The sequence below is a fragment of the Miscanthus floridulus genome, chromosome 12 (assembly GCF_019320115.1).
Source record: "Miscanthus floridulus cultivar M001 chromosome 12, ASM1932011v1, whole genome shotgun sequence".
Lineage (NCBI taxonomy): Eukaryota > Viridiplantae > Streptophyta > Magnoliopsida > Poales > Poaceae > Miscanthus > Miscanthus floridulus.
In genome coordinates this window covers 68963877-69035101 of record NC_089591.1, presented here as the reverse complement: position 1 = coordinate 69035101, position 71225 = coordinate 68963877, and the positions used below count along the sequence as shown (strand labels likewise).

Sequence of the window (71225 nt, the reverse complement as noted above, 5' to 3'; positions counted from 1 at the left end):
GGAAGGATACCTTTCGATATTTAGGGTCAATGCTAAAGAGAGACGGGGATATTGATAAAGATGTTAGCCATAGAATCAAAGCAAGGTGGATGAAGTGGCACCAAGCATTTGGTGTCCTATGTGACAAAAGGGTACCACAAAAGCTAAAAGACAAGTTTTATAGGACGACGATTAGACCTGCTATGTTGTATGGTGCAGAATGTTGGCCTACGAAAAGACGACATGTTCAACAGATAAGTGTCGCTGAAATGCATATGTTGCGTTGGATTTGCGGTCATACAAGAAGGGATCTGAGTTCAGAACGATGATATAAATGATAGATTAGAGGTAGCACCAATTGAAGAAAAGCTTGTCCAACACTGGTTGAGATGGTTTAGACATGTCCAACGGAGACCTCCAGAGGCACCGGTGCGTAGTGGAATCCTAAGCCAGGATAGTTACGTGAAGAGAGGCAGAGGAAGACCGAAGTTGACTTGGGTAGAGGCAATAAAAGGAGACTTGAAATGATAGAATATACCCAAAGATTTAGCCTTAGATAGGAGTGCTTGGAAAACAGCTATTCACGTGCCTGAACCTTGATTGCTTCTGCTGGGTTTCAACTTTAGTCTACCCCAACTTGTTTGGGATTTAAAGGCTTTGTTGTTGTTATTATTATTGTTGTTGTTGTTGTTGTTATTTAGTAACTCATACTAGTTCTCTACCTTATACCCATTTACTGTCTTTCTGGTATTGGCTCTGAAGATTGATGTGCTGCCTTTACAGTTGAAAGAAGATGATACACCAGCATATCTGATCAATGCTAAGCACTCTGGAAAGTACATTGATGGTAATATAACATTACCTTTCTCGTATTGTTCACTTTGCTTTCCTGGAATGGACACTAAGCTGACAAATATTGTTTGACAGACAATGGGTTTATGAAATTATTGAAGCTGGCACTATCTCACAATCTTCCTGACATCAAAACTGATGACTTTAGAGGTAAATAGTTCTTGACGCCCTACATACTCAATATCTTGGTAAGTGATATCCATAAAGTGTAGTCCAATTTTAACCGACAGAAATACATCTTTGGTTGCAGTTGGGGAACTCAAGGGGAAGTACAGGAACTTTCTATCCAGCAAGTTTGGCAAATGTTTACCCGAGGAATTCTCTTTCTAGGAGATGTACTCTGAGGTTGCAGTGGACATGTATCTTTACTGACATAGTCACATAGGTTTACATTTTGAGTTAAAAAGCGTTAGGAATCCCATTCTATATCAATTAAAAAATTATACTCTATTACCTTACATCTTTCCCCCTCCTGGTGCTTGGTTACTGACGCAATGTAGCACCTTCATGCATGAATTGGCTTGGGCAGTTGTGCACTTCCATTTCAGTCAATTTTGTTAAGCGGCAGAAAGTTGAAAACTTTCAGTATATACATGTCACGTGTGACTTTGTGAGCCGCAGAGATCAGACTGTACTATTCTGTAGAATCGGTAACAACCAAAAGGTCCAAAAACTGCTCTCCATCATGCTGCAGTGTTCTCGGCTCCACTTTACCGGACACTGTTGCCTCTTTACCATTACTACTGCTGGGGCAACCAGAATGCAGAATGCAGTGAACTGTGAAACATCGGAGTACACGACACAAAAAGGTGTCAACCGTCGACATTGAGAAATTGAATCCTACCATTTCATTTCACGCGGGAGCTGCCAGAGCTTCACATGGTTTCACTGAGAAGAGTAGTAGAAGACCGGTGCGGTGGTCCCTCTGCACCATGGTCCATGCATCTCCTCACGTAGGCCTTGTTTAGATTACCCCAAAATTAAGTTTTTTCACTCTCTCTTCATCACATCAATTTTTAGCCACTTGCATGGAGCATTAAATATAGGTAAAAAAAATAACTAATTGCACAGTTTAGTTGAAAATCACGAGATGAATCTTTTGAACTTAGTTGGTCCACGATTGGACAATATTTACCAAATAAGACGAAAGTGCTACTATTCATCGGGTTGAAATTTTCTTCAATCTAAACAAGGCCGTAGCTGCCGATCTCCAGAGAATGGCAAAGCAGGTGACCCCTGCCCATGTTCAGACTCCCATCTTAACTCACGTATTTTGGCATGCATTCCTGAAAGTTTAAACTGAGGCTGTGTTTAGTTGGACGAAATTTAGGAATTTGGTTACTGTAGCACTTTCGTTTTTATTTGGCAATTAGTATGACTAATTAGGTTCAAAACGTTCGTCTCGCGATTTCCAACCAAACTGTGCAATTAGTTTTTTTTCCGTCTACATTTAATGCTCCATGCACGTATCATAAGATTCGATGTGATGGATACTGTAGCACTTTTTGAGAAAACTTTTTGGAACTAAACAAGGCCTGATAAGGCGGTGAGCAGCGGAAGTTGCTCATCTGAACTGAACCTGATCTTTTGGTGTTGCTGATGGACTCATTTATTCAGGCACATCACTCCAGGTCCTTGTGAGCCAACTGAATAATTTGGAAATAGCATGCACCTTATAGTGTAGGAGTAGCATCTTATATTAAATTTAGGGGAGTGGGGGCAATTGCCAAAGGGAAAAAAAAAAGGGTACCCGGAGCAAATCGATTATTGAAGGCCAACAGCCTCATCAAGAACCCTACTGGCTCTCACATGTTTAACAGGCCTTTTCCGTCCAATAATGCATCATGACCCGTTGCTATCATCACTCTGTAATGTCAGCTCAGGAACATGGGGATCGTCACTGCTCATACAGGTTTTTTTGACCTTTTAGTAGTATAATAACTGAATCGAAAATCTCTGCTTCATAGACAGCAACGTTAGCAAAGCATATAATGAAACAATTACAGGAGCTGGCATACGAATGATCATCAAACATACAAAAATGTAAGACATGAACTCAGCGGATGCAATTATGTAAATACAGTCGACACTTTGTATTCTTTGAAGCATCCATCATTTGATTTACCATAACATGGGGGAAGACTCAGGAACTAGATTGCTAGTCAAAGAAATAAGTCACAAAGGATAGAACAAAGAATATCATCAGATGGTTTTATGCTAATTTTCGCTTTTCTTCTTCAGCAAACCACTGAATCTCTTCAGCAAAGGCTTCTTCTTATGCTGCTGGTGCTGTTTAGTTGGTGATGTCCTGCCACTGCTCTCCTTAGTTGAGTGCAACCCATTGCTGTCAAGACCTGCATCTTCCTTGTTTGATTCCAAATCAACCTGTGAGTCACCATCATTCTCCTTCTCCTTAGATGAATCATAGTCAGCAAACTTGCTGTTCTCCCACATTTTGGAAACTACCACAACAGGTTCATCTTCATCTTCAGTGTCCCCCTTCTCATTATCTCCTTCCTTGGTGTTACCATTTATCGTGCCATCTTTTGCATTTGCAAGCTGGGAAGAGAGTTGCTTAATCTTCTCAGAAGCAGCTGATTCCTTTGCCTGCAGGTCGTCATTCTCCTGTTTTATGTTCTGCAATTCATTCTCTTGGTCTAATACCTTCTCCTTCCATTGGACAGTTTCAGCGTTGGCTTCCTCCCTGATTCTGTTAGCTTCCATTAGCTGAGACTCAAGCTGCTGCAGCTTCTCCTGCAACTCAGTGTTTTCATTTTCTTTCTCCTTAACAACCTCCAAGGTCCTGTCCATCTGAACTCTGATAGCACCGATCTCTTCGTCTGAATTCTTAATAGAGTTGACAAAACCTAGCTCTTTGGACTGCCATTCCTCATGCGCACCCTTAGCTTCTGCTTCTAGCCTTTCAACTGATTTCGTAAGGCAAACCTTCTCATAGTTTGCTTCATCAAGCATTAGCTCATAGTTCTCCTTAGTATTCTTCAGACTCAAGCTAAGCTCATCTACCTGTGCCTGAGCACGCTCAATCTCATCTTGTTTGAGAAGGTACTTCTCTTGCGCCTCTCTGGATTCAGCTGACATTTCCTGTAAGGCTGAGGCCAGACCCTCCATTGCCTTCTTAACTTTCTCAAGCTCATCTTTAGTAGCTTCAAGCTCGTCAGCCAGCTGGTTCTTCTGTTCATTCAAGGTCTCTATTTCTGAGCTCGCATTTTTATCACTGCTCAGGGCCTCCATTTTCTCTTCTTCCGCTGTCTGGAGCTTCAACCTAAGCCCTTCAACCTCTGTCCAAAGATCTGCCGTCTCTTTCTCCGCAGCATTGGCCCGTTGGTCTGACACAACAATATCACTCTTGAGCTTTGCCAGCTCATCCTCCAAGAACCTGACTTTGTCCCGAAGAGCAGCAACTTCAGATTCTCTATCACGGAGCAAACTACTTGTTGAATCCAACTCTTCCATTGCTGAATTCAAAGACTCACCCTTCAAAATATTAGACTGATCAGCCTCTTCCAATCTGACCTCAAGCAGCTCTGCCTTCTTCTGCCATTCATCAGCTAACAGCTCTGACTTGGAACCAGACTTCCTAGCATCACCAACATCACTCTTAAGTTCATCAACCATGCGCTCCAATTGAATTGCCTTCTCTTCAGCAGCCTTTGCTTTCTCAAGCTTGAGCTTTAATGCAGAGTTCTCTGCTTCAAGATTCTGAATTCTTTCTGCCGCCTTCTTCCCTTTGCCGTCCATCTTGGAATCAACCAGCTCTTTCAGGCGCTTAACCTCTGCAGTGAGGAGCTCAACTTCCTGAGCCTTCACCTCACAAGCCCTAACAGCATCATCCACCTGGCTGAGAGCTTCATTTTTGGCATCGATTGCATCGGCCAGCTCATACCTGGCCTTCTCAAGCTGCTCCACTGTCGACCGCAGCGCAGCAGCATCAGCCTCCTGCTGGCCGTGCACGCTTGCCTGCTCCGACTCGCTGGCAGGGAGTTTATCAGTCTCCTGCGCCTCCTGCAGCTTGGCATTGGCCTCATCAGCCGCCTTCTTGGCACGCTCCAGCTCCGCAAGGACTCTGCCCTTTTCCTTCTCGTTCTCCACCAACTGCTCCTTGGCCTTCACGAGCTCTTCTCGGACCGCGGCAAGATGCGCCTGCAGCTCCTGAGCAGGCTTCGCCGCCTGCTGCTCCTGCGTCGGCTTCGCGGGCTTGCCCCCTTGCTTCTGAAACCATCAATCAAAACAAGTCTGAATTCCGCTAAAAAAAAGCACACGGATTTCCGCGCCCGCGAACCGCAGGCGGTGGTACGGTGGTCGTCGCGGATTGCCATACCTCCGGAGGCGTGGCGAGGCGGGAGGCGGCGGCGGCCTTGGGCGTGGCCGCCTTGCGGTCGGCCGACCCCGAACCGGGTGACTTGTCGGCCGCGCGCGGCGTGCCATGGCCGGCGGCGCTCGCCTTGGGCACGGCCGGCTTGCGCGGCCTGCTGTCCTTGGGGGTTGGCGGCGTGCCGCCGCCCTTCTTCTCCTTGTCCGGCTTCGGCTTGCCGTTGCTCTTCGCCTCCGCCGAGCCGGATCTGCGGCCCAACCAAGAAACGGAACCACCGTCAGAATCAGACGGTGAAGGATCCACCTCGCGCGCGGAGTCGCAGTGATCAAGAAGCAGCACAGAAGGGGTGTGACGGAGGGACGGACGCTTACTTGGTGTTGGAGCCCTGCATTGCGGCGCCTGCGTCTGTCTGGCTCTGCCGCCGCTGCTGCTTGGCTTGGCCTCCTCGCTCTCGTCCCTTTGGTGCGTGCGTCGGCGTAACGGGCAGGCAGGGAGGTGGAGCGCTATGAATGCGGAGAAATTTGGGGGAAGGAGTGGTCGGTGAGCGGTTGCGGCCGCGCTGCCACTAGTTGGAGAAGAAGATGGACGGGCGCGGACGGAGCGGTGCGGCTGCGGGCCTGCGGGCGGTTGCGGCTAGAACTAGAAGACACCGCCTCCGATCAGTATCCCTGCGGGTCTCGTCTGCTGTTGCCTGTTCGGTCGCGTGGGGTGTGTCTTCACATTTTCCTCGCAGGTTTTTATTTTAGGACAGAGAGAGGGAGAGCGGGAGGCAGGCGAAGTGGCCGGTTCCAGGGAGGGTTGGAATGGAATTCGTTCGTCCTCCCCCAACTGGGTAGGGCACGTTTGGTTTCCATAAATCAGATGACTTATTAAGTCAGATGATTGAAAATTAGTGATTTATAAATTATGTGGTCGTGGATAACTTATAAGCTCATTAAAGGTGTTGGCCCTATATAGAAAAGGGTGACTTATAAGTTTTAAGCAGGGGTGAACCAACTTAAAACTTATAAGTAGGGATAATTTATAAGTTGGTGGTATTTGACAAAATAAGTCACTTATTTCACTTTTTAACTTATAAGTAGGTGACTTATTTGGAACCTGGTTTTCATAAGTCAGGTGACTAAAAAACCAGTGACTTATAAGTTATGCTTGTTTAGTTGTTGATGATTTATAAGTTCATTAAAGATGTAGACCCCACATAAAAAAAGGTGACTTATAAGTAGCTTAAAACTTATAAGTAAAAGTGACTTATAAGTTAACAATGTTTAATAAAATAAATTACTTATTTTACTTTTTAATTTATAAACAGATAACTTATTTAGAACCAAACATAACCTTATACGTTTCGGGCTCGCCGCTTGCGGGCTGCGTCTGTGGTATCAGTATCACGTCACTCGCGCTGCGTGCAGCGTGCCTGCGTCCCATCTCTCTCTCTTTTCTGTTCTTTGTGAGAACATCTGTCTATCTATCGTATGGAAGTAGACGCAATCCTTTGCCGATGCCTTAGACCTGGTTTAGATTGGGGTTATGGATCAGTATTTAGTATTGTAGCACTTTTATTTGTATTTGATAATTATTGTCTAATTATGGCCTAACTAGGCTTAAAAGATTCGTCTCGTAATTTACAATCAAACTATGTAATTAATTATTTTTTTATCTACATTTAATACTCCATATATATATTCAAAGATTTGATGTAGTAGAGAGAGTGAAAAAACTTCTAAACAAGGCCTTGTTTTCCCTTTCCTTGTGTTAGTTTTTCCATAATGACGAAGGAAGCAGCATGGTGGTCCCTGACCCGGACCCTGACCCTGACCCTGACCCAGATTCCCTGTTGTTTTCGAGGAAGAAGAGAAAGATTTGTTGCGAGTTTATTTTGACACGCATGGTTGTGCATTCTAAATTTTGCAGTAATGCACGTACTACTGTAGTACGGTGTTTGATAGTAGTTCGACACATGTCCAGTCGTCGGTCGGTGAGTCGGTCAGTGCAACGAGCCGGTTGGCTGTCTGTTTTTAAAACCGCTCGGCGGCTCGCGTCGGGACTCTGGATAAGATCGCGAGGCTTTCCAGGTCGGTGTGTCGTCCTGCTCCTTGGGTTTCCTGGAAACTCGTGCCGCTCAACGAACGAGCCCGGCCGGGCCGCCGGGCCATCATCAATGGCCATCGATGGTCAGCTGGAGTAGTTTACAGTTCGTTCCGGCGAGTAATCACCGCCTGCGAACTGCGATGCAGTTCCTGAAATGCCAAGGACAGCAGCATGATTTTCGTAGTACGAGCAAATTCAAACTCGGAAGTTGGCGTTGTGCCTAGTTTAGATGCCACCAAAATTCCAAGTTTTTTCACTCTCTCCATCACATCAATTTTTAGCCGTTTGTATGGAGTATTAAATGTAGGTAAAAAAAAACTAATTACACAGTTTAGTTGGAAATCACGAGATGAATCTTTTGAGCCTAGTTGGTCCACGATTGAACAATATTTGTCAAATAAGACGAAAATGGTACTATTCATCGGCAGCATCTAAACGAGGCCTTGGTGTGTGGGACTGTAGTCTGTACCGTAGTGGTCAAAAAAATGGCCGTGACAGGGCTAACACCTCGGTCCTTTAAAACACACACTTCTCTATACATACTCCGCGAAACGGCGAAAGCCAGTTTTTTAACCTCTACTAGGCAAGACAAAAGAATACTACTAGCAATCTTTTTTTAGTCCACGCAAACTCTAAACTAATCTTGAGCTTATCAAAGTCTTAGTGCCAATGAGCATGTCTATCACTGAAAACAAACATCACTACATTTTTCTTTTTGAAAGGTAACACCATTACATATTGAAAATAAATTTATGAAGATACGAGCACCCATCCAAAATCGAAAAATCAATTCTGGATTCTTATATTCCATCATAATGAACTTAATTCACTACCTATAACCCTTCTAACAATCTAACAACAAATATAAGCAGTTCACAACATAAGCAGGCCTATCAAATTTCAATTAATTAGACTGTGAACAAAATTTATGTAATATAATTTTCATGATGAATCTAGTAGCATCAACCTTGTATTACCAAACTAGAGATGGGACTAGAGTGTGTGGCTATTTTCCTGTTTCCATCTCGTCTCTGAAAACCAACCTGAATTACTGCCATCTCTAAGCATAGGGAAAGCATACCTTGGTGTCAGTTGTTTACTTGTTTTACCTCCAAAATGCAATCCTGCGGTTCTAGGCATCACAAATTTCCAAAAAACCATTACTATGGAAATCGTTTTTTCTTATTAAAAATATATTCAAGGAACCAGCTTTTATTTTACGGTAATACTTGGCCACGGGCGTCCGTTCGAACCCGAGAAAAAAATCAAATCTCCCCATGGAAGCTCTTGTCTCCCTCACTCCACGCTCTTCCATCATGGCTTCACAGCGCCGTGTGGTTGTCCGACCGTCCCAATATGCCGTGTCGCCGCCTCCATCCCGCGTCGCGCGCCCACTTTGGCGCGCCGCCGCCGCCATCCCCCGCAGAGAGGAGGAATCCTCCGTGTGAGGAACCCTGCCAGCTGCCCCACTGACTACAGCTGCCACCGGACCCGATCGCCGGCACCTCGCACTCCGCCTCCAAGCTCCATGCGCGTACTCGGCGAGTGCAACGGCGCCTCCATCCCCCGCAGCGCCATGCTGTGCTCCATCCTTTGCCACGCCCAGGCCAGGCGACCAGGAGAGGGGGCCGTCGCTGGCCAGGCCCAGGCCAGGTGCAGGAGCAACTAGCCACTGTCAGGCCGCGCCACCATCCTCGACTGCCAGCTGGCTGGAACCGCCCCCCCCCCCCCCCCCCGCCCCCTCTTTGTGCCGCATTGCACGGAAGAATGGTGAAAACGCATGTTGCAAGCCTATCCTCCAAGTGTTGTATGTTGCAAATGTTTCGTGTGGATGTTATAAAAGTAGGTCGGGATGTTGCATATATGCAATGGTTGTACACGTATATTGCAAGGTTCTGTTCACAATGTTTCATCTAATTTTTAGACCTATGTTGCAAGTGTGTTTATTTGGATGTTGCATATGTTTCACACATATGTTGCAAGTATTTTATCTGGATGTTGCGTATGTTTTACAATGATTTTCAAGTGTTTTACATGTGTTTTTGCAAGTGTTTCAGATGCATGTTTCAAGTGTTTCATCTGCCTTCAGGCGTATATTGCAAGTGTTGCGTCTGGATGTTTCGAAAGTAGATCGGGTGCATCTCCCTCCTCGCTTTCTGCTGCCTCGCCTCGGTTTTTGCTCCTCCTCCTGGCGCCGGCTGGGCATCCCCCTCCCCCTCCCCCTCTTCTCAATGCCGGTGGCGTTCGAGGTGGTGCGGGTCCCACGTGGGCATGCAAAACAGGGCGGGAAACAGCTGTAGGTGCAAGCATCCGGACGCCCCCGTCCGTCCGGACGTTCAGGCGCTAGAAAGCACGTTTATTTTATGATCAAAATATGAGCCCTATAGGATGCAGTGATGTGATGATGTTGGGACTTGGGTGGGAGAACAGTCGCGCCTTGGGCACCTAGAGGATGAGACGTCAATGTAGTCCCTTTTTCCATGAGGAAAGAGGAACACAAGCATTCCTCTCGGTCTTAAAATACGAACTTTAAAAAAAATAGAATAGACATGCTAGTATAGAAAATTGTGTAAACATTGATATATTAATCATAGAAAAGTGCATGAGCTTATCTCTTTATAAAGAGGTAGTTTATATTCTCTTTTCTTTTTGTTGAATAAAATATTCTATAAGCTAACTGTTTTAACACCATTGGAGACGCGCTAATGCATAGGTTAGATATACTTGCTAAGCCGAATTGAGTCATACCAGAAAGGACTAGCACGTCCGAGCCCGCACGCGATCTAGCACGCAGAAAAAAATAACATGGTAGAATAGCGAGATCGACCAGCAAGTCAGTTAGAGCGATCCATCGCTCGTTCTTCATTGGGTTAATTGGATAGATGTTATTACAAATATTAAGGTTCGGAGATATATCATTACTATTCATGATATCGAAAACATATCATTATAATTTTATATATCTCCAAAATATACCGCTACTTACCCCTACGACATATCACTACTACAGAAATGTTTTCTGCGGCGGGCGAATTTGCTTTTGCGCAGCGGGCAAACGCGTACGCCAGCGTGAAAAGGTCACGGTAAATCGTGGCCTTCCCGCGGCGGGCCGCTTTGCCCGCTGCTGTTAATCGATTTCCCACGGCGGGCACGTTAGGATGCCCGCCGTGGTTAAACGTTTCAAAAAAAAACAAAAAAAACCTAGGAACCCGCCGGCGAGCCCATTCTCGAGCCCACCGACGAGCCCATTCACAACCCAATACTGGATCTGCCGCCGGGGAGGTCATCCTCGCAGGATCTGCGCCATTGCGCGCGACCTTGCTCGATGCTGCGCTACGGAGACCCCGGTGGAGCCCGCTGCCGCTGAATCCACCCGCGTCGGGGCCGAATCCGCCGTGCCAGAGCTCGCCGCCGCCGGAGCTCGTCGCCACAGACCCGCTCCGAACGGAACCACCAATAACATCGCGATTTTGCCAGATCTGGAAACCGAAGCAAAACAACGCGTCAGATCATCAACAACACCGCAGATCAGCACACGTGATGCTCGACCACCAACACAACAACAAGAATCTTGCGGTCAAGGACTAACCGGTGCCGGATCCAAGGCTTCATGCACGCGGGTTTGTTGTATCCCGCGTGCTCAGATCCATGCGCTCCCAGCTCGATTCAAGCCGTAAGACGTCGAATCCAGCAATCAGATCTGAGCCTGCGCAACATGAAGCAAACGGGATTTTCAGGTAAATCGAAACAAACGTAGCTCACCGAGGGCGCGCGAGGTAACGAGTCAGGGAGCACGGCGATCCTGGATATGGACGAGAGGAGAGGTTGCGTGCAGGAGAGGTTGCGTGCCGGAGCTCCGCCCGGGCCGCCGCGTCGCCTCCTCAAGGGCAAGAGAGCGGGGAGCTCCGCCCGGGCCTGCGCCACCGATGTGGATCTGTGCCGCTGCGTGGGTGGGGGCTGTCCCAGCCATGAGAGAGGGGAGGCGAGTGGAGAGAGGGGAGGCGCGAACGATTGAGTGAGGGAGCTGAGTGTTGTGAGGCTCAAACCCTAACTCCTCTCCTTTTATATAAACCCGGTAATGGGCTTCGAGCTGGGCCTGATGGGCCAGGCCTTTTTCCGTGGCGGGCTTTTAACGTTGCCCGCTGCGGTAAATCGATTTTCCGCAGCGGACATCTTAAGGTGCCCGCTGCGGAAAATCGATTTACCATGGCGGGCAAAAGTGCCCGCCACGGTAAATAAAAAATGTCCGCCGCGGTAAATCGTGGGATTTACCGCGGCGGATACAAATAGGAGCCCGCCACGGAGTGCAAAAGTGCAATGCTGCGCAAAATCGTTTCTGTAGTAGTGTATTTATCACAATTTCTGGACCAAATTGCCCTCATCTTCTTCCTCCCGCCTCCTTCTCTCTCATGCGTGAGCAACTCCTGGATTGCCAGTACTCCGTATGTGCCTGAGCACCGGCTGCACGGAGGTCCATGTACGTGATGTACCTCGCTTATTAGTTATAGAGTAGCTAGCTCCATTATTGTAGAGTAGCTAGCCCCGCTGTGACCATCTAATTAGCGTGCGGCGTGCCGCAGGGACAAGCTGGAGTGCTCCATCCATTCGCAAGCCAGCAGTGCCGCGGATGTGCCATTGTGGCGGACCGGGAGCAGGAGGTGCGGGTCCGGTGCGCATGCACGACCACAGTGGGCAGTGGCGGGGCTGACGAGCTGGGCAGCGAGAGCGCGATACTTGTGGGCTAATGAGCAGGGAGGTGCGCACCGCGCACAGATATTCACACACCCGGCCATGTCTAGCGGTGAACAGCTCGTACAAAATATGAGAGAGGGAGGTGGGAGGAAGAAGATGAGGGCAATCAATTTGGTCTAAATTGCGATACACATGTCAAAGGGGCAAGTAATGGTATATTGTAGAGATATGCAAAATTATAATGGTACGCTTCCCATATCATGAATAGTAATGGTATATCTCTGAAACACGATATTTGTAATGGCATGTATCCAATTAACCCTTCTTCATTTGGTATATATATACTCCTGGACACCTCCCGGGAAGCCACGTCGAGGAGGGAAGCCACGTCGAGGAGGGGCACAGCGAGGTTGCTCTGGGATCGGCAAGATCACCTAGAATGCCGCCAAATCTTGTTAAAAGACGTGACGAATAAACAGGGGCTGCAAAAGTTAGGGTAAAAAAAGTAGTAGATGTATTTTTATGACAATTGCAAGTTGGATTCTTTAATCGGCAATGATCCTCTCATATATATAGATGGAGTGGTCTTAACCGGTAAGAAACATGTCTAAGACACAATCTTGAAGTTTCCCACGGACGAAAATGGATTAATGAGTTGGAAACAACCCGTACTCAGAACAGTAAAACCGGCCCGTCCGGTTCTAAAAACTGACCTGACCGGTTCTAGAAAACGGCCTAGCCGGTTTTCACAGGGCTCGACTGTGTTGCCAGATGGAACACAGAGAAACCGACCAGATCAGTTTGGAATCTGCTCAGACCGATTTTGGCTAACAGTGCCCAATTTTCCTTTTCTTCATTGGAACTCCAATTTTGATGTTCCAAATATATTTCTTCAACACCTTAACGTTAGCAACTTGATGATGGAATCCTTTACTCTTGTTGGCATACACGGAAGGGAGAACAGCCAAAGCCATAAAACAGTCGCAAACCATAGACTGAGCAGCGAGGCCCAACTGAAATATGAAACATCGATCTCCATGCATTATTTTCCCCCTCCAGCTCACAACCACAAGCAGGCGCAGAAAAAATGGCACGCAGATAGAAGTAGAAGTCCTCGAGCACTAAACAACAGTAACCACTGGCAGGTAGAACCATTGAAGTACAGTCAGAGACGGGTAAAACACCTCTCGCCCGCCTGACGCCGAAACTCCACCAAGAAACCGGTCGACGTCGTCCCGTCGTCCGTCCACAGTCCTCTCCGTTCCAGCTGTGGTTCTGCTTCCTCTGCATCTGCATGGGCAACCTCTAGCTCTAGCTGGGACGACGTGATGCGCACCACGCCACCGAACGCGCGCCAGTACGTTGTACGCAGCAGCATATAGGCCGTGCTTCTGTTGGATGGTCTCCGTCGGGCCGGCGTCGCCCATGTGGGCGCCGGCGGTCGGCGCGCGCAGCACGCACGGATGATGCCCCCCTGGTCAGCCACGAATTGACTTTGGACAGGACGACGCCCGTGCATTGCGATCATGAATCATCGTCCCAAACTTGTAGGCAAATGCATATATATAAGAGAAAATTCCTTATTTGACATTGGGAAAATGAGTCGTTTCTTTTTTGGTTCTGAAATTTTTTTCGTTCCCTGTTTGACACTCACTTTAACTTTCATCCCTAATATGACACTACCGTCCGTTCCGTTAGCTTCTTCCGTTAGAGACCCTTGGACACGCTGTCAGATATTTTGATTGGGTCAAAATTACCCTCCGTCGAATCTCTCCTGTGCGTGTGCGTCTCCCGTCCTCTCTCCCGTGCATGAGTGTCCCAGGCTCGAACCCTAGACCAATCCGGAGGCAGGCTGATTCCTGGCGGCGGCTGGCCGTTGGCGGCAAGATGGAAGGAGATCCGACGGGGGAGGATGTGGATCTGGCCGGTGGCTCCCTCGGGCGGCGGCGGCGAGCCCACCCCGGTGGCGCGTGCAGGCGGCGGCGGCGACCCCCCCCCCCCTCCCCCCCCCCCCCGACGGTGAGCCCCCTCGGGCTAGTTGCAGAGGCGGCGGCGAGCCCCCCTGGGCGGGGCACGAAGGCTGCGGGCACGAGCCCTGTCGGCCGGCGCGCGCTCCCCACAACCAGCTCGACCGGCGGGATCGGATCTCGACCGTCGTTGCCCCGCGAGATGAGCCACGACGACCCCGGCAGCTCTGCTGGCGCCAGCGCGGCGTGGACGCGCTGTCGCTGTACCTGCTCGCGCACGCGCTGGCGGGCGTGTGCGACCCGCGTGACCGCAAGTCCTACCGCCTCGCCAGCCGCACCTTCGCGCGAGCCGAGGCCTGTCCCACTGCATCGCCGTTGAGGACAGGGAGATGGCCTCCCTCGCCGCTGCCGCGGGGCTCAGGGAGCTCGTCATGGACAAGTGCCTCGGCGTCACCGACGTCGGGCTCGCCAAGGTCGCCGTCGGGTGCCCCGGGCTGTAGAAGCTCAGCGTCAAGTGGTGTCGTGAGATCTCCGACATTGGCATCGAGCTGCTCGCCAAGAAGTGCCCCGAGCTTCACAGCGTTGACATCTCCTACCTCAAGGTAGCATCCCTGAAATTTGTATCAGTCTCTTTGGTCAGTAGTACGATTGGTCTGAAGCCTCTGATGGATTCAATTGAAAATGATTGTAACTTGACCTGTCGAGAATTCAGAAGTGTTCAATCATCTGTGAACTGACTAGAATGAGGGACAAATGTGGCAATGCTAGTAGGATGCTGTTTCCTTAAAAAACATTAAGATTCTTCTTAGAGTTTAATAGTTTATGAGATTGTTCCCTTGCCAACATAGATGCTATTTCGCGTGCGCGAATCAAGTGAGCTCTAATTTCTTGTCTCTTGTTTTGCAGGTGAGCAATGAATCCCTTAGATCACTCTCCACTCTCGAGAAGTTAGAGGACATAACAATGGTCTGCTGCTTGTTTACAGACGATGATGGCCTACAGATGCTAAGCGCAGACAACTCGCTGAAGGTAATCACCTTGCAGGCATGTAAGTAGAGTTCCTATGCTCTTTTTGTGCTTTTGAGTACTCATGATGCAAATGAATGCCATTTACCAGTCAAATTCACACTGCCAGTGGTTGTTCACCTTCTGCTTTACACTTGCAGGAGCACTACCAGGAACAGCACCAGCAAAGCAACAGCAACGAATGCAGTAACCCCACAAATGACAGCAGCAGCAGCAATAACAGCAACAACCGCAAGAGAGAGGCAGAAGACAACGAAGAAATTTTACCCCAGAGAAACAGATCAAGGCACAGTTAGCTGCAAACTGATTATAGGAGAATTAACCCCTTTTTTCTCCCTTTATTTATTCTTTGTTTTACTTAGCTTTTGGCAAACTAATTTGTAACACAAGAGAATTAACCCCCTTGTTCATATGAACTTGCTATATCATGTGTCATTATCATGTTGTGTAAATGGTGAAAAAAATGTTGTATAAACGTCTTACAAATTATGCTGCTATATCATGTTAAAAAAAAGAGAAAAAACGGCATCCCAGTGTCTGCACACCGGCCACCAGCAAAAAGAGAAAAAAAAAACAGCAGCCAGCTTGCATGCGGCGTGTCTAGCAAAATTGAGAAAAAAAAAGAGAGCAGCCAGCGACCAGATACGCTGCAAGCATGCGCCTAGGGGGGAAAATGTCTTTTTAACGGCCACTTAACACCGTTAGCTAGTGGATTTTACTGCGGTGTCATATTAGTGATGAAAGTTGAAGTGAGTGTCAAATAGAGAATGAAAAAAAATTCAGAGAAAAAAAAACGACTCATTTTTTCGGTGTCAAATAAGAAATTTTCTATATATATAACGGTATAAGTTTTGATCCCTGCGGATAGATAAGAGAATGTTTGTGAAGTATCGTGCGACTCCAACTCGGCATGTGCAAAGGCATCTCAGCTCGGACCATGTGCTTATGATGAGTTCTTGTTCCATCTCGCAGATATAAAAAGGATAATAAATAAAGAAAAGGGTGGCGCTGGGCCTGCGTGCAGGGGGCCGCGAATTCGGCAGGAAAGGCAGCATGCTCGACAGCTCGAGGCGGGAAAAATATTGGGGAAAGGGAAAAAAAAGATTTGGGGTGAGAGAGGCTCGAACTCTCGACCTCAGGATAACTCAGCTTAGCTATGAGACCTACGCGCTAGCCAACTGCGCCACCACCCCTTTGTGCTCATGTTCAGACTTTCATCTTAATCATAACTACATATCCGGCGGCACACCGCTTCTACACTTCTGCGGCGACGACGATGCTCCCCGGAGACACGAGCGTCGTTCGGCTGGTCCGGGACGTTCACGTGCTATGGATCGCGTACATACTCACCGCGTTCGCGCCACGCACACAGGAGGCAGGACATCTCCATCAGCTCCGACTTGGCGTGCCTCCCTTCTGCGGCGGCAATGCGATGCGCTCCCCCGGCAATTCGATGGTTGTGACAGTAGTCTCGTCGTCCACGTCGGCCACAACACCGTTTGTCCGTTTGAGTGGTGGGCGAGGAGATAGAGACCTTGCCGTCAATGCAAACCGCGAGAGCTCTTTTGCACTGCTCGGCACGTCGCGCCACTACGCCCACGCTACAAGCTCCAGACATGTGACAAACATTCAAACAACCTTGTGGCGTCGTCTGCAGGATAATGTTCCCTCTCTCTTCGCCGCCGACAATGGCAGACGAGGTGTCAAGTGTCAACCTCTTCAGGGATAGGGAAGATGACTCCCGTGTAACCGTGTTGCAAGGCCAAAGGCCATGGTTGGATGGCGTCGTCGGCATGTCCTCCGGAGTCCCGGTCTTCTTCTTCTTCTCCTACGTACGATGCCGTCGGCGTGGCTGCCTTCTCGCGGGTCTTCCACTTCCACTCTTCCCACGCTCTCTCCTCCTCTTTCCTTCCGGTCGTCCCCGTGACGTGGATGGAGTAACAAAGTAACCAGGTCCGTCACGTCAACTTCGAATCTCCCGTAGACCCGTACAAATCAAGTTGCCGAGATGCATTCCAAATACAACTGCGACTCGACGATGGTGCACCCTTCAAAAAGTTTTTCTTCTTTTTCTTTTTTTTTTTGGAATCACAAAAGGTAGGAGTAAATCTTCCCAATGACGAAGACAGTTGTTGTCTCGGAATAAAAACAGCAACGAAAGTGCGCGTCCTAGATACGAAACGATACGATACGATACGACACGATGGGGAAGAAGAGGGCAGGCGACAGCGAGACCGAGGAGCAAGAGAAGGCGGCGGCGGCGGCGTTAGGCACGCCAGACATGAAGAAGAGGAGGAGCGGAAGTGTCGATAAAATATCGTCGATAGTCCTCCGAGGGGTATCTCACGAAGGTAGATTGATCGGCAGAGGAGCGTGAGATGAAGAACAAGAAGACAACAGAGACACACGAGTTAGACAGGTTCAGACCGTCAGTATGACGTAATATCCTACTCCTGTAGTATATTGGTTTGTATTAGCTATCATATGATATCGCGTGCCTGTAGATGTATATATCTTGTCTGCTAGGGGACCCCTGCCTCTCCTTATATACTCTGGAGAGCTAAAAAGTATTATATTTGGTACTATACAATAGCTTGCGGTGCACGCCGAGCAGCGCTGTGTATGCCTTGATCTTGTGGGCTGAGCCACCTCTGATGGTGTGGGTCATGTCTTGTCTTGTGGATACCGGGGGCCATACCCCCACAGCTAGTCTCCGAGCCTGACAGTAGGCGACGTAGTCACGTGGTGATAGGGTCAAAAAGTAGAAGACCAGCCGAGCAGGCAGCCAGTCCCGGGCGTAGCCTCGAGATGAGAAAAGCGCACATTCATCGCAAGGTGGAGTGTGCCCACTTAGTCCCCAAGCCCGCTGGAAGATGAAGAATGAATCTTGTAGCAGGGTCAAAGAAAAAGAAGTCTGAAAGCTTGCCGACAACGTCTGACATACGCGTATCAAGACCCCAGACGTGATGTCCAAGATCAGCACCCTGATCCGAACAACATGGAGCAGTTTGATAACATACCGATGAGACGTAGCAAGATCCGACCACCAAGGAAGTTTTCGACATAGCTGATGATGTCCGAGCACCGAGGAGTCCCCGGCATATCTGGCGACGTCCGAGCACCAAGGAGTCCCCGACGTAGCTAGCGACGTCCGAGCACCGAGGAGTCCCCCGCGTAGGCGGCGATGTCCGAGCACCGAGGAGTCTCCGACGTAGCTGGCGACGTCCGAGCACCGAGGAGTCCCCGGCGTAGCTGGCGATATCCGAACGCCGAGGAGTCCCCGGCGTAGCTGGCGATGTCCGAGCATCGAGGAGATCCCAGCATAGCTGGCCAAGTCCGAGCACCGAGTAGTCCCTGGCGTAGGCGGTGATATCCGAGCATCAAGAAGTCCCCGGCATAGCTGGCGATGTCCGAGCGCCGATGAGTCCCCGGCGTAGTTGGTGACGTCCGAGCACCGAGGAGTCCCCGACATAGCTGGCAATGTCCGAGCACCGAGGAGATCCCAGCGCAGCTGGCGATGTCCGAGCACTGAGGAGTCCCCGGCGTAGACGGCGATGTCCGAGCACCGAGTAGTCCCCGGCGTAGCGGGCGACGTCCGAGCACCGAGGAGTCCCCGGCGTAGCTGACGATGTCCGAACCCCGAGGAGTCTCCGGCGTAGCTGGCGATGTCCGAACACCGAGGAGTCCCCGGCGTCGCTGGCGATGTCCGAGCACCGAGGAGTCCCCGGCGTCGCTGGCGATGTCTGAGCTCCGAGGAGTCCTCGGCGTAGCTGGCGATGTCCGCAAGGTGAAATGGGGTGAAGTGTGCCCACTTAGTCCTCGAGCACGAAGAATTCGAGGGTCGAGGAGTAACCGACGTAGCTGGTGATGAAGCACGAGCGACAAACGATCTGGTCAACTGGTCGGCGGTGAAGTGAACATTGAGTAGAAGCGACCGATGAACAGTCTGATCAACTGGTCGGCGACGAAGTCTATGGACCTAGCGGTCCGACCAGTTGATCGATGGATAAGCCTGAGCACCAGGTGGTCCGATCACCTGGACGATGATCCTGCAATACAAACATGTAGATCGGCTAGTACATGATGTAAAAATATATGAACTCCGGAGAAAAATCAGCAATGGCGATGAAATAGCATATGTAGCTCGGCGATCAGTTGGTGTGAAGATGTATTTAATATAAAGCGCCCGAACAGTTAGTGTGTAGCTAAGTCTTCAGCCCTAGCTAGCATGTTAATCATAACATGGAGCGTGGAGCCCGTGCGCGTGTAGGAGGAACAGGCGTCGCTAAGGAGTCGCTGCCGACCACCCATAACGCAGAGGGCAGACGCTCGTGCATGTGTAGGGAGGAGCCAGAGACATGACCGTCTCTGTAGGCGTTCGAGCATCAACAGGACTGTTCGGGGGTTTGGAAAATCATTTGGAGAGCAAACATGAAGAAAACAGCTCGAAGAAACATTATGACGATTAATGAAGATTGGAGAATATTTAGAAAAATATTAAAGCGTGACTTAGCTTTAGACAGAACGTCTGGTTGGCGTGGTAGCAGACGACGTATGGCGTTATCTGGTCGGCGAGAGGATGGACGTCTCCAACCTGGTCGGCGAATCTGCCCCTCAGGGCATATTGGTAAGCGACGGCGGCATTAGTGAACCCAAATGGTAGGGCCGTAACCCCTAGAGTTTCCTGAGTAGCCTCCGATAGATCTGGATCGGAGGGTGGTCGGCGCTAAACCAGAGTGTCCAGAGCAGATTCGGCGATGGAGAGGCAATCGACGAGCTTCTGACCAACCTAATCGATTGATGCGATCAGATCGTCGTTGTTGATCTGCCTCCTCTGGTAGCGAGGAAGTGGGCAGCGAGTTATTGATGAAGGTGACCTCAGAGGTGGTTCTGAGATCGGATCTACAGTCACAGCTGCAGGGGTAATCGGTGCAGAATCGATCTGCACCGGCTTGAGGAGCTCTCCGACTCCGTCGGCGTTGACGATCCACGAGATCGATCCGACCGTGAAAATCTGGCCAGGTTGCGGGAGGAACGAAGAGCCTGCTGGAAAAGCCATCTTGTTCGACAAGGAAACAGCACGCAAGCCCCTACCTGGCGCGCCAACTGTCGACAAAATATCATCGGTAGTCCTCCGAGGGATATCCCACGAATGTCGATTGATCAGCAGAGGAGCGTGAGATCAAGAACAAGAAGGCAACAGAGACACACGAATTAGACAGGTTCAGGCCGTCAATATGACGTAACACCCTACTCGATATGTTGGTTTGTCTTAGCTATCGTATGATATCACATGCCTATAGATGTATGTATCTTGTCCGCTAGGGGACCCCTGTCTCTCATTATATACTCTGGAGGGTAGGGTTACGAGGAAAGTATCATATTTAGTACTATACAATAGTTTGCGGTGCATGCCGAGCAGCGCCATACACGCCTTGATCTTATGGGCTGGGCCACCTCTGATGGTGCGGCCCATGTCTTGTCTTATGTATACCAGAGGCCATACCCCACATGGAGCCCGACTACCGATGTCGCAGCAGTCCTATGCGACGACGCGTGTCTTGATCTTGCGGCACCTCCCGCTTCCCACGCGCATCCCATGTGCAACACCTGATCTACTTTTTAAACATATGGATGCAATATTTGCAACCCAAACATAGATGAAACACTTGAAACACGCTTCTAAAAAAATTGGAAAAAATACCTGAAAAACGTTTGAAAACCATTACAAACATACATAACATCTAGATAAAACGCTTGCAACATATGTATGAAACATATGCAACATCTAGATAAACACACTTTGCAACATACGTCTAAAAACACAGATGAGATATTAGAACAGACGCTTGCAACATACGTGTACAACTATTGCAACATATGTAACATCCTGATCTACTTTTCCAACATCCATCTGAAACACTTGTAACATCTCAGAAACATCTGAAACACTTGAAACATACGCTTACAACATGTGTTTTCAACCTTCTTCCGCACGATGCAGAGCAGAGCGGGGAATCGCCGGTTCTAGCCGGCCGGTGGCTAAGGATGATGGCGAGGCCCGGCAGCGGCCAGCTGCGCTTGCGCCTGGCCTGGGCCCAGTCAGCGATGACCCCCTCTCCTTGTCACCTGGCCATACACAGCGTCCGGGCGCCTGTGCGGCTGCTTCTGGGTGGGCCCAGCTAGCTAGCGGCCAGACACCGGCGACGGCGAGGAGGTTCATCCGGCGTGGTGGAAGCGGCCATGGCGAGCGAGCAACGCGGTGGAGGCGGCCGCAGCTGTGGAGAACGCCGCGAAACGGAGTGGAGAAACACCGCATCGTCCGTTTTTTAGAAGCCGTGATTTTTTAGAAGTCATCGAAGGGTCTGATTGATTTGGTACAAGGGAGCTGGTTGCTTGGGCCGGTCCGTAGGCTCAGGAAGCAAGCGTCTAGGCGGACAGACTCCCTGACTGCAACATTACCGATATTATTGCATCATCTATCCATCCATATTATAGCGGAAGTTTTCATGAATTTTTAATGTGATTTTTTATCATGCTGATATGAGGGGCCTTGTTTGGATTCGAATATTGATATGTTGCATTAAATACAGTTTTAGAATCCATAGATACGTAAACCATAGTTTAGAAAAAAAAAGTGTGTCTAGGGTGGAATTTCTAAAACAAAAAAACCTACAATTTTCGAATGCTATGGTTTTCACTTTTCAAGTTGCGTCCAAAGACTACCACTTGGAAATTAAGGTATTTTATAAAACCATCATATTTTTATGTAAAACTCTAAAAATAGTGGAGTAAAGTTATCTTTTTTTACTTGCTGAAGTGCCCCTTCTTGTCCCATATGTGACTCGGACTCACGATCTGTCCTCGTACAAGTTATAACAATGACATGTCCTCGTATGAGTTCGAACAACACGTGTCCAACGATGATGTCTGATTTCAAGACACGTCTTGCGATGGTGGTCTGATTCCAAGATGTATTGGATTGATGACGCGGCCGTTAAATAAATCTCCGAGAAACAAATCATCTGGATGACCGCACAAGAAGCTATATGTTCTGTTGCAATGCACAAACAAGTTTGCTAGTATAAGAAAAAGAGAGACCACATAACATGTGGGGTTCACTATCACATCAGCAAAAGCACTCAAGAAACCACTTTAAAATGGTCAAGATAATATTTTGTCTTGTTTTAATAGTTCCTAGTAAATATGCCCGTGCATTGCTACATTTTTTTAAGTTTGATATTTTTTTCTTACCTTTGATTTTTTTAATTATTAGACGGATCCTTTTTTGCTTCTTTTACTTGCAATTTTTTTGTGGATTTTAGCGTTTCTTTTATTTTGTTAATGGAATTTTTTTATATTTTTTTGAAGTTTGTTGACATTGTTTGTTTGTTTGAGATTTTTTTGTATGATGAAGAAATTGGAGTTTTTAGAAAAATCTCTTATGCTTTGTGCGATTTATTGCAAATCTGACACTTTAGTCTTACAAATACAATGACAGATAGAATGTCCAGAGTTTTAGGAATTAAGGCTTGCATGTCGCACTGCAAACATATACGACTATAATCCATAGTTCAAGAACTACATCAGTGTCGGTCTCTAATTTCTGCTGTCAGGACTACAGGAGGAGCATATGCTGAACCGTCAACCAGCCAATAATAACCTCAGTTTTAATTTATATTGAAGGAAAGGATAGCAAATTAGTCATTATTCTTTTAAAACAAAATGAAATGTGCCAAGAGGCCATAACTCGTGGCTGGAGTGTGGTAGTTATGCAATAGTTTTACTCCAAGATGAAAATGAACAACCGATTACTTGTCCAAAAAAAAAAGAACAACCAATCAAAGCTGAAGAGTTTAACACACATGATAATGAATTCGTCTAAGTATTTGTTGACTAAACATAATAATTATTACAAGGAATTCATACTATAAAACTAACTTTAGTTCTTTCTAATACATCTAAGGAATTCTAGGACACCAGCAGGCATGTTGTCTTCACATTCATTCTCCTTGTATGTCAGGAGTTGAAAGTTGTTTTCTGAGTTCATATCCATCCTGTACAATCAATATTGTGAGTAAACGAATCAATATTGTGAGTGTAAGTATAGAGATATATGTGTAAAAAAATAATGGATTGAATTTACGATATTTACCATTAGAAACGGCAAGTTTAGTTCTTCGCCTTTCCATGCTGACATGAAGATTGAAACAATTCAGCCTGTTCGCTTGTTGGTTTCAGTCAGCCCAAACCAGCCAGCCAACAGTGTTTTTCTCTCACAATAAACCAGCACCAGCCAGCCCAAACCAGCCCAGAAACCAACCAGCGAACAGGCCGAATTGTTTCATATATATATATATATATATATATATATATATATATATATATATATATATATATATATATATATATATATATATATATATATATATATATATATATATATAACCCGACAGTTCATATATATATATATCAACAGAAAGGTTACCTTTTGTAAATTGGAATATCATGTAATATTATTTGACGCCATAGAAAAACATTTTCATTCCATCTAGACCCAGGGCATACATTAGACATGGCTTTTGGTAAGTACTCTGCAATCCATAAAAGTTTCTTCACGTATCTTGCATTTGGGTTGTATTGGTAGATGGGATCAAGAGGTGTAGGGTCCAAAATGTAGATAGTTCTGATATCTTTGTCCAATATGAATAGAATGAAACCACCATGGAGTTGTATTGGAATAAGAATCTGAAATAGGCTAGAAATTAGTTATATAACAAAAATAATTGTGCTGATAGGTATATGAGAGTGCTCTTACCAATTTGCTTGATGCAACACTATAGTTAATACCAGGCCAACAACCAACGGAATCTGCTGGTCGTTCCACATCTTATTTTTTACGGAAGTTTGGGTATCGTCCAAAATCCGTAATCATCTAGGATACATATAAAATAAGTGTTTATAAAGGTGATAAAAAGAATCAGTGTATATATATAGTGAATATAAGAACATACCCAAAATTGCAAGTCTAGATAATGCTTTGATATCATTCCTCTCTGATTCTTCACCATTTGGATCTCGTCGAACATATTTTTTCGTACGACCAAATTGAAAGTATCTATGTCCACGGGGATATCATCGTTTAGAATTTCTTGCAGTTTCTTGAGAGTCAAGCTAATGGAATATGGTTTGGAGTTTTGCACCCAGACTTTCCTATCAAACATAATGAAAATAAGACAATGCATGCTGTCAGGACAATTCAATTACAAAAGATGAATTAATAATCTGAAATGGCGCTTACTGCAAGGTTTGTGGACAATTAATGGATTTGATGTAGTCACAAAGGCCACCTACTAACTCACGTATACCCGTCTTAGAAAGAATAGAGATTAGTGAGTAGGGCACAATGCTTTTGATTTCTTTTCAACATCTGGACTTTCCAATTGTTGGGGACCAATATTAAGGTACCTGAAGAGGAGCTAATAACCATCAACATTAATTCATTCGAGCAATCAAGAGCGCGACTACAGCTCTAACCGACCCCCAGGTAAGCAAGCTCCGCCTTGCCCGGCCTCTGAGGACGAGCTCCGCCTTGCCCGTCACCGAGGCCGTGGGCTCCGCCTCGCCCGACCTCTGAGGGCTGGCTCCGCCTCGCCCGGCCTCTAGGGGCGGGCTCCGCTTCGCCCGACCCTTGGGTTTGCGCTCCGCCTCGCCCGGCCTCTGGGGGGGACTCCGCCTCGACCGACCCCGAGGCCGGTGGATCCGTCTCACCCGACGAAAACCCATACCGCCGCCAACCACTCCAGGTCTAAGCGAATAGGCCTGGGTAAAAGCTCTGACACCAGGGAGGTGATCAGCACGCCCGGATTACGTGACGGGCCATACCTGGGGATTTATATCAGGAACAGCGTCGGGCGTACCGGTGCTGTTCTGCCTAACCCACGTACGAGCACTGACAGACGCGTCAGTTCACCACGACGTCCGCCAGGACGGAGTGGAGCGCCACGACCGGGAGACAACGCCTGCGTATGGCGCCAATGACGGACAAGGCCGCGACGCGGAGCTGTCCCTGTTGACGTCTACAGGGTCGGTAGGACCCGTGTGAAGGAAAAGAAGGACCCGGCGATCCTGGAGGACTTCTTCTCCTTCTCATTCTTCTCTTTTTCCTCCACTGTAACCCGTGCTTTTCCTTGGCCTATAAAAGGGAAAGCAGGGCGTCCCATAAGGATCATCGCAACACATCGCATCAATTGGGACTTGAATCCATCAAACCCCGAACCGACCAGAACACACAAGCACATAGCCGGGAAGCGACCGGGCTCTCGGCACCTGTTCGCTTCTCTCAACAGAGTGGGACATGTCCCTCTCTCGACCGTTTATAACCCCTATTATGAGCTTTCAGTGCTAGTAACACGAGCAGCAACGACGTAGAGACATTATGTCCGAACCAGTATAAACCTCGTGTCCTCTTAGCACACCATCCAAGTCAGACACGCAATATTAGAAATTTACTAGTCGGTGATAACTTGAACCGACACCAGTATTATAACATCATTAGGATTTGCCTCATTGTCAAGATTTTCTTGGAAGTTTGTCACCAGTGCCGCTGTGTTTGATTTCCAGCATAACAATATACCGGCTAATTTGTACCTAAAAAGATTAATATTTTCCTGTATGGTACAAATATATATCAGTACATATATAGAAAAATTAAACATGACTTAATTATATGTCTATCATCAAATATAAGAGATATATACCTGTGTAATTGGATGAGATAGTGTATCTCCAGTACAGTATTCCATGAATTTGAGCACAAAGAGGCCGCAAGATGAATTGAATAATTAAAATAAAATTTAGCAGTGAACATAAATAAACCACAAAATGACTTGGAAATATGTGTTTTTTATATACCCGTCTTTCTGAATTGGTTCTTGTAGTTGTTCTCTGAGCTTCCATTTAGTAACATGAAGATCTTTCCAATTATGGTTAATAAAGTTTTGCTGACTTTGAAGAATGTCCAAATGGTATTGTAGTCCCTGTAGCTGTATAAATAATCAGATGAACAGAAATCGTCCTAAACACAATGAACGGATTAATTTAATAAAATTTTTATAGAGGTATTGGAGCTATAGAAAGAAACCATAATAGTGAGGTCAGCACGGTTGAATTCCCAACACAATGAATCGAGTACCTGTATCTCAGACTTCCTTGCGTTCAAAACAGCTATATACCAATGTGTGTCTTTGATATTTATTGGCAGAAAAATCTAAAATAAAGTTAATAGATATTAGTTGTAGACGTATAAAATTAGGAACTAAGAATCTACTAATCATAGTAATTGACAATGGAGAGATAGATGTTACCATTTCATGCTCAAGATAGTTTCTAACAATCTCCGTAATAAAAGTGCCATCTTCATGTACACCAATGTTGCCATCCCTTTTAAACAGTCTAGTAATAAAGGGTTTCTCAAAATATATCTTAGCATCATCCATATTTTGCAGATGTACTTGATCCCTTATACAACATATATAAGCACGGATCACCTACAAATATTTTAAAATACATTAAAATAAATTTTAATAATGAGAAAAAATTGCCTAATCATTAGGTGTACTTACATCATCGTCTAACCATTTGCTTTGGTCTATGAGGCATAATAATTGATGTTGTTTCACAGATATTTCATCAATATTCACCGGTAAATCGTCTTCTGAAGATGTTTCTATTATTATTTGAGCACAGAAGTCCATATTGGTCAATGTATAATCTGCATATAATTCAATATGGATTAGCTTTATATCCTCGGTACTATAATCAAAAGACTACAGATATAAATGAAAAAAAAACCTTGTGGGAGATAGTCATACGTATTGTTGACACTAGATATGATAAACAGATAAATCCATAAGCGCACGGATGTCAATATAGCTTTCATCCGGGAGTATTCCAAGGTATCGAATTTTCATGGGGAACGCGAAGTGGACTAGTGTAAGAACTAAGTTGTCCAAGGGTAAAAATAATGATAGGTGATAACAGGTAGAGATGATCTCTGTGGATTCTGATATACTAAGGCAAGACTAAGGAACGTTATATCAAGGTAGTTTACTTTGGGGCTTACCTGCCCTAACCTCACCCAAAGAGTTGATTAGGCACAAAGAACAACGAGCCCTACGATTTAATAACTAGAACTAACGTCGTGGAATACAGATGATGGACAGGGTTGTCACCACCTGCCACCAACCACAATCTATCCGAGGATCTAGCCGTAAACACAGGCAAGCTATAGCCTAAGCACCACGCTTAATCCATAGACTCACTACTCCAATCTAGGCATCGATGAAATAAGATCGGAGCACTCTAACCAAGCGGTGAAACTTGTAAACAACAGTAATATAAACAACACTTAAGTAATGCAAAAGAACAGAGTTACCACACAGAAGATGCCGGACTTCACTCGAAGGAGAGCTTCATCCGCCGAGGCACAAGTGGAGAGGATGCCGACAACCCTGGCTCCTCCCCAAACTTCTCCTCACTCTCTCCTTATCTTCTACTTCTAAGTGGAGTAGCTACATAGCTTCGCCTTGCGACTATTCTACTAGATATGAATGAGATTGGATGATTACAAATGGAGCTCTACACCACTATTTATAGCCTCCCAAGGTCGGTTCTTGGGGGGGTTACTTGTAGAGAGCTGAGGAGGTCGGTTGGTAGATCGGTGGCGTCGACCGATCTACTTGGGCGTCGGCCGATGCTTGGATGCACCAACTTGGTGCATCTACGGCTGATGGAGCTCCCTAGAGTCGGTTGGAGTGGTCCTAAGTCGGTTTGGGAGGTCCCACACGTCGGCCGACGTGGGTTACGGTCGCCCGACGCCCCGGCCCTAGCACGTCTGCCATCAATCTTGAGTCGGTTCGGTGCTCCACGGTCCACATTTGCTTGGGTACAAAGTTTGGTCAGGTTTGGAGTTCGTTTCCTTCGGTTTGTGGACCCAAGGATCCATGGGAGAGGCCACATGGACACCGTCTCCACCCTTGAAGTGAACCGTCATTGAGTCAATGCTTGAGATGCTTCCGAAGTGTGTTTCGTGCTGGTGGAGAGGATCGATGACGTGGATGAAACCGGTTTGGGTCGCCTAGCCTTGAGGAGGCATCACCCGGCCTTCCATTTGGTCCATTGGGTTGAGTGAGGCTTCCCTTGGGTTCTCCATTGAGTGTAGAGGCTTTAGGAAAAGTTTGGTGGCCTTTGGACACTTGTCCCCGTCGCCCGACGCCCAGAGGGGTCGCCCGACGTCCACCTCTGCCCAAACTCTGCCTGGCTCGTCCTGCAATCTTCCGGAAGACATAACTTTGTCATCCGGACTCCGAATTAGGTGAACCAAAACTCAATTTCATGTATCTCGATGAGCTCTTCGACATGGTGCAGTCAAAATGGGCATTTGATGAATTGTTTTTGCATGCATATTGCCACCTTTGTTCCTACACTCACATAGTCATCACAACTTGTGGAAATGGTTAGAAATAAGCCTTGTGACTATGGTTTATGCCATTTATATCACCAATTTAGGCATAGTTCATGGTCTTAAATGAGGTGTTCGTGACCATCAACACGTATCACCAACATTGTTCTGTTTATGTTCTTTTGGTTGTTGTTCAATGGAAGATTTTCAACTCTCATCTGCTTATCTATCAATTCAAAATCTGAAGACAATGTCTCTATGGTTGGCGATGCAGCTGAAGGCATTGGATCAACAATAATATTTTCATCTGAGAGTTTTCCTTCACTCATCTGCTTATCTATCAATTCAGAAGCCAAAGAGAATGTCTCTCTGGTTGGCGATGCAATTGTCTTTTCTTCATCTGGAAGTTTTTCTTCACTCATCTCCTTATATATCAATTCAGGAACCGAAGAGAATGTCTCTCTGGTTGGCGATGCAGTGGAATTCATTGGATCAACATTTTTCAATTTATCCAATTCCAACAGATAAAATTCAGAACATTTTGCTTTCTTTAAGGGTCGAACATCAAAATTGTCAGCAGTGCTTGATCCAACGTTATGATCCATTTTTTCTGTAAAAAAACAGCAAAAAAATTTAATCAGCCAACATAACTCAATTGCACTACCATAGATCCACGCAACATAACTCAAATAGTAAAATGACAGCTCTATCACAAAATACAAAAGTGGGATGGCATATATTCAACAACTGAAAAAATTAAAAATTCTCTTTAAAAGTGTCAGGACAAGCATCAGCTACTTAGCATATTTCTAGTGCATAAGAATGATGGCTATTCTTAAAAAGGGTCAAGACAAGCATCATCTACAGAGGATATTTCTAGGTGCATAACAAAGATGGCTTTTATGTGCATTCTTAAAAAAATGCTACTCAACGTGCTGTACGCAAACATGTTTGTATCCTATTCTTTAATGAGAAGCAGCAAGCATAGACAGTGGCGGATCTAGGATTTCAAACATGGGGGGTACGGACCTAAGCGATGCTTCACGATGCAATTCGCTAATGATATAATGATGACAACCTAATGACGATAAATAGTTAGGTATATGAATTTAATGATACAATTCATCAACATTCATACAAAGATGGTCATTGTCAAGGTCTTGATAAGCATATTAGTTTTTTGGTGATTCAGCATGGAAAAATAAATGTTTTGTGCTTTATTGAGTAGCCCACAAATAAAGCTAAATCACTATTCCTCGTAATGCCCTGACCGTTCTAAGAAACTAAAATTAATTAAACAAGATCGAGATTCAAACTTCACAAAAATAACTATAATATAATGATGATTTGGAAGGGAAAAAGAGTCAACTTTACATATTTATCTTTCATAACTCGTTTTATGATTTTTACCTCGTACTTGTGCTATGTGTGCATTGGTTCATTTTGGGCTTCCAGGCTTTAGAAGAAAGAGTGCTAGTATGCTACGTACGGGTTGTTTTCCTCTTGGATGAGCATTATTTGAGCTTAAGATATTGTCGTTTGATAAAGTGTTTAGATATATAATATTTTATAGATATACATACATAATTTTTTTACAAAAATTTTGGGGGTACAGCTGTACCCCCATGCACCTACACTACATCCGCCCCTGAGCATAGAGCTCCCTTCAGCAGGGGTAAGAAATCTGCAATACTCTCAACATCATCAAACAGGCAAGAAGAGTCTCTGAAAATAGATGCCCTGTATTTTTGAATCATATGGATCGCAGCAATCGATGGTTGTGGGGGTACACAGTTACATACCTGGCCGATGAGTGCGCACTGGACGTCGATGGCGAGCGGCACGATGAGGAAGATCACGACGATTTTGTCGCCGAGTTGGCGGCTTCTTGCCGTTTGACCTCCAAGGCAGCACGCAACTATGTTGGCCAATACGACTCGACTCTGCCGGAGGAGATTGTCTTCGAGGCGTTCTGTGAAATCAACGAAGACAAGGACCTTTAATATATATAGATAAGATACAGAAAGGAAAAAGAAGATTTTTGGGTCCAAAAATACCAGGATATTTACCGATCCGAGGTGTTTTCATTTTCGATTCCGATTTCGATTCAAACTTGCCATGGAAAACGGGGAGGGGGCTGATTGCTTGGGCCGGTCCGCAGGCCCAGGAAGCAAGCGTCTGGACGGACAGACACCCTGACTGCAACATTACCGATATTATTGCATCATCTATCCATCCATATTATAGCGGAAGTTTTCATGAATTTTCATGTGATTTTTTATCATGCTGATATGAGGGGCCTTGTTTGGATTCGAATATTGATATGTTGCATTAAATACTGTTTTAGAATCCATAGATACGTAAACCATAGTTTAGAAAAAAAAAGTGTGTCTAGGGTGGAGTTTCTAAAACAAAAAACCTACAAATTTAGCATGCTATGGTTTTCACTTTTCAAGTTGCGTCCAAATACTACCACTTGGAAATCAAGGTATTTTATAAAACCATCATATTTTTATGTAAAACCCTAAAAATAGTGGAGTAAAGTTATCTTTTTTTACTTGCTGAAGTGCCCCTTCTTGTCCCGTATGTGACCCGGACTCATGATCTGTCCTCGTACCAGTTATAACAATGATCCGTCCTCATATGAGTTCGAACAACACGTGTCCAACGATAATGTCTGATTTCAAGACATGTCTTGCGATGGTGGTCTGATTCCAAGATGTATTGGATAGATGATGCGGCCGTTAAATAAATCTCCAAGAAACAAATCATCTAGATGACCGCGCAAGAAGCTATATGTTCGGTTGCAATGCAAGGACACGTTTGCTAGTATAAGAAAAAGAGAGACCACATAACATGTGGGGTCCACTATCACATCAGCAAAAGTACTCAAGAAACCACTTTAAAATGGTCAAGATAATATTTTGTCTCGTTTTAATAGTTATTAAAGTGTGTATGTTGTTTGATATTGGAGTTTTAAAGTTTCCTTTCCCTTCCCCTCCCGAACATCCTTGCTTGATCCCCTTTCCACCTTGCACGTCCTCCTAATTGATCTACATTGTTGCACCGTCGCCGCTCCTCTTCGGGCTCCGGCGCTGCTCTACCACCTCCACCCCTCCCTCTCTCTTTCTCCCTTCCTCTCTCCCTCGAGCTGCCATGCGTCGGCGAGCCTGACCTCTCGCGTCCAGGCTTTCCAGCTTGTCCGTGAGGAGGCTTCCGACAATGCTCTGCACTAATCACTTGACCACTCGAGAGAGCGTCGGCATCACAAGCGTCGAGGGAGGCGGTCATGGATCTAGCCATGGTGCGTGACAATAAAGGAGCACGTTGACGAGTGACGGGTCACGCTCTGGGGCACGTGACCACGAACTGTTCTTCTTCCTCAGCCATCTCTGCTCCCACCTCGCATCTTCCTTGGCCCTGCACACCCTACCCCCACCTTCCTCGCCCGCCAACTTGGTCAGCGGTGCTCCCGTGGATTTAAGTCATCGGCCGCCCTGCCCACCGCCCACCCCCGTCACACCACCTCTCCCTCCACTAATCCCAATCAGAGGACCACGCACAACCTTTGCCCCCGCCGCGAGCTCTTCAAAACCGATTGTCTCCCACTGCCCGCTCGGCGTCGCTCCCGCTGCCTCGCTCGCTGCCCTCAACCCGCCACCACCGTCGGGTCGGTCGCTGCCACCAGCCCCCCTCCCCCTTCTATGGCTGCCGGCCATGGAACCCCCTAAAATCTGGAACCCTAACACCGGCGAGCTCGTCTTCGGCAACGATGGAGGAGGAGGAAGGAAGGCAATTGGCTCATGGGCTGCGGGGCGCGCCGGCCTCATGGGTCGTAGGGGAGCACGCTCCGCCCAATCCTTCGCTTGATAGATTTTGCGGACGAGAAACTGCCAAGGCGCTAGATATTTGGTCACCACGTCCAAAGTGAGTTTTTTTTAGGTCTTTTTCTTGAGGTCAGACGTCCAACTTGAGTTGTGGAGCAATGGAGCAACAACAAATAGCCCTGCACTAAACATCATGGACAGTGGGAGATAACATGTGCTCCCATACATAGTTGTGGGAATGATTTTTGGATACGCGTGGTAGATAACTAGCTTAGATATATTCTCCTATATTTTTGCAACAGATGTGGGCCTTTTATTTAGTTTCGTTTGACCGTAACCGTAACTAACTGGACTGTATTACTTCGATATCTCGGATCTCCAGGGGGAAGAAAACGTATCATCATGTACAGATGTACTGCTATAATGTATTTGCATATACCAAACACAATATATAGCACACAAATAAAGAAGGCGCCTACCGCCTATACGATTTATTGGAGCCACGATCGAATCCACAACAGGGATCGATGGAGCAAAACGAGATCGTTGAGGATGGAGAGAAGGCGGCGTTGGGCGTTCGTCCAGACCCGAGGAAGAGGGAGAAGTTGTCAGCCACCGATGGCTCGTCGTCAGACGCGTGCCTGTACGTGCGACGGCGCCATCGAGGAGAACATCCTCGCCCGCCTACCGGCGCGCACCGCGATCGCATGCATGACGCTCTCGAAGCTCCACCGCCGCCTGATCCGCAGCCCGGAGTTCCGGATCCTCCACGGCCGCCTCAGCGCGCCGCTGCCCCACCCGCACATCGCCTACCTCACAACGGCGCCGGTACGGCAAAGAGGCTATCGGGGCCGCGTCAACGGATTCCACGGCTTCCACGTCGCCGGCGCCGGGCTCGGCAGCAACGCCCCGATCCGCGCCCTGGCCGGAGGGAGGTACCTCAAGAAGAAGTACATCAACACCTGAAACGGCGTCGTGCTCCTCGCCAGCGAGATCACAAAGAATAGCCCCACCACCATGTGCGTGCTCTGGAACCCGGCCGTCGCCGACGACGACAAGGAAGTGGCTGTCCCTTGTCCGTTGAAGGGGGTCTTACAGAATACTGGGCTTGGGTTACGGCCGGCGAAGTAAAACCTACAAGCTGCTCCTGTCTGGCCGGTGCAGGCTGGACTGCGAGACACCCGAGAAAATGTACTCCAACGAATTGCATGCTGGTCTACACGCTCGGCACCGGCGGCGCCGAGGAGCAGCCCCGATCAGTCATGGCGTTACCAGAAGGAACCATTTGCGGAGGAATCATCCAGGAGTCGCTTTACATGGATGGCACGATTTACCTTCTCCATGACTTCCGGTCATCACTGATCCTCGCTTTCGACGTCGACGACGAGACGGTGACCACGATAGACATGCCAGGCGAGCGCGACCCAAACTCGCACAGCAGGCACGCGAGGTCCAAGCTCATGGTGATGTCTGGCCGTCCCTTCCTGACGACGAACCACGGCCACCACAGAGTCGCCCTGTGGCTGCTCACCGCGGACCACCGGTGGGAGCAGGTGTGCGTCATCGGCAACGAGGGCGACGTTGTCAACGAAGACGATGTCGACCCCAGCGCCGATCGGTGCATGATGTCCGGCATCTGGGACTGCGGTGGCGTGCTGGCCATGTACCTGGATATTCGGCCCGGCGAATACGATCAGCTTTGCCTGTACCACATCGCGTCCGAGAAGATGTTCAAGGCAAACCTGCCGCGCGATCTGACGCCGGAGGAGACGGACTTTGCATTGTGTTGGGGCTACTGTTGAACATTTGGTCAATTTACGACTTGTATTAATCCATAAAAACGACTTAAACAATAGTAACAGTACCACTAACCATACTGTAACACCATCACTACTGCAGATAATATTTGACAGTGCAGCAACCAAGTACGCTAAAAACGCTAACAGAATAGCATATGAACAATAGCGCACAGTGGGATTAGATTTATACCCTAGGGTGGGACTGCCGGTACCCGCGGACAGTGAGCCACCATCTTCTCCGTCGTTGGTGCGGCCACCAGTCCTCCTCGTGTCCACCATGTTGCAGAGGAGGTCGCGCCGGGAGACTCCTGCAGGTGCGGTGTCGGAGCAGTAGAACGGGAATCTCCTGCAGGTGCGGTGTCGGAGCAGTAGAACGAGACTCTCCCGTCAGGAAGCAGAAGCCCCCGAACAGGAAACTGCAGACGGGGCAACAGTCGCACCGGGAAGCCGGCGCTCCCCAAAAACTTGATTCCCCGCCTACCCGTGCAGGTACGCTTGACGGGGGAAGTTCCGGAGGCCTGCTACCGAAGCTCCCTGTGTGCGCAGGGAACTCCGGTCGGAGATGCAGACGAACAGCTCAGCGCTCAGATGTTGCGGAGAGGAGGAAGAGGAAGAGTCGGGTCTCGCACAGCCGGAACAGGGGCGCCCCCCCCCCCCCTCATTATAGCCGCGCCATTCCCCATCTGTCCGTTAGGTCCTGTCGGGGGAATGGACCTGGACAGGGTGGTTGGGCGTTGGGAGTTGGCTGCGGCGGCTAGGGTTTCGGTTGGACCAAGCGGAGTTGGCTGCGGCGGCTAGGGTTTCGGTTGGACCAAGCGACAAAACCAAGCCAGGCCCACGCCCACGGCCCGTCGCGTCGCGGGCGGCGCGGCTCGGCGGCGGCGGCGCGCGTGTGGCCTCCCGGTTCTCCCTCTCAACTTGTCTATGTGAGAGTCCTAAGACTCACTATTTAAGTTGATAACCTTTTTAGTGAATTTCCCATATGGTACTAATCATTTTTCCACTTAACAATAATTGTGAGCCTTTGAAGTTTATTTGATTAATTAGAATAAATAATGGGCCTGTCCCAAATTAATCTAACAGCTACAAGCCGACGCTCGTGTCACTGGGGGACGTCGTCGGTGAGCTCAGCCAGGACCAGAACGAGGAGGAACGCCGACGCCGGACGGCCAACATAATGGAGGCCCTCAAGCCAGGCATTGAGAAAGACAAATGGAAAGGACACGAGGAAACGCTGGACACCGTCTGCTTCATGGACTTCTTGGTTCGCATCATGCGGAAACTGCCCGACAACTTGCAAGACGTTCTGGAAATGCCAATGCTGAATCCAGGTGATCCAGGTTTCTTTTTCGAGAATGCATCTTTTACAAGAATTCAGCAAATTTATTGGACAGATTATTAGTTGTTGGTGATTCAGCCACTGCTAGCCTAGTTGAATCTGCATTTTAGAGGGAGTATCCACACAGAGGCCAATAAGAGATCTTTTATCCAGTCTATCATCACTACTGGAAATAGAGACTTTGCCGAGTGCAAAATTTTTTGTCGAGTGTCAAAAATCGGGCACTCGGCAAAGACCTTCTTTGTCGAGTGCTGCACTCGGCAAAGAATTGCACTCGGCAAAGAGTTCTTTGCCGAGTGCCGGGCACTCAGCAAACAAGGGCACTCGGCAAAGGACTTCTTTGCCGAGTGCCAGACTCTCGGCAAAATCTCTACACTCGGCATAGGCTGCCCGCGAAACGGTGTTCGGTCACGGCCTTCTTTGCCGAGTGCCTGCTGTTAGGCACTCGGCAAAGATTTGATTTTTTTTTAAAAAAAATTCTTTGCTGAGTGCCCCAGATCTGGCACTCGGCAAAGATATAATTTTTTTTATAATTTCTTTGCCGAGTGCTCCTGTGGATGCACTCGGCAAAGAGGAAATTTTTTTGAAAAAAATTAAAACCCTCTTTGCCGAGTGCCTTATGCCTGGCACTCGGCAAAGACACCCTTTGCCGAGTGCCATGTCCCGGCACTCGGCAAAGTTTTTTTTTGTTTTTTTGTTTTTGGCCTCCAATTTTTTTGTGCAGCCCTTTTAAAGCACCAGGAACTCCTAGTTATAATTTGGGGATTTTTTTTTTGCTTTTTGATATATTTAGTTACTTTTTTTTGTTTACTTGAATTTTTCCAGAAAATAGAAATTTGAACTGCACGTAGTACGAATAATGGAATTTAATGATTCAAAAAATAATAGTCATGTTACTAAGTGTAGTGTGAGGCCGTATCCAGGAACGGACCCGAAATTTCGGACATCTTGTTCACGAAACATGACCGCGAACTTGCGTGCGAAGTGTTTTTAAATTCTATAAAAAACAAACGAAGTCCGAAAATCATGAAACTTGTTGAGATGTCGTGATATCGTATGTGGAGGCTACGATAAAAATTTTAGAAGATTTCGTGCACGTTATCACGTACGATGCTTACAAACCAGGACATCTCCATATGTGGAGCGGTCATGTTTCGTGAACAAGATGTCCGAAACTTAGAGGCCAAAAACAAAAAAAATAAAAAACTTTGCCGAGTGCCGGGCTCTTTGCCGAGTTCAAAAATAAGACACTCAGCAAAGAAGATTTTTTATTTTTTTAAAAAATTTCCTCTTTGTCGAGTGCCTTCACGTAGGCACTCGGTAAAGGAATTAAAAAAATAAAAAATTTACCGACGGTCGGATCGGAGCACTCGACAAAGTTACCTCCTTTGCCAAGTGCCTCCCTGATCCGGCGCTCGGCAAAGGGCGCGGGTGGGGGCACTTAGCCGATTTCGGCCGGCCGGGCAGTCCAAGCCTCAGACAGCCAGCCAGCCATCCGTGCCCACGCCGGCCCGCCCCCGCCCCCGCCCCCACGCTGCGCGCCGCCCTCCCCTCCCCGTGCGCCATGCCCGCGGCCGCCCCCGCGCCCGCCAGCCACCGGGCCACGCCAGCCATCGGATCGCATCTCGCCGGAGCCCGCTCGAGGACCTCCGCGTAGCCCATCGCCGCATCGACCTCCTCAAGGTACACGAGTCACAAGGACTCTCTCTGCTCTCCTCCCGTTCGCTATTGATTCGTCATCCATTTCCTCTCCTTCCCAGGCCGAAGCCGTTATGAACGCCGGCGGCCTCCGCCGCTGCGTCGAGAGCGTCGAGGAAAAGGAGGCCGTGGCCGCCGCATGCGCCGACCTCTCCGACAAGAGCAGCAAGGAGTGTCGGCTTACGAGCGGGACCTCGAGCGCGCCATGGAGTCCTGCGACGACCTCGCCAGGCTGAACGACGATGACCTCTGCGCACGCCTAAACCAAAACGTACATGTCAGTTACCTCCTCTATTTTTTTTCGATCTAATCATGCTGCTAGCCTATACTGCTTGCGTGCCTCGATCTGATTTGATCTGATCTGTTTCTACTGCTATGCACTAACGAGTGCGTCTAATCGCAATTCACAAACAGCTAATGATGTCGAACCACTATAAGTCGTTGGGATGCATACAAGCTCTGTCATTTGTTTTTATTATTCAGGCCAAAAGCATGTTTTAGAATTTTATTTAGGGATTAACCCCGGCTTAATCAGCCAAGATATATGTTTTTGATGATGTTCATCATATATAGATCTAAAAAAGGCAAGAAAGTATCTGGTTAATACATGTAGCTATCCAAATCACTTGCAGGGTAAATTAACAAATCAGTTCCAATTATAGATATCAGCACGTATCAGTACAAAGTTCAGGAACTGTTTTCTTATGTACTGTTATTAATCTACTATTGTGGTGCCACCATGAACCAAATTAGAAGCACATATTGGTAAAGAGTTAAGTGAGCATAAGCATGCTAGAATATATATTCAGCAATCTACACAAATTGAACAAGATATATGTTCATGTTCTATCTATCAGCCACAATATATCTGCAACCCCTTACTTCATCCGAAACATTACAAAAAAAGGAAGAGCTCTGCAATATTCATCTCAGTGAACAGTTGCTGTGTTTCTGTACTCTCCCTGCTACCATTACCGGTTTGTAACTAATTAGCACTGTATTTCTATGGATCTTCAGTTTCAGGTGATTCTCCTTAATCATTTGTCCTCCTAAAATCCAGGTGATTCTCCTACTATTGCCGCCACAATAATTTTAAAGAATTGTGCTTAAAAGACTAAGCTATGGCTTGTATTTTTCTGCATCAAGATGCCATCGCATATATTAAAATCCAGAGAATAATAATAAGGTTTGAGAAGCCTCTTTCAGATTATCAGAAAGCAAATGTACAGAGTAGATTTATTATGGTGAGATTGCTAATGGATTAAATATTGTACATGTTCACTACAGCAATGTCGTAATAAGTTCTTATCTTAATTACAGCTTTTGTTCATGTACTGATGTTTCTGCAGGTGTTCAGAGTTGCAAACTAAATATTAAAAATGACTGGATACATGGTTCAGGTAAATCCGCTAGCATTTCATCCATATTTTTTCTGGGTTATTTATAGATTTGGTGATGCAGTGGGCTTCAGTATGCTTTGTGATAGAGCTGGCAGCAATGACCATATATCAGGTATTATTCTTAATGTGTGCAGATCCAATGTTTGTTTGGGAAATAGCTTACATTTGTAGTAAAAACCACAAAGATAGCATTGTTACCTGACCATGGTAAATCGTTTGTCTATTTCTACAATGTTGGTTGTGGTATACCGACCAATTGTTGGTCGTTAATATTATGTTTTAGCGACCATTGTTCGACGCTATAGATTGGCTGTGGTACGGTGTTCTTACACGCTTCAATGTACTAGTTGTTTAACTTTAACATTTCCGTTAGCAACAATGGAAACGAGTCAAGGCAGGCAAGACTCCTACCACACTCATAGATTTGCTATTTATCAACGCCCTCGTGTCTTGGTGGCGATGCTTGCCTCGTGAGTTCATCAAGTCATTCATCACACAGCAACAGATCTTCATCGGGAATGCTGTCGGAAACTCATCGCCTTCACCTGGAACACCCAGGATACTCACAAGATCAGCATGTTATCATAAGCGAAACATGTATTTAAGTCTTACTGCTTATTGAAACTTTACGCAATTTAGAAAACTTTACTAAAGCAGTATTATTGTTTGTACCAAAATTGAAATGTCATGTTTGTTCCAATGGTGCATACGTCTCTTATGCTAGTAAAAAAGCACTTCCTAACCATATGTGCAATATGGCCTGCTGCTCATTCTCTTATTTAGCATACCTGTCTAAATAACTCTGCATGTAGGGAATGCTTTTTATTTTTTTTATTTCTGTTCTATTTGATTTAGAAGCTTAGTGCTTTGCTCTTTTCTTTTCTTTTCAGCAACAACAATCAGCAATAGCTATGCTATAATTTGTAAGTTCTCTTGTCCAGGTATTACTAGTTCCAGCAATTATCAGACTAAATGTTATTTCTCAAATGATATTGGGTCAACTTGCCTTGTCTTTCTATGGATTCAGATTTGAAAATTTTTTTTCTGTATTTTGGTATGATCATGACAATTATCTTAAATAATATTTTCAATGGGTGTAGACTTTGGTTGAGTACCAAATAATCAATTTCATCACAATTTGTAAATGAGGAAATGTTGCTAGCTACATCCTGAATATTATAAAGAATAGATTTCATGATCTGAGTACATTTTATAAAATCCTTCAAAGTTTGCAAAGACAACAAATCTTGACTGATATCTCCTCAAACTGTGACCTAAACAAGCATTATCCTTGCCTCTGAATTGCATTGAAAGTAGACGTTATTGATAGGACCGTAAACTATAAAGTCAGTAGTAAGAACTGACTGCTTGCATTTGGTAAATTTAAACTTATTTTATTGCCATATAACAATCTGATTCGAATATGTCTGATTCACTTGCAAGGTTGTTAGCAATGTCAAATGGCCTGTTCAGAAACTTATTTTATTTCATTTGCTTGGATTTGGGTTTTGGAACTCGGTGAGGACAGGTGCAAGTCCATCAGTTCTTGTGCTTCTCAGGTTGTGTTGGTCCATCAGTTCTTGTGCTTCTCACTTCTCAGGTTGTGTCGGTAGTTAGCTTGTCTCTGTAATTGCAAAATTACCTCAGTTTCAGTACATGCTTTTCAGTGAAGACAGAACGAAATAGTTGAAATGGCTTTGCATGTACTTGCAGTTTGGTTTCAAGAGCTAGCAGTTTATAGTTTTGGAGCTTAGTGGATTTTCAAATGCTAATTAGAGCATTTGTTAGCCTAGGTATTGTTAGATCTATTTAAGCTCATTACTTGGTACTTATTTTCTTTTAGTTCATTATTGGCTACTTATTTTCTTTTGTGCTGTTTGGTTCATTTGCAGGTTAAAGCAAGGAGTAAAGCGAGCAACATGGGAGCTTCAGATTTTTTTTAAAAAAAAATTCAAACTTTGCCGAGTGCCGACCAGAGGGCACTCGGCAAAGAATTTTTTTAAAAAAAAAATTCAAACTTTGCCGAGTGCCGGCCAGATGGCACTCGGCAAAGAATTTTTTTTTAAAAAAAAAATTCAAACTTTGCCGAGTGCCGGCCAGAGGGCACTCGGCAAAGAATATTTTTTTAAAAAAAATTCAAACTTTGCCGAGTGCCGGCCAGAGGGCACTCGGCAAAGAATTTAAAAAAAATCAAACTTTGCCGAGCGCCGGCCAGTTGGCACTCGGCAAAGAATTTTTTTTAAAAAAAATAAAAAATCTTTGCCGAGTGCTTGCAGGGTTGGCACTCGGCAAAGCCACCGTCAACGGATTCGGCGCCGTGACGGTCGCTTTTCTTTGCCGAGTGCCACCGGGACTCTCGGCAAAGCCTTTGCCGAGTGCCCGATAAAAGACACTCGGCGAAGAGGTCTTTGCCGATTAATTTTTTGCCGTGTGTTCTTTGCCGAGTGCTGCACTCGGCAAAGGCTTTGCCGAGTGCAATTAGGCCTTTGCCGAGTGCCTCAGGCACTCGGCAAAGAACCTGAATCCAGTTGTGCATGGGAATAATAGTTTATATTAATAATTTGTTAATTTCTATATATCTGAATGTTCATATTTGTGGTTCCATGAAAAATCATGTGTTCTTGCCTGTTTTTAGACCATAATAATAGAAATTTCAGTTTCTATTCATATTCGTGGTGCAAATTTTCTTTTGAGAATTTCTTGACCATTGAGACCGCTAAACGCATTTATCAGCCCTATTGAAATGCATACGGACAGGGATCTTTGTCCAACTCTTAAAAACTGCTGCGCTACTTCAACAGTACTTTTCAGCGAACAAACAATGTTTTTCTCTCACAACATTTCCGCATAAACATCAGCATAAGCCAAATTTCAGCGAAATGAACAGGGCTAAGAGTTTCCGGTTCCTAATTCCATTGGAACCTCAAGTTTACCAATCCTATATCTTTATTATGTTTTGCTGTGATGAGTACTTTGTATCAAGAAGTTCTTCCACATAAACTCTCGCCCCGCATCATCCGGATGAGCGACTTGACGACCTCTCCCCGTCGCTATCGCAACATCGTCTTCCAACCCTATCACTTCCTCTAATTGTCGCCGGAGGTCCAGAGAGCAACGAAGGAGGGTGGCAGCTGGGACATCTCTGTAACACCCCAGGTGTTTATCACCAGTTAAGCAATGGGTTTAAACTCAAACATGGCATGTTAAGTGGTGATGAAGATGTCAAGGTCAAACCTATGGAAATGAGCCCCAACCTAAACTCGGATATTGCACCCTTGTTTTACATATAGGTCTTTTCAAGATATATGCTTGGCTGGTGTTATTGGAATATCTTCATGTGTCTCACATCAATACCCATCTATATGGATCACTGGAAAAGTTTCATGAAGTTTGGAATCAAAAAGTCACATGAAATGATAAGTTATATCCTTGTTGGAATGATTTTACTAAGTGCTTGAATTGCACTATTAAGTGAATGAGAACATGAGATGTCAACCAAACCTTGGTACCTTGCTCAAACAACTCTACTTGCACTCATGAACAAAAGTTATGAAGGGTTCATGTTGAGCAGGTGGCCAGAAAATGCTCCAATAGATCAAAAAGGGTGATTTAAGCTTTATAGTGATGCTACTTTGACTTGGTTTGAAATGCAGCTTAGAGTGTTTGCATGGTAGTGGAACCTAAATAAAAATTGGAGTCCATGTTATGTACAACAAACTTTATGTTTGGACCAAGAGCTAGATCAGCTTGTAAGCAAGTCAAACCGAGGCTCAAACTTTGAATCAGCAGCTGTTTTCAGCACTTGAAATTTGGTTAAGTCATGGATGACTGAATGTATGATTTCAGTTTTCGTGTACCCCACTTTAGAACCTTGTATCTCCCAAACCAGGCCTAATTAGACTTTGAAGCTTTAATAAAAGTTGGAGATGGTATGTAGATCTATAACTTTTATTAATAGAGTTTTTGCTAACTCGTCGTGGTTTAGGAGTTACAGAGGCACGAAGTATGGGTCTCAGTGGTATGTTTGAGGTAGAATTGAAAATTTGAATTCGATGAACAGCGTCCGACCGTGCACAGAATGCTCGCGCCGCGTGGCCTCTCATGCCTGCGCCGCTCGCCACCTCGTCGTCGCGTGTCGTTTGGAGAAGCCGAGCCCGAGTCTGCCTCCTGCTCTCTCCATTCACTCTCTTTCTCTCCCTTCCCATTCACTCTTCTGCTCTCCCTCGGTCTCTCTCACTGTCTCCTGTGTGGCATGGCCGAGCAGCCGAGCTGCTGCGTCGCTCGCTCCTCCATTGCCTAGACATCATCGAGCCTCCCAGCACCGCCCTGCCGAGTCCTCCCCGCCGCTGCCGGCTCTCTCGGCCGAGCCCGGCCGGTCCAAGCTATGACGTGCTTTAGTCTCTGAAGAAGAGAACACCAGGGACTTCGTGCTCAAATTCGAGAAAAGGGAAGGTTCTAACCGCGAAGTCTGTGACTCAAATGAATAGTGCCGATAAGGACCCATTTGCAGTAAATTTGCTGAATCTTTGGAAATTCATAGTAATTCATAGGAAATTCGTAAAATAGCAAATGAGGACTTTTTGGAATCCTTGTGACATTCTCTATGTATTAGATCTATAATATGACATGTCTTAGTTTCAATATTTTGCGGGATTTGTGCAGTAAGGTTGTAATGCTAGTTGAATTTGTTATTTTCCATAACTGCAGATCTAGGACTCCAAATGAAGTGAAATTTTTGTGGCATGCTACTCATGTGATAGTTGATGTGTGGTAAATATTTCATGAGTATTGGATGAAGTATGAGTGAGTTATTGGTTTATCTCGCTCTCACATGATTTCTTGCAATAGCAAATTGTCTTTTTCGTAGAGACAGCTATACTTATGCAAATGGTATGAAATTTGTATAGTAGACTATTGAGAGGATATGTGAGCTACTGTAATTTTTGTAGAATTTATTGTGCATTTTTTGTATATGTTCATAAATACACCTTGATGTCTAAATAAATTAAGAAATGTTTTAAGAAAATTTATTTAGAGGTGAGCACCATGCTTTTTGGTGTTCTTTAGTCATGGGTGAAATGTTGGTAAAGTTGGTTTTGCCCAATTATGAATTTGCAACATAAGTTAATAATTATTTTCTTGTCGATGTGGTTTATGGACAGATCTGGGAACTTAGCAAAGTTCTTCATGACAATGTGCTTTGTTGTGAAACTTGTTTATACAAAAGTTGTAGATAAATTATGTATCTAGCTGCTGTTAAAATTTGGTATCATTTGGCCGAGTAGTGTTTGAGTTACAACTGTTTAAAGTTAGAATACAGGATTTGTTGCTCTCTGTTTTGTATGAACCAGTTTCTGTAAAGGTATAATTTCGACCTACTTAACTTGGGAATCATGCTGTGATGGTTATTGATGAAATGTAGATAATTTCATAAGCTTTCCAAAATGTCTTCTTGCAAGTCATTTGGATTTGTGTAACTCCAGTTATAGCTAAATCTTGTAGCTGCTGTTTGCATGTCCAGAAATTGGCAGATTTCAATTATAGTGTTTGCTTGTATATTGTTAAGTGTGACTTATGCCTTGAATGATGACTGAGTTAGAGCACCTGAGATCTTGGGAAACTTGTGTCATGCTTGGTGTTGTCATCTTCTTTGCCATCTTAGCATGATAGATTGTGTGAGGTTTAAGTTAAGCATCGCAAAGTACTTAAGTGTGTTAGTGTAAACTATGCTTGTCTTGCTTGCTATTTTGTGATGCGTCTCATGGTACTATTCTTCATATTTATGCACTTGCATATTGCATCTCATCTAGGTACGCTAGATGCACCATGTGAAGGATGAGATGTTGGAGCCAAACCCGAAGACAGCGTTTGATGGATCTATCCCGAAGATGGAAGGACTAAGCAAGTGCTAGGACCTGAGATGTCACCAGGACGGTGCAAGCTAACTGAACTGACTTGTGTGGGATCCCAGGCAAGCCCCGGAGCATATTAAGTCTCCTAATTTCCAAAATGCAGTTAAAGTATTATTGTTACATATATATATATTGTTGCATTAAGTTTAGGTGTTGGATGCAAACACTTGCTGCATTGGTTATCCAATCCTTGTCCAGATATTGATACCCTGAATCCTATGTAGCTCAGGTTCGTGTAGTGCTTAGCCCTGCTTAAACGCGGTAGAAGTTAGGTGATTTCCTGTCACCTGCGAGATATAGGAATATACATATGGCACGGTTGGCTATATTTACTATCGTGGAAAAGAACCTGTCTTAATTTGAAATAAAGACCGGGCGGAGGCTTGCCGGTTTGTAGTGACTCCGTCTGTGTCGCTTAAGGACTGAATCTTGGAGCCTTTCCTGTTCATGTTGAACGCATGCCTCTCTCTTAGTTGGCCGTGTCCGAAGACCGACCACGAAGCCTAGTAGCTCACCTCAGGCTGGGAGTCGATAAGTATAAAGTATGCCTCGGAAGAGAGCCGTAGGCGTGAGTCCAAGGGCAGGCGATTTAAAAGTCCTGATCGTCCTGGCAGAAGGGTAATCCCTGAGAGTGCTGGCGCTGATTGAACCCGCGAATTTGGTTCCTGAGTTGTCCCAAAGGTGACCCACGGCTACCCTTGCAAAGTATGCCAGGGTGAGAGTTAGGAATACCCCCTCAGCTGAGTTGTAATTCGATTCGAGTCGCCGTCTCTCCCGGTTAGTGAGAACTTGACGGGTTTATCTCCAAAGTAGATACACTAAATAACATAATGGTTCAGAAATGATGATATGATGATGAAAGCCTTATTATACCTGCTATGGTTAATATTGTTTGCTCCTAATAAGTGAGTGCTCTAGTACAGGTGCTAATCTAGTGGACAGGTAAATGATGATAAACTTGATGCTAAGTTTAAATTGGTCACTATATTCATAAGCTCTTTTATGCAACTGTGTCAAGCTAGCCCACCTTATAAGCCTTGCATGACCCTTGGTGTCATTTATTCTGGTTTTGACGGGTAAGTCTAGCTGAGTACCTTCTTGTACTCAGGGTTTATCCCACCATGTTGCGGGTGAAGTTCTCGGCCTGTGAAGATGGTGACTAACCACCGGTGGCTCGGTGATTCTATAGTTACTTCTCATCTATATGCTTTTATCGGATGATGTCACTTATGCTAGCAATGTATTTGGAACATATATTAATGTAATCTTTTGAAAGCTATGTTGTTTTCACTAATCGATTTTGAAACCCAAACTTGTACTTTTAATTGTGAACACATTTGTAATATTATTTCCGCTGCAACCCTGTGTATGTGATGTGTATTTGCTTAATCACGCGATCTTGGTTATGATGTTGATTTACCGAGGTCTTTCGGGACACTCGGCGGACTACCGGGTTTATATGAGTGAAAGTATGCGCGTGTCAATGTGTTAGCGGGGACAGCCGTACTTGATCTTGTATAAATTGGGCAGTTCTGTTACAGCCTCGGTCTCCTCCTCCCTTTTCTCCTCCTTCTCTAACTCGACTTCTTGCTCCAGCATTCGGAGCTCATTTTTCTGTGGCATGCGGGTAGATCTGCGTGGAGGCAGCTAGATCCAATGGTCCTTAGGGTGGATCTGGTGTTCCCTCATGAAGTTCGATCTGGAGGCAACAAACGGGTTCCTCATATTGGGGCTTTGTAACCTAGGGGTGTCAATGGTCCACAAATATATATGGCTATGTCTAGCTCCAGCATCTGGCCAAACTCTTAGCACTGTTGCGGCTTGTTGCTGCTGCTGGTCCTACCTCTTCAGCTCTCCACTCCCGCCCTCCGTGGCTCTGTGGATCCTGGCTTGGGCTGCCAATAGATAGAGAAGAGAGAGGAGCACTGGTGGAGTAGGGCTTTGGACGTTGGCCAAGGAGGGAGGAAGGAGGCAAAATCTTATCTTGGGCTCCGCCACCGGTGGAGGAGGGAGGGAGGAGCATCGGTGGAGGAGGCATGATCCTGGTTTTGGTCGTCGACTGAGGAGGAAGATGGGTCGTCGGCTGAGGAGGAAGATAGGAGCACTGTCGACAATAGAGAGAAGAGAGGGAGATGCGAGTGAGGAAAGAGGGTGCGGGACTGAAAGAGACAGGGGGAGGATAAGGAGGGTAAAACAAACTTGACACTGGCATGTAGGAGCCACATGTTAGGGTGGATATTGAGGATTGGTTTTAAATAGTCTGTTAGAGGAGAGGGGAAACATAGAAAACCAATAATAGGGGATCTCTTATACATTCTTCTATGAGAGAAGGGATAGATAATCCGTTGAAGATACTCTTAGCTTTTATCTAAACAAAACATATTCACAACTTTACCTTGATGTAAGTTGTGATGGTGTCACATGTCCCTAAAACTTCCATTCCATTTTGAGAGGTGAAACTAAGGGCACCATTTGGTAGCGCTCCTAGAATCATTCTAGGAGCAGCTGCGCCCCGTCGCCAACCAAACAAGACCAAAGGCCGCCGCTCTGCTCCACCCGCGATTTCTGCTCTCTGGAGCAAGATGGGATCCGGGAAGCCCCAAAAAGTAGCTTCGCCCAACTCCTCGACCGTGCATGCAGAACTTCCTCGAAATGCCCCTCTATGTGGGCGAGGCACCAGGGCGTTGGACACCTTAGGAGAGTCGCGAAGCCACCGAGGCATGGGGCCACCAAGTCATGGGTGCACGGGGGCATCGAGGCTTCGGTATGTAGGAAGCCGGAGGCAAGGAGGCCTCACAGGTGGATAACTGGATAAGGGATAAGAAAGGAGAGAAGAAAAAAGGAGGAAAAGAAAAGGATAAGGACATTATGGATATTTCACTATTTTTATCTACCAGGAAAGTTGTTTTATCAAACGTTTTACCAAAACAGTTTTAGTTCCACTTAGGAAAAAAAATCCTCCACTAAGGTAGAGTTGTACGAAATGGGACGTGAGAAACCAACCAGTGCATGCATTTCTCCAAGCATGACTTGGCGCTAGTCACTTAGCCCTTGAGCAAGCACTTTGATTTTGACGACATGTTTATCATTATTTTGCAATTTATATAATTGCATGCTCTTCTCCTATCGCTACTGCTTTCTTTTCAAGGTAATAACTAAGAAATAATTGCATGACTCGGAACTGACCCCTTCACTAGCTTCTTTAGAGAAATCGCATAAAGTATGCTTTCTAGTCCAACTCTTTAGTTTAGGATGGATTGGAAGGGGAATTCCAAAATGGAATGGACTCATTGTACCAGATTAGTATCTTATGAGACAGATGAGACTGATTACACATTGAATTTACAAGCAGCGGGTGGGAAAATGGTGGAATTTTCTAATCTCGTGTCCAAGTTATTAGTCTTTTGAAATCTGAATATGGTTAAGGCCTTGTTTGGATGTATGTGTATCCACTTCAATCCATATGTATTGGAATGGAAGATAGTTTAATTTCCACTCCAATTCACTGCTAACACATGTGGATTAGGATGAATACATGTACATCCAAACAAGGCCTAAACAAAGCTTTCACTTGAGCGGCTTCAGCATATACTACTATGAAGTATGAACATGGTGGAAAATTCACTGCTTATTGATCAAAGAAGAAGCAAATAGGATCTTAATAAGAGTTACATGGATGAAAAGTATAGGTGTAGTCATGACCCATGATTGCAGTGTCCTGGCTCATCCTCAGCCCAAGTCGCTTTCAAGTGCTTAGCACTCCCGCCGCTAGGCCACCACTTAACTTAAACTTGATGCCCGATTTAAACTTGGGCAACACCATCTTCACACTGCACCTTTCCCTTTGCTCAATGTGTTCTTGTACCCTCTACTACATGAGTGATGTGGATCGCCCATGGCTTCGTTCGAGCATGCACGGTCCGTTGACCGAAGGCATTGACGCCCGCCATGTTGCATCCATGGACATACGTGATCACGTGGCAAAAACATGTTTCTTGCCATCCTCGGCTATAATTATGAACATGCTATACAAACCAAAAGATTAAAGGCCCTGTTCGTTTCGTTGAAAAGTATTGTTCGCTGATTTGTTGTGAGATAAAAACACTATACCATGGCTGATAAGTTCAAGCGAACAGGGCCAAAACCATTTTACAAGACGTGTCAATCACTCATGGCACATAGAGTATGGACAAAGGACATTTTGAAGTTGGTCTCTCATCAGTTTATCTTCCTTCTGTAAAAAAATGATTGTGATTCTTCTTGCATATATAAAAAATCTCTTGAAAAATAGAAATATAAACCTTGATCAAAGGGTTTAGTTTATCTTTCCCTCTACTGGCATGCCAGTTCATTTTCCTTTCCCTCCTCGTAGTCCAGTCTATTCCCCTTTGCCTGCCGAGCCTCCGCGTGGAAATTTCCACCGGGCTTCCAGCGTCCAGGACTCCACGCGGGGCCCCAGGTGGCCGAATCAACCATAGCTCCACTGGGATCGTTTCCTTCAATAAAAAAAGTACTCGGCTGCTGGGTAAGCCAGCCGTTCGGACTGTGGCGGCTGCCAGCGCAAGCGAACAGTACTGTAAGCATCTGTGGTACTGTAGCTACAGTGCGCCGTGTGCTACGACTGCAATGCTGAATTTGTGGTACTGTAGCTACAGATGCCCCTGGCTGACTAGGCAGGGGAGAGGCTGCATGCGCCCGTGTCCCGCACGCCTGAACCAACCGATCCCACGTCGGCGAACGTTTACGGGCCGAAGGCCAACTATAAATCCCACAGACCACACCATGGCACCATCGTCCTCCGCTCCACTTCACCAGCCAGCAGCCGCTGCACTTGTCTCCCGCTGCACACCGCAGCTCAGCCCCCACAGGCCCACTTCCGAAGCCAAGATCGCCCGAATAAGATGGGTCCTCTCGACGTCGAGGCCGGCGGCAACACCATCATCAGCGCCGACGCGGTCGTCGCCGCGGCCGACATGGTGGAGGCAACCCACGACGTGGCGAAGCTGCGGCGGGTCCTGGTGGGCGGCGGCGGCGTTGGTAAGGCCGCGGCGGCGCTGTACCTGATCCTGTTCAGGGCCCCGGCGGGGCTGTTCCTCCTGTCCGGGCCGTTGTTCCGCGCCTACTACTGCGTCTTGGCTACCATTGTCCTCCTCGGGGTGGCGGAGGCGTGGACGGGGCTCTGGCTCTCCCACGACGACGACGACGACGACGACCCTGCTCCTCTGCCCCGCCGGCGCGCGGTGGGCGTGGCGGTGCTCTGGGCGTCGCTCCTGCCGCTGGTCCTACTGGCCGCGGTCGGAGGGTTCGCGGTCTTGAAGTGACAATATTGCAAGTTTGCAACGTACACTGTCTTGGCCTCTTGGGTTTGTATGAATGGCAATGGCATAGTTCCATGCTGTCCGTATATGTCGATATATGTTACTGAATACTAGAGTGCCCGTCGGCTCGGGCCTCCGGCGGGCGGTGCTCCCTATATATATCAGAGACACTCCGAAGTTCAGCTTCCCGGCACCAGCACCCGACGACCCATGGACTCGTTCTGCGTCCACATCCCCGCCACGGCGCCGGCGGAGGTGGCGGCGCAGCTGGCGGACGCCGCGGCAGCCGGGCACGACGACGAGAAGCTCCGGCGGGCCCTGGTAGGCGGCGGCGCCGCCAAGGCCGCGGCCGCGCTCCTCCTCGCGCTCTCCTCCAGGTCCCTGCCGGCCGGCGGCGTGTTCCTCCGCGGCGGCACCGCGCTGCTCTGCGCCTACTACGCGGTTCTCGCCGCCGTCGCGCTCTTCGGGGGGCTCGAGGTGGCCGTGGGGTTCTGGGTCGCGGGGGACCCGGACCGCCGCCGCGGCTGGGGCAGGCGGGTCATCTGGGTGTCCGTCGTTCCACTGGTCGTCGTCGCCGGATTCGGTGGTTTCGTCATGCTGAAGTGAACTAGCTGCTGTGCCTCTGCGCTTGGCTTTGCTTTGTCGTCAGTTTGATGAATGCACCTTTCGTTGCTTCCATGCTAAAGATTTTGAGTACAAATATAAGGTTTGCTTCGAAAATGGCCAAGGGGTTTACTGAATTGAATTCAGCAGCTCTTCACTGTAAGGCCAGAAGGGTTTTTTTTTTCGAAAATGCGCTCTTGCGTTTGATTGACAACGTCTACGATAAGGCCCATTTTAATTACGGCCACGAGCCCACGATCCAAATTGGCCGAGACGCGGCAGTTTTGGGGGGGACGTACTGCTGCAGGCCCTATTACTATTCGGCCCAGTTAAGTGGAAGATGTCGCCCACTTGGACCATCTAAACTTAGGTAGCCCACGATCTAAACTGGCCGAGTTTGCTGTCGAAGCACATGACATGAGCAGCTATCAGCTATCTCGCCCACATGGAAGGGCCTGTTTTCTTCTCTCTTCGACGAGGCAAAGCGTGGCGTATCGCTCGCCCCTGTCCAGTCCGACCAGCCGTCCACAGCTTCTTCGCTGCCGCGAGGTCCATGATCTTCGATCTTTGATCTTTGAGTACTATATATTTTTTTAGATAATAATCTTTGACTACTATATACTACAGAACTCTTCGTTTTATTTGTTGATTTCGTCAATTCTTCGAATTAGTTTTTTTTGGTGCCGCGTAACGAGCACGGAAAGAGCACGTTGGTGACGGCCTATCTTTTCGGTCCTATTTCCTCCTTTTCTCTTTTTTTTTGACTTGATTTCCTCATTTTCTCTTGTACTCCAGTATTTATATATGGCCACATGCCATGCTAAAGAATCCATTTTTCTTTTAGCGAACGTGCGTGCCTGCCCAGGGGCCGAAACAACACAGAAGACACGGACTCCACCAGCCATCGAATGGACACGGCCTGAAGAATACTCGCCCTGGCATCATTGGCATTGTATACAGTCCTGGTACGAAGAACTCACGCAGTGGTGCCGACCTGATCGCGGTCACTGCTGACGCGCTGAGACCGAATCACCCACGACCGGGAGCCGTACCACTCGTGCGCGCGTCCTACAGAGTCAAAAGCTTCCTCCCCGTTCCCCCGTACAAACCGTCGACATGAGAGCATCTCCAAGAGATGAGCTAACAATACATGTCAAATCCTTTGATTCAGTCATTTTGTAAAATAGAAAACCACCTTAAAAAGAAGAGTGCTACAACAGTTTAGGTAAATTTTTCATTGTCCATATTTAAACCTGCCACATCATCAGACTTTCTAAGATTTGATCGCCCGATATTCGTCTGCCGCCAAATGGGCTCGCAAGTTGCAACGTCGCACGGCGGGGCATCCAATCTGTGGCATCTCCGGCCAGCTGATAGCCAACGCGGGCTTGTTGGCGGGGCCAACCAGCGGCCGGCCATTGCCCAATGGCCACGCAGCTGCTTGGTACAGAAGCGGTTGGCCCCTGGCTTCTCGGTGCAAAAACATTGGCTGCCTGAAAGATGCTGTGAGATCCTGAAGACCGTGCACATGGAGGTCAGGACGCGACGGGGGCAATGGGCGGCTGGCTGCCGCGCCGACTGTGAACGGATGTCCGAGAGGCGCATGAACGTGGATGACGAGGAATGGGGAAGGGTCGACCGAGATAGCTGCACCGACGGGGAAGGACCGTCCGAGGGAGTCGCGCTGCCAGGGAAGGGTCGTTTGGAGGCGCACGGGGCAAGGAACGTCCAAGCGAGCCGCGCGGATGGGGAGGTGAAGGGATGTTCGGCGGCAGCCGCGCGAATGGGGAAGGAAGAAGATGTCGCGCTGGCGCACGTAGGAGGTCGGAAACAATCCGCCCGCGCACGAACGAGAGGGACGAGCACGAATTCGCGCGGGGGATGAGAATAACGAGCGGCCACCGCGTGCTATCTCTAGCTGGCGAGAATTATGGGATACATCACTTCTTATTTTAGCTCACCAGATACAAAACTGTTGGAGGTCAATTTCTTTCCAAAATTTCTAAAATTTGGCTCCAGACAAAGATAGCACATCTATCGGAGATGCACTAATGGCCGACCACCCACGCGTACGACGTGCCGTCCTGTCCTGCCGGGGCAGCGGATGTGACAAGCAGAAGCATACGAAACGGAAGGCTCGCGAAGCCCTGCGAAGTCCGAACGGACAGACGTGCATGCCAACGCTTTCGCTCTCTGATACTGAAACATTTTTCTCGCCACCGCACGGGACGCACAGAGCATCGACGGACCGTGGTCGTGGATCGAAGCCGCAGACGACGGGAACCAAGCATCTGCGCCAGGATCCATGATTAGGAGTGGAAGACAACAAGCATCTGCCCTGACCCAGAGACACGGGCGCAAACCACTGAAGCGTCAGAGATGGGTTCGCGTCCCGTGTGTGCGTTTAGGATTCATGATGATAACATTCATTCATATGATCGTATGATCAGCCTGTTCGCTTGTTGGTTTCAGCCAGCTCAAACCAGCCAGCCAATAGTGTTTTTCTCTCACAATAAATCAGCACCAGCCAGCCCAAACCAGTCTCAAACGAAAAGGTTCAAAATTCGTTGCGATAAGCAGAGAAATGCACAATTGGGAACCACTAACATATTTACATTTTCTGTGATCGTAATTAGCAGTACCAAAAAAACTGAGAATACAAGAATACAAAACAACAGATTAAATCAGCAAATTAGCGCAACCGGCTGCACGCACGTTCGATCGATCAGCCAACACCACCTAAATAGAGGAATGAACAACAAACTGACCCGAGCTACAACGCGATCGGTTTTCATCTCACGCTGTCCCGCCAATCGCCGGCGGGGCGGGGCTTCCGGCTCCGCAGCGCCTTGATCTTCCCTGGGATGAGCCTCCCCCACCGTGCCGCCTTATTAGGCGCCCCCTTGACCTCCGGGACTGCCGCCGCCGCCGCTGTCGTTGACACCGACCTCGACCTCGCCAATGCCACCGCGTCGTCGTACTCCTGCTCCACGTCCCTGCACCCCGCGGCCGAGGCTGGCGGTGGCGGTGGCGGCGGCTTCCGGAACGACACCCAGCCCCACACCCCGGACTTGGGCCGCCGCTGGTCGCCGCCGACGCCGACGGCTCCGTGCGCGGCGACGGAGCGCGAGCGCGCGACCCGGTGCTCCCGCTCAATGAGGCTGTGGACCCGGCCGAGCGCGCTGGCGCCGGAGGACGAGGAGGAAGGGGACGTCGCGCAGGAATGTGAGCAGGCGCAGGGCCGCGGGCAGGCGCAGTCGGGGCACAGGCGGAGGAGGCGGTCGCGGAGGCAGTGCGGGCACACGCCGCCGCCGGGCAGCGGCGGGTGCCTCCGGCAGCGCCACTCGTCCATCGCGGCTCGATCCGTTTTCCGTGCGGGTTTGGAGGGCAGTGCGTCCGCTCGCGATCGCGGGGAGAGAGAGAGACGCGCGGGAGGCAGAGGAGCCCGACTCTGTCGCTCTTATATTTAGTGACGGCACTCCGGCAGGAGGATTGGTGAAGGGGCATGGAGCTCGGCGCTACTATTTACGAGAGAGCCATCGTGTAGGTGATGATGAACCTCCCGCCGCCCGCCGTGTGTTCAGGTTAGCACGGTGTGTGTCCCACTGTCGGGGAGTAACGGGCCTAAAGGCACATTTTTGCTTTTTTTTATCAAACTAGGCAAATGCCCGTGCGTTGCAACTGACACACATAATACCACGATAACATATGTATGAGCGTGTGTTATACTGTTATCTAAAATAGATACCGCAATCATAATGTTTCAATGAATATTATATAAGTCTTAACGAAAGATAGATAGTTAAAATATAACTCTAAATTTGAATGCAAAACTAAAACATCAACTTTAATTATTGCATCGCTTCATGTCTACAATTGTCGCATCATAAGTTTGGATTAAAATCAATTTCAGCGGATGGTGACGGCGTGGTCTCTCGTGATTGGCGGCGTGGGGTGATCGCGGAATTGATCACGATTATTACGGGAATTGATTTTTTGCCTTCTTAATTTGCTGCGGCTGTTATGGGGATTAAGCTGATCGCATGGAGTGAGTGTGCGTTGCCTTCCTGATATGATCGTATGGAGCGGTTTTGGTGTCGCATCTGTGGACGAAATAGTTATGAATGTTTCGGTGGTAGAGAAAAGGCACAGTTTTGGTTACACGTAGGGTTCACCTTTTGGTTCGCATGTGCTTTTGAATGCAACTCCACATTATCAGGGGCGAATCCAGAATATCATATCAATGGGATCGAGCACTAAGCAAAGTGGTCAAAACGTGTTGGGTCTCTATTTGAAACCAGGTGCATAAAAGAACTTTTATTGAGTTTTCGAAAAGTTACCAGTGCCAGGCGATCCCAATAAAGAATGCACGTTAGCGTAATAAGAATGCAAAACAAAACACAGGAATAACTAAACAAAACGTAGAAAAAAACACATACTAAGAGTTTTAAACTTAGGGGGTGTTTGTTTCACGGATTAAATTTTAGTCCATGTCACATCGGACGTTCAGATGCTAATTAGGAGGAATAAACATGAGTTAATTATAAAACTAATTACACAGATAGAGACTAATTTACGAGACGAATTTATTAAGCCTAATTAACCCGTCATTAGCACATATTTACTGTAGCACCACGTTATCAAATCATAGACTAATTAGGCTTAAAATTCGTCTCGCAAATTAGTCGTAATCTGTGTAATTAGTTATTTTTTAGTATATATTTAATACTCTATGCATATGTCCAAACATCCAATGGGACAGGGACTAAAATTTGGCCTAAGGAACCAAACAGGCCCTTAAAGCGACATCTGGACCTAAGGTCCAATTGTTGGTGAGGATAATATAAAAAATAGTCGTCAGTCCTCAAATTTATCTTAGTATGTCATTTTGGTCCTCATACTCATAATTTGTGTCGTTTTGGCCCTTAAACTTGTCGAGTTGTTTTACGCCGGTCTTCTTACTATGAGATTGTATCTTTTCACCCCTCAGCCTATGTTTAGGTCTCGTTAGTTATCAAAACGGATCTAGGTCCATGTCCACATACCGATGTGGCACGTTGAGTACTTGTTGTCATCGACTTGACTTGTGAGACCTGATAAGTCGGGGCTAAGATAGGATTGGATTATTTACCACAATATATTGAGGGGGATTATGTGCAAAATGGCCTAGCCATAACATGGATGAATATTTATGAACTTCCCTATGGTTTTTACTCCAAAACTATCATCTTTTTTATGGGCAGCGAGCACCAATGAGTGGCTACGCTTTGGAGCTTATTACTGCTCACGGACAATGAGCTAGACTGGACGGTGTCTGACTTAACGTTGGGTGGCGACGATGACTGTGGGCGTGGTTGTGGAGCACAGAGGGCAATAAGCGGCAACGACGAGGCAAAGTGCACACGGGACTGACTAGGGCAAGTCATAGTTGTGGTGACGTGGGTTGTGGATGGCATGACTTTAGGGTCAAGCGACGACGGCAACAATGGTGTTGCTGGTGCATAGGGCGGCCGCGATGATGGCTTTGGTAGTGGCGCATAGGGCCAATATGGCCTCGCTGCTAAGACCGGCTAGCACGAAAGTCAGCGCAAGATCAAGTAACTCCGATGAGCCTTTAATTTCGCTCCATGTGATCGCATCCACTGTCATCTACATGCCCCCACCATCGCATGCACCTATCGCCTCACCCCTACTAGTACCGTCTGTCACCTATCCGATAAGATTGGTGTCGGGGACCAATATTAGGGTACCTAAATAGGAGGAGCTAATGGTTATCAACACTGATTCGCCCGAGCAATCAAGTGCGTGACTACGCTTCAACCGGCCCCCAGGTGCGTAGGCCCCGCTTCATCCAACGGCTAAGGCACGGGTCTCGCCTCAACCGACCCCAAGGGCGCAGGCTCCATGTCGCCCGACCCCTTGGGCATAGGCCCCGTGTCGCCTGACCCTAGGGCGCGTGGCTCCGTCTTGCCTGACCCCTTAGGGACAGGCCCCGCGTCGCTCGACTCTAAGGGCGCGGGCTCTGTGTCGCCCGACCCCTTAGGCATGGGCCCCGTGTCGTCCGATCCTAGGGGCGTGGGCTCCATCTCGCCCGACCCCTTGGGGATGGGTCCCGCGTCGCCCTACCCCAAGGGTGCAGGAGCTATCTCGCCTGACCCTGGGACGTAGGCTCCGTCTAGCCCTATCCCTAGGGCGCGGGCTCCGTCTCACCCGACGAGGACCCATACCACCTCCAACCACTACGGGTCAGAAGGTACGACCCCAAGGTCAAACTTCTAACACTAGGCAGGAAGCAGGCACGTCTCGACGTGACCCATGGCCATGATAGGCCACTCCTAGGGGGTCACATCGCCAACAGTGATGGGTGCATGGTCACTGTGCTGTATATTCCCTGTACAGCCGCTGACCGGCATGTTGGTCGACCGCGTCGTCCACCGAGACGGGATGGGATGCCACGACCAGCTGATGACGCCAGGGCATGGCACTAGTGGTGAACAAGATCCTAGCGTGGAGCCATCCTCGTCACCATCTACAGCATTGGTGGGACCCACATAAAGGAGAAGAAGGACCCGACGATCTTGGAGGCCTTCTTCTCCCTGGCTTTTCTCCTTCTTTCTCTCTGTAACCGACGCCTTCCCCTTCACCTATAAAAGGGGAACTAGGACGCCCCACAATGGGAGACGAATAGACTGAGAGTGAACACACAGCACAATGAGCACATAGCTGAATGAGCTTGGCAACACTCTACTCCATTCGTTCTTTTCACCAGACTTGGGAACTTCTCGCTCTCTCGCCCATTTGTAACCCCTACTATAAACTTTCGATGCTAGTAACACAAGCAGCAGCGACGAACTAGACGTAGGTACGTTCTGCCTAGACCAGTATAAATCTTGTATCCTCTAAGCACACCATCTAAGTCAGATGTGCAATCTAGAAATTTACTAGTTGGTGACTCAAAACACCGATAGTTGGCGCGTCAGGTAGGGGCCTTTATGCGTCTCGACATCCCCATCAGGCTTTGGATGGCCAGCCACAGCATCAGCTGGATCCTGGGCGCACATGTGCGCTTCAGGAGCCTAGACTTTGTCATCATCGTGGACGGAGAGCTGATGCTGGCGCCGGTACCCGCTCGGTCTTCATGCCCCGCTAGCCTCGACACGCTCGTCGAGGCCCTCGACGAGCTACGGCTACATGTGCCCAGGGCCCAAACCCCCAGGAGCGACCAGCTCGACACCTCCCTAGGGCCCCGACCATCTTAGGAAGACATGCGTAGCCTCGTCTTCTCCTTCGCCAATGTTGTGACCTAGCTTGCTGGAGGAGAGCCGCTCTCCTCGGGATACATCTCCTGGGACTCCCTGATAGCATTCCTGTTCAGCCTGCGCAACGCCGTGGGGACCATAGGCCACCTTGTGACACAGCGCACATGTCCATCCCTCATAAACACTGAGTTTGTGGGCAAGGCGGACTATGCCATGGAATCATTCCATGACCTTTCCCGTCAAGCATCTTGTCGGGTTCATAAACCCAGGATCCCTCATGGATCGGCTTCCCAGCAGAGGCTCGACCCAGCAGATGACATTATGAATGATGCACAACTCCTAGGCCAGCCCAAAAACCTAACAATAGGACAGAAGGGCGAACCAGCCTCCGACCGAAAGGCCTGGCCAAGGAGGAACGACGCCCGCTTCCAACTCTGGCCTACCTCTCCGACCATAAGGCCTCGCTTCTGACTCCATCCTGCCTCTCCGACCGGAAGGCCTGGCCAAGGAGGAACGACGCCCACTTTTGACTCTGACCCACGTCTCCGACCGGGGATACACCGAACCTCTGCTTACAACTCTTCTCCAACTGGCGCAGTCAGAGCTAACTAGGACCAACCGACCGTAGACGCCCGCTCGGTGAGGACCAGGAAATAGGCGAAGCAAGTAAGACATGGCGCTCAAGTCAACCATAATACCAAGGACTGTACCCTATACACCTGCAAGACAGTACCAATAGGACATGTCAAAAGGGTGCCCTGCAACCTTCTAGGCATATCAGAATCCAAGCAATGTTGTGGGTGCTAACATTTGCCCTACAGTGTTATGGCCACCATCAAACTCCCATACCAGGCAAACACGGTAAAACCCCCTACGTGCCTCTGGGCATCAACGGTATGGCTGGCATTGACATCTACCATACCAGAAGAAGACGACGCAACCTCCCACATGCATCTAACATCAACAGTATTGTGGGCACCTACAATCATCTTATACCCAATGGCGTGGGCAACATGACTTAGTAGCATACGTACTCTCTCTCTTGTAACGCCATCTCCTTCATTTATAAAAGCGGATGCGCTCTCTCCCAACAGAGAGCAATCGATTCAATACACAACAATAGAACCACTATGTTCAAACCTCGAGCACATGCTCGAATATTCAGCGCACATAGGAGCTCTCATCACTCTCGGCCCTTCAGACTAGAGTTCGACTAGGCCTCTTGTACCCCCATCTTCCTCCTTGTCATTTGTAAGCCCACAGCAAACTTCGAGCACTTAGGCTCAGGAATAAAGTCATCGACCGACTCAGACTGGACGTAGGTCATGTTGCCTGAACTAGTATAAACCCTATGTCATTGAGTGCTAGGCCACATTCGATCACAACATACGACAAAACTACAAATATTTACATGTTGGTCACTTTCTACACCGACACATCTATACAAGGACTGCGCTCTCATAAAGTGGTTCTTGTCCGACGACACCAACAAAGGGGAGCCGAGAAGAGACCCTAGGCCAGTGATAGACAACACTGATGGGAAGGATGATGGCTTTCTGACCCCTAACGGCTGCCTCATGATCTTTCAAGGGTCGACGGCTTATGACTCCAAGCGTCGGCAGAAGCTAGCACACTGCGAGGTCTACACGTCCAAGCCTACCACGCCCGCCTTCCTCCAGTGGTCGGAGTCCACCATCACCTTCGATCGGACCGACCACCCCGACAGCATCCCTTAACTAAAGAGGTATCTGCTCGTCATCGACCTGATCGTCAGCACAAAGCGGATCACCAAGGTGCTAATGGATGGTGGCAGCGACCTCAATATCATGTATGCGGAGGCGCTAGATGCCATGGGCTTCAATCGGTCGTGCCTCGGCCAATTGGGGTGCCTTTCCACGACACCTTGCTAGGGAAGCAGGCCATGTCGCTAGGTGTCGGTGTTTTGTACAAGCACCGGTAAGTAAATTTATAGTAATGCGTGTTAGGCTCGAATAGTGCGCTAAAGGACACAAGATTTATATTAGTTCGGGCTGAATGTCCCTACGTCTAGTTTGTTGCTGCTCGTGTTATTAGCACCAAAAATGGTTCGTAATAGGGGTACAAACGATTGAGAGAGGGACTGGTCCCAAGTCTCTGATGGAAGGGTCAAAAGGAGGCCAAGAGCTTGGTAGCAGCTTGACTGTGTGTGTTGTGTGTTGTGCCGTCCAAAGTCGGTCCCTTTGCTAGAGGAAGCGCATCCCCTTTTATAGATGAAGGGGACGGCTTTACAAGTGATAGGGCTAGGGTGCGTACACTACCTAGCCTTGTTGCTCACGTCTACCCAACCTTGTCGCCCATTCTGGTGGGTGCGAAAGGATGATAAGCGCCTACAATACTATCGATGCCTCTGTAGAATGTCAGGATGGTTACAGAGTACTGCCCTGCATAGGGTATAGACTGTAGTATAGTAGCTTTGACTTATGAGCCTCACCTAGCCTTGCTTTGCATGCCTTCTAGTTCCTATGAGTATCTATCGGAGGGACGCAGGGTCGAGGTCCGGAGTAGCGCTGTGGGCAAGGTCTTCTGATTTGGTGGACCCGAGAGGCCGAGAAGCGGACGCCGCTCCCTTGTGATCATAACGTGGTGACCGCACATCCGTCATTTGTGGAGGATGCGAGTCCTTTTCTAGACCGTAGTGGTTGTCGTATATCTTCATCGGGTTCTGTGTCCTAGAGCTGAAGGCGACACCTACAACTCTACAGGGCGAAGAGCATGCACCCATAATACTTTTCAGGCTCTGCTACGCCCGGAAGGGTCTAAAGCACCTGTCCCATCATTCTCTTGTAGTACCTTTCCTACCGGGGCATAGGGTATGGTCCTTGAAGCCGTGGTTTACCCGAACGTCTTGTCTTGCCATGTACCCATCATCATGAGGAAACGAGGAGAGGTTGTCAGTCAAGATGAAACTAGTCCTTTGACATCGAGCGAGGCGAGGTTCGTCCTCAGATGTCGGGCGAGGTGGAAACCAGTCCTTATCCCTCGGGTGAGACCGAGCCCATCCCTCGGGGGTCAGGCGAGGCAGAGTCTATCCCTCAACCCTCGGGCGAGGCAGAGCTGGCCCAAAGGCGTTGGGCGAGGCAGAGTCTATCCCTTAGCCCTCGGGTGAGGCGGAGCTAGCCCAAAGGCATCGAGCGAGGTGGAGGCTAGCCCTTAGCCCTCGGGCGAGGTGGAGCTAGATCAAAGGCATCGGGCGAGGCAGAACCAAACTCCCATCATTCGGGCAAGGAACGTAGCGGTGCCCTTATCCGTCCAGAAGTTTTTAACATTCAATGGTTATTGGTTCCACCTCCTGGGGTACCCCAGTGTTAGGTCCCCGACACTAGGGTAGATCGATCTACCCATCTCCTTTGGGACTCCGACCAACTATAGGATGGAGACCCTCGTGTTTGAGGTTGTGGGGTTCCATGGAACTTACCATGCCATCCTTAGATGGCCATGCTACGCGAAGTTCATGGCCATCCCCAACTACACCTACCTGAAGCTGAAGATGTCAGGCCCATGAGGGGTCATCACCATCGACACTTCCTTCCAACACGCTTACGAGTGCGAGGTGGAGTGCTACGAGCACGCCGCGGCAATCATCACCTCCACTGAGCTCACAGCCATCTAGGAGAGGGCCGCCAAGGAGACTCTGGACTCCAAGCGGTCGGCTGGGTCCTTTGAGCATGTTGAAGGCATCAAGGAGATCCTCATGGATCCCAGCAGCCCTGATGGCAAGGTGCTCCGCATCGACACCATGTGTTCCTCCAAATAGGAAAGTGCGCTCATCGACTTCCTCTATGCTAACAGAGATATCTTCACGTGAAAACCCTCAGACATGTCGGGCATTTTGAGAGAAGTCACTGAGCATGCCTTGAAGATTAGGCCAGGCTCCAAGCCAATGAAGCAACACCTGTGCCTCTTCGATGAGGAGAAGCGTAGGGCCATCGGCGAGGAGATTGCAAAGCTTTTGGTGGCTAGATTCATTAAGAAAGTATATCATCCTAAGTGGTTAGCCAATCCTGTTCTTGTTAGAAAAAAGAGTGGGAAATGGAGAATGTGTGTTGACTACATGGGTCTCCACAAAAGCATGCCCAAAGGATTTGTTTCCTTTGCCATGCAAAGATCAAGTAGTTGACTCAACCTTAGGGTGCAAAACCCTTTTCTTACTTGATGCGTACTCTAGTTAACATCAGATCATGATGAAGGAGTCCGACCAGCTCATGACTTCTTTCATCACCCCTTCAGATCATACTACTATGTCACGATGCCGTTTGGTCTAAAAAATGTGGGGGCTATGTATCAGTGTTGTATGCTCAAGTGTTTTTGTGACCTCATCGGGCAGACCATCGAGGCATACTTGGATGACATCATAGTCAAATCCAAACACACTGATGAGCTTGTGAAGTACCTTGAGCTGACCTTCATGAAGCTCTGAGTGAATGATATCAAACTCAACCCCAAAAAATGCGTCTTTCGAGTTTCGAGGGGTATGCTGCTTGGGTTCATTGTTTCCGAGTGAGGCATCGAAGCCAACCCAGAAAAAATCTTGGCCATCACGAGAATGGGCCCAATACAGAACATAAAGGGGGTACAACAGATCATGGGGTGCATCGCCACACTTAGCCTCTTCATCTCACATCTCGACGAATGAGTCCTCCCCTCTACTGACTTTTGAAGAAAGACGACCGCTTTGAGTGGATAGCCGAGGCCTAGGAGGTAATTGAAAAGCTCAAGGACCTCCTAACAAAAGCTCTAATCCTAGTCCCACCAACAGAGGGGGAACCCTTTTTGCTCTACATCATGGCCACCATGTAGGTGGTCAGCGCCGCACTTGTGGTGGAGTGAGAGGAAGAAGGGCACGCCATCAAAGTATAGCATCTCATGTACTTCATCGGTGAGGTTTTGTCCGATTCCAAGACCCGCTACCCCTAGATCCAAAAGCTCCACTACGCCGTCCTCATCACCAAACAGAAATTGCACCACTACTTCGAATCACACCCCATGACTGTGGTGATGTCCTTTCCTCTCAGCGAGGTCATCTAGAACTAGGATGTGATGGGAAGAATTGCCAAGTGGGCTCTCAAATTGATGGGTTAAAGCATTTTGTATGCCCCATGGACTGCCATCAAGTTCCCAGCATTGGCTGACTTCGTAGCGGAATGGACTGAGATCCAAATGCCACCGGCGGCTATTGATCAAGGGTATTGGACCATGTACTTTGATGGTTCGCTGATGAAGAAGGGTGCTGGCGTAGGGCTAGTTTTCATCTCACCCCTTGGGGTGTGCATGAGGTACATGGTCCACCTCCACTTCCCTGCCTCAAACAATGTGGCTTAGTATGAGGCTCTCGTCAATGGCCTATGCATCGCCGTAGAGTTGGGCATCCAATGACTTGAGATCTAGGGCGACTCCCAGCTGATCATCAACTAGGTCATGAAGGAGTCAAGTTACCACAACCCCAAGATGGTTATGTACTGCTAGGAGGTCCACAAGCTAGAGGACAAGTTTTACGACCTTAAGCTCAACCACATCCCTCGATGGCTCAACAAAGCGGCCGACGAGCTAGCAAAGATGGTGTCAGGTCGAGAGCTAGTCTCGGGTGATGTCTTTTCTAGTGATCAGCACAAGCCTTTAGTCCGCTATGAAGAACCAGGACATGCTGGTAATAAGTCGCTCGCCTCAGGGCCGGGGGCTGGGCAGCCATCAGCTTCACTCGACCCCTCCACCTAAGGCTCGGGGGCTGGGCGACCATCGGCTCCTTCCGATTCCTCTAGCTCAGGCTCAGAGGATGGGGCCGACAACACGCTGCTCATCCTAGGCTCGGGGGTTGGCCCTCCATTGGCCCCATCCGACCTTGAGGTCATGGAGGTCAATGAAGATCCAGTGGGGGAGTCTGACAAGGACCCAGCCATAGAGTCTAACCCTTTGCCTAACTGGAGGACCCCTTACATTGAATGCCTCATCCGTGAGGTGCTCCCGATGGATAAGGCAGAGGCCCAATGGCTCACGCGTCGCGCTAAGTCCTTCGTCATCATCGAGGGAGAACTTTACAAGAGGAGTCACACGAAGATCTTGCAACGCTACATCCCTAACGAACAAGGGAGGCAGCTGCTGGAGGATATCCACGGTGGGACCTGCGGACACCACGCCGTGCCATGGACCCTCATTAGAAATGCGTTTTGATAGGGCTTCTATTGGCCAACCGTTGTAGCTGACGCTGAGAAAATAGTATGCACCTACAAAGGGTGCTAGTTCTATGCTCGGCAAACCCATTTACTAGCTCAAGCGCTCCAAATGATCCCTGTCACGTGGTCGTTCATGGTCTGGGGGCTTGATCTAGTTGGGCACCTCATGAAGGTGCCTAGGGGCTACATGCATCTGCTTGTTGTCATTGACAAGTTCTCAAAGTGGATAGAGGCACGGCTGATCACCAAGATCAAATCTGAGCAAGTCGTGCTCTTCTTCCACGACATCATCTATCGGTTTGGGGTGCCAAACTCCATCATCACCGACAATGACACACAGTTCACAGGGAAGAAATTCCTCAGGTTCTATGATGAGTACCACATTCGCATCGCCTGGGCTGCCATGGCACACCCCCATACGAATGGGTAACTTGAGCATGCAAATGGCATGGTCTTGCAAGGGATCAAGCCTAGGATTTTCAACAAGCTCAATAAGTTCGGTGGCCAATGGGTCATGGAGCTCCCTGTGGTGTTGTGGAGCCTAAGGATGACCCTAGCCGAGCAACCGGTTACACCCCTTTCTTCATGGTCTACGGTGCCAAGGTGATCCTTCCGACCGATCTCAACTATGGGGTGCCAAGGGTCATGACGTACAAGAAGCTAGTGGCCAAGGAGCTCCTTAAGGATGCCTTGGACTAGCTCGATGAAGCACGCGACGTTGCCCTCCTCCATTCGATTAAGTACCAATAGGCGTTGCATCGATATCACAGCCATCGGGTGTGGGGCCAGGCCTTCAACATTAGGGATCTTGAGCTCCACCTCATCTAGAGCAACAAGGACAGCCACAAGTTATCTCCTCCATGGGAAGGGTCGTATGTCATCACGGAGGTGCTCCAACCGGGCACCTACAAGCTCAAAATCATCGACGGCCAAGTCTTCGCCAACGCATGGAATATTGAGCAGCTATGTCGCTTTTACCCTTAGCTTTTTTCCAAGTCGTTAACATACTTATGTAAAATCGTGTTCCTAAAATAAAAAAGCACTTTCCCTTATCAGTTTCATTATTGCTTCCTCGGTTCTTAGTGACACCTGACCCCAGCAATGGCCAGGGGTCGGGCCTCACTCGAGGGCTGATAGGAGAGTACTCTTACTCAGAAGCACCCTTCACATCTGATGCCTTCCAACATTGAGGCCTAAAAAGTAAAAGTCGTGGTAACTAACTTTGAGTAAAATCGGGCCGACTGCTAAAAGACCTATGCCTCAACGGCTATGACGTTTTGCTCCTCGGCGTGATCAAAGTTTTTTCACCTGTGGCTTCAACTGAGCAGACTCAACATGGATTGGGTTGCATCAACTCGCTTTACATTCGAAATAAAAACTTGTTCGTCACAAGTTCACATCACACTTCTTTTTACCATTAAAAAAGGACAAACGTTTAAAATGACAAAAAAAATACTTGTTCATTACAAGTTGATGGCTCTATGGCCTGAATCCACCTAACTAACTAACCCCTCTGGGGGAGTACTATGTCTTCTATCCTATTCACCAGGTCATGCGAAAGGGGAGCCACCGCCATCTCTATCTCCTCTAGCTCATGGTCTTCATAACCAGGCGTGTAGCCGAGGCTCATTGCCTATAGATCAATGTTGTCCCCATAATGAGAACTAGCAACCATGAAGGACCAATTGATGCCAGTGCGAAGGGCATTCCTCTTAAGCTGGCGTGCTCGAGCCGTGATCTCGATGACATGATCCATGAGTGAGCTGGTCCCCTTTGACTGCACCACTTTGAGGTCGCCACAAACCACCCCAAGGGCAGCGCTCAGGATACTGAGCTCGTCACTCTCTTCCTGAAGATGTCTCTTCACCTTGGTGAGCTCCATCTCTAGGCCCTGGACCTTCGCCTGGTCCCAAGCCAGATCCATAGCGAGCTCGGTAGAGACATTCTTGGCCTCCAGCTTTTCGTTTGTCTCCTTTTCAAGCTCAGCTTGGAGGGAGCCAACTCAATGCTGCATGATATTGCGCTCTTAGCAGGCTAGGTCACACTCATTGTGGGCTGCGTTATGCTCCAAGCGAAGCCTCTCTATGGTCTAGGACAACCCGTCCTGCTCCTCACGTAGCCGATCGACCATCGCGACATCCTGGCTCCCCCTTGTCTCTAGGGCGGCAAGCTTCTCCTTGACCCCTAGCTTTAGGTCCCTCTCTTTCTCAACCTCGCCCAGGAGGTCGAGGATCTGCTAGCAGGCATCAACATCCCTCTAGAGCAGCTCATCTCGCTCCTTCCTGATCCGCATGGCCTCTCATCATCCCTGCACGACCTCTCCGATAGGACCACAAACATCTTCTTGGCATTATCAGCACGACGACGGGCCTCAGCCTCTCGGATCTGAAGGTTGGCCATCTCCTCAGCGAGGGGAGTCAGCTCAGCCACCCTCCACTCGGCGGTAGCAAGCTGCACTGCCACCTCCACGCGCAGTCGTGCCTCCTCGACAAGCTGATCCTAGGCGTCCTTTTGCTAACGTAGGAACTTGGACTTCTCTCGGCTGTGAGCCATAGGGGACTACTGGGAGACTGAATCAGAAACATAGAAAACCAAGTAGAAGAAAGACAAGAAGTAGGATCATGTAGTACTTGGCCAGCCAGGGTGACGACATTGCACAGCACGCCCATCACATTGTCTATGGCCTCGAGCACGGACGAGACCCCTATGTTGATGCTCTCCTACTCCATGTCCTTGGCAGCATTGTTGAGGGTGAAGAGCATCGATGTTTGGTCCCACTGATCCATCCACCAAACCAGGGGCTCTCCCCATGTTTGCAAGTCGCCGTCCATCAGGACCAAGGCCTGGGATGACTCCCCGCCGGCCTCGGGCATTGTCGATCCCTTTAGCCACGATGCCTCCACCGAGACAGCCTCCCCAGTGGTGAAAGGGGCCAGCGGTGCAGACGTAGACTCTTGCTCCACCACCATGACTTCCGAGGGTGCCTCGGCTATGTCCTCCACCATCCAACCCACCTCGGGCACCATCACATGTGCCACCAATGGCACGGGTCAAGCCGTCACCACTTGCGGCATCACGTTTGCATCCAGCTGAGACCCACCCATCATGGGCACCTCCATCTATGTTGGCAGGGTTGCACCCAGCTGCGCCACCCCCACTGAGCTCTCCATGGATGCGTCCACCTCCACCTGCTCCCCTATCTGCTCTGCCACAGACGCCGCCACTTGCGTGGTCGATGCCTCCATCCGCTCCATCATCGCTGTCAGTGTGGCAGTCACGACCAGCTGCTCCATGCCTACCATGGGCACCTCTTGCATGCCCACATCTACCTATCCCCTCGAGGGCACCAATGTCACTGTGGGCAACACCTGTCTAGCCAGTGATGTGGCCACCCTAGCGCTGCTCCTACCTGATCTGAGCGTGATGATGAACCGCTCGACCCCTGCTCCGTCTCGTCGGTACATGGGCGCTTTGAGCCTGCCCTTTGCTTCGAGGGCCCAAATAGGGTAGAGCGGCTTGCCTCCGTTGCCTCCATCGGCTCCTAGGGTGCATCAATGGAGCAACCCACCACCATCGGCTCCTAAGATGAGCCCTCCCCCTCGTGGGACGGGAAGGGCCCCGTCACCTACAAGAACGAATCAATACTTATCAGCATGTCCTCATTTTCTAGGATATCCCACTCGATGTCGTCAGCTACCATTTCCCCTTCCTCTAACTCCTCCTCATCGTCGACATCATCATCGGTGTCCTCTCATTCTTGCGCCCGCAGCCTCCTTTACTGCTCTCTCCTCCTATCCTCCTTTGCCTTCTTTTGCCGCTCATTCTCGACATGGTTCGCTGCCCTCACAGCCAGGTCCCTCAGTAATGGCATCGAATGGTCCATGAGGGTGAGATCCCTCGGCTAGCCCCATCCCCTCACAAAATCATATTAACAGGGTTAGGAAATCAATCAGAAGAGAAGAGGCTGGAGAGAGGGAGACTTACGAACTACACAAAGCCCGGTTCCAGCCGCATCGGAGGATGCCTTGGCACTGGGTAGATGAAGTCGAGGATGGCACACACATCGTCCCATGGGGGCTCCATCGCCTCCTTGATGTGTTGTGCAATCTCAGAGTTGGAGAGCACCTCCTCGGTGAGCGCTATTCCCTCGAGCGACGTGCCAGGCGCCATCAGGTGTAGCGAGAGCGCATGCACCATCAACGGCGCCACCCTCCTCACGTGGTATGCCCCAATGATGCCGGATCCTTTTAGGCCGTGCTCCCTCTGGATCCTGATGGTGGCGACATGATCCTAGATCTTCTTCTTATCCTTCTCTAGGATGCCCCACTTCCTCCACTGATCTGGGGCCTCTTCAATCAAGCTCCTGAAGAACTCCGACAGAGGGGCGGCAGTGTCGTTCTTCAAGTAGAACCACTACGAGTACCACTCCTTGTTGGACATCGACAGCCACATAGATGGGCACTCTTTGGCCTGATAGTTCTAGAGTTGGATGCTGGCGCACCCTATCGGCATTAGCAGCTCCACCCGGCCCTTCTCCCTCTTATTCTAGAGGTTGACGGTGAAAAAATACCTCCACATGTCAAAGTGGGGACTGATCCCTAGGTATCCTTCACACAATGCGACGAAAGCCACCATGTGCTGGATCCCGATAGAGTTGAGGTGCTGCAGCTCGATCTTGTAACAGGACAGTAGCCCCTAGAGGAATAGATGGGCGGGGGTCACGAGCCTGCGCTCATGGAAGTGCGCGAACGACACGACATAGTCATTCGACGGTGATGGTGACTCCTCGTCGTCAGGCAGCACCCACTCTTCGGCCGCGGTCCATGCACAGAGAAGACCACATCGGATGAGGCCCTCCATGCACTAGAAGATGACATCGGAGCGGCACCACGAATCCATTGAAGGTGGGGGTGGATGGACACGAGCTCGACAATGGCGAGGATGCAGAGGTGGGAAACCCTAGTGCAGGCGGCAGTGGTAGAGCTACGGGGGTAAGGATGCAGGCATGCGTATGAAACATGGAGGGCTAACCTTTGGTTTTATAGGGGGCGACGGAGGCAAGGAACCAACCATCCGCCTAGATCCCCGCGACCATCGCATCCTGTCACCGTGTCTCATCATGGGGCATGCGCATACGACCTCTAGCCATCTCCTCAGAGAATGTGCTAGATATTTCACCTCCCTAAACACTCCATGACCCATCATAGGTAAGAGGGACACATAGCTGAAAACATTCCTATGGACCATCTAGGCCCAAGAGTTCGAAGGTTGGCCCACTAACGGGTTCGACAACCGCTCAGGGCACCCATAGAGTGAGGGGTGGAAAGGGATGGGCCTGCTAGTGGCCAGTACCTAGGTGCACGAGCGCCATGGGCATCCTAGCCCATGTTCGAGTCTTGGTCGATTTACAATCTATGGTTTTGAAAAAAGATAGAGAGCCCTTGGGACCGGTCGAACAGACCCGAGAACTATATGGATTGGCTGCTGAGAATCTAGAGTCAACCACTAGCTAACCCAAGCCAGACCAAACCGAACGGGAAGCTAGAGCCCCAGTCGGACTAGCCCGTTAACAGCTCATCGAGCACCATGTTTCGTCCATCAAGGAAAAACATGGCGCGGCTCAGCCCCTCCATTTTATCGAAAAAACACTTGAGGGATGACGATCACAAAGATGAGCTGACCCCTCAACCGGACCCCTACAATGTGCGGGGGCTCGAGGGAACTTGGACTCACAAGGAGACTGAATACGCGGTCGTAGGACGATGGCTCAGATCCTAGGGAAGGGTCGGAATCAAGAGAAATATTTTCCGACCACCTAAATCCTACGGTCACGTACCCCTAAGAAGTCTGCTCACAACAAAAGGGCATCGCCGTCCTAGCAGGTCACGCCGCGGGCTACAAAAGAAGGCCAAGGCCCTCAAAGTCCTCCCGTCTACAAAAGCCTTCAAAGGAGTATTCTACTCCTCCGCAGGCATAGGGGTTACTGTTGGGGACAAATATTAGGGTACCCGAACAGGAGGAGCTAATGGTCATCAACACTGATTCGCCCAAGCAATCAAGTGCGCGACTATGGCTTCAACTGGCTCCAACGTGCATAGTACCCGCCTCGTCCGACGTCTAAGGCGTGGGCACGGGCCCCATGTCACCCAACCCTAGGGGCGCGTGCTCCGTCTCGCCCGACCCCTTGGGGACGGCCCCCGCGTCGCCCGACCCTAAGGGCGCGGGCTCCATGTCGCCTGACCCCTTGGGCACGGGCCCCATGTCGCCCGACCCTAGGGGTGCGGGCTTCGTCTCGCCCAACCCCTTAGGGACAGGCCCCGCGTCGCTCGACCCCAAGAATGCGGGAGCCATCTCGCCTGACCCTGGGATGCGGGCTCCGTCTCGCCAGATCCCTGGGGCGTGGGCTCCGTCTCGCCCATTTGTGACTCCTACTACAAACTTTCAGTGCTAGTAACACAAGTGGCAGCGACAAACTGGATGTAGGGGCGTTCTGCACGAACCAGTATAAATCTTATGTCCTTTAAGCACACCATCCGAGCTAGACGTGCAATCTAGAAATTTACTAGTTGATGACTCGAAACACCGACAATTGGCCGCACCCCTCTCCCTTCCTAAATGGTCGACGAGGAGCATGGACTAACCATCCATGGCCATAAGTGAGGTGGAAGAGAAGAGATGTAGGTGGCGTGTGTCAAGCAGGGGCGGAGACAGGGGCGGGCAGGGGGGCATGCCTCCCCTATGAATGTGAAATTTCCACTTTATTAATTCAAATAAATTTTGAAAATTTAATACTCTTGGCCCTCCTAACATTCAAAAAATCAACTTTCTGGCTCCGCTCCTGATGCCAAGTCCATGCCCAACATGCTTCATTGGTGCATAGGCATGTATCCAGATTTGTTCGGATGACCATTAAAAGCCAAACAATGCCAACAAAGATTGATGGCTGAATCAATGCAATTTGAGAGTATGAGTACTAACCTGACATACTTCGACAAGTTTGAGGATCAAAATAACATAATTTATGACTATAAGAACTGACACGAGACATGTAGACAAGTTTAAGGGGTCATGCACTATTTCACTCTACTCATGAAAAAAACTCGTGGTTATTCTTATCCCTTCTCCGCCATGCTGGCCAAAGTGAAATGCATCGCTGTACAGTGTGCATGAACTAAAGCACCGATGAGGAGGGGGGGGGGGGGGGAGGAGGGCAGGATAGCAGGCAGATCACGGCGCAGGGTCAGGGTGCAAAGGGGAGAGCGCGTCGTTCCAATACAAATACAAACAAAATACAAACAGAAAAGCGGTCTTAGAACGACGACGAGCGTGGTGTACATGGATGGAGAACCATGACGTAGCGACGGCGCCTGCATACCAGGTTCTCCTCGTCGGAGTCGCTCGTTCTTTTGTCTCCTCTTTGCTCTTCACGCACGCCGTAACAGATGTTTTTGCTCCTGTGAAATCA

The 71225-nt window shown here is 48.3% G+C and overlaps 3 protein-coding genes, 1 long non-coding RNA gene, 1 other non-coding gene and 3 pseudogenes across 8 annotated transcripts; 4 read left to right on the top strand and 4 right to left on the bottom strand.

The window, feature by feature from the left end:
* Positions 1-1393, top strand: part of LOC136498480 (uncharacterized) — a 6416-nt pseudogene extending 5023 nt beyond the window's left edge.
* A 1476-nt stretch (positions 1394-2869) lies between these two features.
* Positions 2870-5852, bottom strand: LOC136496974 (WEB family protein At5g16730, chloroplastic-like). The gene is made up of 3 exons (XM_066492756.1): positions 5536-5852; positions 5171-5411; positions 2870-5061 (listed from the first exon to the last, which is right to left on the bottom strand). The coding sequence occupies exons 1-3, from the start codon at positions 5553-5555 to the stop codon at positions 3049-3051; spliced, it is 2274 nt and encodes a 757-aa protein (XP_066348853.1). The 5' UTR covers positions 5556-5852; the 3' UTR covers positions 2870-3048.
* A 10191-nt stretch (positions 5853-16043) lies between these two features.
* On the bottom strand, positions 16044-16130 carry TRNAM-CAU (transfer RNA methionine (anticodon CAU)). The gene is given in 2 exon segments: positions 16044-16079; positions 16093-16130. It is a non-coding gene; the product is annotated as a tRNA-Met (tRNA).
* A 6810-nt stretch (positions 16131-22940) lies between these two features.
* On the bottom strand, positions 22941-30330 carry LOC136496065 (uncharacterized; annotated as a pseudogene).
* Positions 30331-32844: 2514 nt separating this feature from the next.
* Positions 32845-35427, top strand: LOC136496064 (uncharacterized; annotated as a pseudogene).
* Positions 35428-37993: 2566 nt separating this feature from the next.
* Positions 37994-40302, top strand: LOC136495232 (uncharacterized). 4 transcript variants are annotated; one of them, XR_010768938.1, is made up of 4 exons: positions 37994-38122; positions 38412-38574; positions 39353-39385; positions 39991-40302. It is a non-coding gene; the product is annotated as an uncharacterized lncRNA (long non-coding RNA). The 4 variants fall into 4 exon arrangements; XR_010768939.1 differs by lacking the exon at positions 37994-38122 and adding an exon at positions 38205-38306; XR_010768935.1 differs by lacking the exon at positions 37994-38122 and having other exon boundaries at positions 38234-38574.
* Positions 40303-49902: 9600 nt separating this feature from the next.
* On the top strand, positions 49903-50298 carry LOC136498503 (uncharacterized). The gene has a single exon (XM_066494422.1). The coding sequence runs from the start codon at positions 49903-49905 to the stop codon at positions 50296-50298; it is 396 nt and encodes a 131-aa protein (XP_066350519.1).
* A 2195-nt stretch (positions 50299-52493) lies between these two features.
* LOC136498571 (uncharacterized) lies at positions 52494-53746 on the bottom strand. Its single transcript, XM_066494472.1, has 2 exons — positions 53064-53746; positions 52494-52586 (listed from the first exon to the last, which is right to left on the bottom strand). Exon 1 carries the CDS (start codon positions 53645-53647, stop codon positions 53087-53089), a length of 561 nt encoding a protein of 186 aa, XP_066350569.1. The 5' UTR covers positions 53648-53746; the 3' UTR covers positions 52494-52586; positions 53064-53086.
* Positions 53747-71225: the final 17479 nt, after the last annotated feature.

Excerpts from the sequence above, each read along its gene's own strand:
- LOC136498571 (XM_066494472.1), bottom strand. The coding sequence starts at position 53,647 with ATGGACGAGTGGCGCTGCCGGAGGCACCCGCCGCTGCCCGGCGGCGGC.
- LOC136496974 (XM_066492756.1), bottom strand. The coding sequence starts at position 5,555 with ATGCAGGGCTCCAACACCAA. Across the intron at positions 5,412-5,535 it reads ATGCAGGGCTCCAACACCAA|ATCCGGCTCGGCGGAGGCGA; the intron begins GTAAGCGTCCGT and ends GTTGGGCCGCAG. Across the intron at positions 5,062-5,170 it reads GCCTCGCCACGCCTCCGGAG|AAGCAAGGGGGCAAGCCCGC; the intron begins GTATGGCAATCC and ends TGATGGTTTCAG.
- LOC136498503 (XM_066494422.1), top strand. The coding sequence starts at position 49,903 with ATGGACTCGTTCTGCGTCCACATCCCCGCCACGGCGCCGGCGGAGGTG.